Source organism: Tinamus guttatus, unplaced genomic scaffold (assembly GCF_059628265.1).
Source record: "Tinamus guttatus ecotype Peru unplaced genomic scaffold, ASM5962826v1 Tinamus_guttatus_pri_ptg000317l, whole genome shotgun sequence".
NCBI classification, from domain to species: Eukaryota; Metazoa; Chordata; class Aves; order Tinamiformes; family Tinamidae; genus Tinamus; species Tinamus guttatus.
This window is the reverse complement of record NW_028288851.1, coordinates 21,664-82,611: the sequence shown is the minus strand read 5'-3', so window position 1 is coordinate 82,611 and position 60,948 is coordinate 21,664. Positions and strand designations below refer to the sequence as shown.

The 60,948-nt window shown below is 65.3% G+C and overlaps 5 protein-coding genes across 7 annotated transcripts; 2 read left to right on the top strand and 3 right to left on the bottom strand.

Annotated features, from left to right (window-relative positions):
* Window positions 1-593: 593 nt before the first annotated feature.
* On the bottom strand, window positions 594-11,144 carry CDC25A (cell division cycle 25A). 2 transcript variants are annotated; one of them, XM_088528942.1, is made up of 17 exons: window positions 10,993-11,144; window positions 8,567-8,575; window positions 8,367-8,443; window positions 6,776-6,830; window positions 6,220-6,255; window positions 6,052-6,088; window positions 5,606-5,707; window positions 5,317-5,433; window positions 4,897-5,031; window positions 4,140-4,214; window positions 3,584-3,736; window positions 3,192-3,281; window positions 2,804-2,866; window positions 2,625-2,723; window positions 1,925-2,055; window positions 1,623-1,734; window positions 594-734 (listed from the first exon to the last, which is right to left on the bottom strand). In XM_088528942.1, the coding sequence occupies exons 1-17, from the start codon at window positions 11,142-11,144 to the stop codon at window positions 594-596; spliced, it is 1,584 nt and encodes a 527-aa protein (XP_088385068.1). The 2 variants fall into 2 exon arrangements, with proteins under 2 accessions (XP_088385068.1, XP_088385067.1); XM_088528941.1 differs by lacking the exon at window positions 8,567-8,575.
* Window positions 11,145-14,655: 3,511 nt separating this feature from the next.
* Window positions 14,656-28,990, bottom strand: LOC104567263 (uncharacterized). Its single transcript, XM_088528937.1, has 13 exons — window positions 28,574-28,990; window positions 27,945-28,071; window positions 26,775-26,885; window positions 26,418-26,555; window positions 24,037-24,946; window positions 23,533-23,777; window positions 20,874-20,989; window positions 18,486-18,851; window positions 17,645-17,771; window positions 17,103-17,216; window positions 16,294-16,548; window positions 15,664-15,782; window positions 14,656-15,615 (listed from the first exon to the last, which is right to left on the bottom strand). Exons 1-13 carry the CDS (start codon window positions 28,988-28,990, stop codon window positions 14,686-14,688), a joined length of 3,975 nt encoding a protein of 1,324 aa, XP_088385063.1. The 3' UTR covers window positions 14,656-14,685.
* Window positions 28,991-30,324: 1,334 nt separating this feature from the next.
* TIGD3 (tigger transposable element derived 3) lies at window positions 30,325-32,401 on the top strand. The gene is made up of 3 exons (XM_088528936.1): window positions 30,325-30,358; window positions 30,432-30,530; window positions 30,834-32,401. The coding sequence occupies exons 1-3, from the start codon at window positions 30,325-30,327 to the stop codon at window positions 32,399-32,401; spliced, it is 1,701 nt and encodes a 566-aa protein (XP_088385062.1).
* A 1,868-nt stretch (window positions 32,402-34,269) lies between these two features.
* On the top strand, window positions 34,270-39,881 carry LOC148593952 (uncharacterized). Of its 2 annotated transcripts, none has more exons than XM_088528924.1 (4): window positions 34,270-34,384; window positions 36,930-37,562; window positions 38,349-38,552; window positions 38,848-39,881. In XM_088528924.1, exons 2-4 carry the CDS (start codon window positions 37,025-37,027, stop codon window positions 39,879-39,881), a joined length of 1,776 nt encoding a protein of 591 aa, XP_088385050.1. In that variant the 5' UTR covers window positions 34,270-34,384; window positions 36,930-37,024. The 2 variants fall into 2 exon arrangements, with proteins under 2 accessions (XP_088385050.1, XP_088385049.1); XM_088528923.1 differs by having other exon boundaries at window positions 38,743-39,881.
* Window positions 39,882-43,059: 3,178 nt separating this feature from the next.
* On the bottom strand, window positions 43,060-47,729 carry LOC148593951 (zinc finger protein 398-like). The gene is made up of 8 exons (XM_088528925.1): window positions 47,717-47,729; window positions 47,641-47,674; window positions 45,437-45,838; window positions 45,236-45,362; window positions 45,032-45,145; window positions 44,651-44,761; window positions 44,447-44,566; window positions 43,060-43,778 (listed from the first exon to the last, which is right to left on the bottom strand). Exons 2-8 carry the CDS (start codon window positions 47,662-47,664, stop codon window positions 43,060-43,062), a joined length of 1,617 nt encoding a protein of 538 aa, XP_088385051.1. The 5' UTR covers window positions 47,665-47,674; window positions 47,717-47,729.
* Window positions 47,730-60,948: the final 13,219 nt, after the last annotated feature.

The following is a 60,948-nucleotide window of genomic DNA, read 5'->3' as shown; positions in this document are numbered from 1 at the left end:
CTGCGCCCTCCGGTCAGGGCCACGAGGGCCCGCGAGACGTTTGGGGGCAGGAGGACGAGCTACCAAACTACGTTCCTACGAAATAAAACGATCTAGGTCAAACCCGCGAGGAGAACCCGGCGCTGCGGAAGCGCCTCCTGCATCACCGTGCTACCCCCACCCAACCAAAGCTGCTCTGGAGAAAGAGCCAAAACCCCCTGCAGGAGCAAGAGGGGCTGAGCACGGCCTCGACGAGCCCGGGGCAGCGGCGTTAGCTTCATTGGACTGTATTTAAATAAACTACTAAGAGAAATTAAAACGGCCATGCACTAAAATATCCTGCCTGCCGCGCGGGCGGGCAGAGCCCCACGCACGGCCCGTGCTCCCCGGCCCTTCGTGGGTGTCCCAAAGCAGGGAGCCATTTCATGGAGCGGCCTAAGGAAGACGCCGAGAGGAGTCGGCTCCGCGGCAGCGGCCGGGGCGCCCGCGAGGGCCGGTGCCCAGCGAGACATCGGGAGGGAGCAGCCACCTGAGGACCCGAGCGAGGAACAGCCGCCCCTGCCCTCGCGCTCCCCGCGGCTCCGCAGGGCCAGGCCCTGGGTGCTCAGTCCAGCTCAGAGCTTCTTGAGGCGGCTGTACAGCTCCCTTTTGCTCTTCTCGCCGGCCCACGTGCGGCTCTTGGTGCGGAAGCGCTTCAGGTCTTCCTTGAAGTCCTCGTGGTGCATGGGGCGGTAGCTCTGGGGCTCGCAGAAGCTCTGGGGAAAGAGAAGCAGCTTTTTGAATTCAAGGACAAAGCCCAGAGATTCAAGACATCGCTGGAAGCGACGGCGAGGGAAGGGCTCTCCTCCCTGCTCACCACCGCACACCGCGGGTGACCCGAACACCTCTGTCCTGCCCTGAACACCTCTGTCCCGCGCTCACCTTGGAACGGGATAAAGAGGGAACGCAGCCCAGCCCCGGGGCTGGGCAGCCCTCGCTGAGCAGCGGCTGATGCTGCCATCAGCTGTCCCCTGCTGCCACCTTGAGGCCCTCGAACCCTCCACGTCAAACCCGAGAGGGGCCAGAACAAAACCCAGAGGCACCACCAGCGATGTCCAAGGCCCCGAGAGGGCCGGAGTGCTGGGACACCCTTGTGCTCCCCACGGTGGGACAGAACGTGCGAGATGGCAGCTCTTAGTCGTCTTCTCTCACGTTGAGGCCAAAACCCTCAAACCTCAGGTTGAACTTGGCTATTTTAGCCCACTACAGGACTGCAGATTTCCATTTGTCATGGAGCAACCGCTCAAGCATCTCTTCCCCCCAAGCCCTCACAAGCTGGGCAGGCTCCAGGCTCCTCTCTGGGGCCGTTTCGAGCTTTTAGCTGCTCTCAAAGGGCAGAAGCCAGCTGTACATTTTATTCCAGAGACAAGTGAACAAAATCCTTCAGCTTTGGCACCAGGACAGCACTAAGGTATGGAACAGGCTTAAAGTAAAGGCAGTTTCACCATGAAGTTTTAAGCACATGCAGTAGAGGAGAGCACTATGAAAGAAAGCAGGAAAAGACACTCCTGGAACCTGCTCTGTTCAAGGAGAGGCCTGATCTGGGACAGAGATATTTATTGTTTCCCTTTTCTAAGCACAGCACCCAGTACAACGTGACCTACCCGGCACCTTGTGAAGAAGTCCTTGTAACCCCCCTTGAGAACGTAGAGCTCGGGGTAGTGGAGGTTGGGGTACTCGTTACCCAGCCTGTCTCGCTCCCTCACGAACCGGCACCTGTGGCGAGAAAACATTGAAGAGAACAAACCTCAAGGACCTGCAGGCCACGGGGTGCCACGTCCCTGCCACAGGGCACGAGCAAGGCTTCCTGGTGAGGAACTGCACTGTGGGCCTGCTGGCACGTCACCGGTGCCACCCTGACCCCCTGGCACAGCAGCAGGCGCCGGGGGCACGCGGAGTAACTCACATTCGAGGACCCCGCTCGGAGGAGAACTCGCAGTGGAACACTACGATCACGCGCTTGTTCTCCGAGGGCACGATGGGCTTCTTGAGCAGGTAGTCCTCCACGTCCTCCTCCATGTGCAGATTCACAGCACCCTGCAACGGCAGGGTCACCCCTGAGCACGCACGCGAGCGCGGGGCAGACCGGCCCGGCCCCTGCAAGCTCCGACCTGGTCTTACAGCTCCCGAGAGGAGCTCCAGGGCTGCCAGCCCGTGCAGGCACTGCAGGGTGCCTGCCCACCCATTTCCAGTGCCCATTCAAATGGCCAGAGATGGTGGATACTTGGATTCCCCCTTTCCCTCTCAGGGTATCCCAGTGCCAGGCAGCTTGCTCAGTCCAAACCCCAGGGCGAGTCACCCTTTGCCGCACACAGTCAATTCTTCTGCCACTGAACCTGCGGATTAGCTGCTTTAATATTCTAACCTTAACCCTCCTGAGATACCAGGGTGCTGGCAGCAAGGCCCTTGCACCCTCCTCTGCCTCGGGGCTGTCTCCCTGCTTGGCACACGGGTCACTGTGTCCTTCCTTTGGAGGAAACCAACCCGGGCACCCCAGCTGTAACAGCTCCACGTGGCCTCCCAAGAGTCTCACAGCACCAGGTGACCTCAGTTTGCCCTAGAAGCACTTCTGGCAACCGCACATTGCTCTTACAGGGTCAACATACCTTAATGTGGCCTCCCTCATATTCATATGGATATCTACAATCAATTATCACACATTCCTTGATGAAGCTCGCAAACTTCCCAGTGAGCACAGACACAATCTGCAAAAAAGAGACTTCAATCATTTTGAGGCAGTTCTTTTTTTTGCAAAGGAAGCGTCTTACCACCCCGGAACACGTACCATCTCCGAGTCGATGTATTTTAAGTCTTGATGTTTCCCATCGACAGTGTGGAATAAGTAACCCTAGAAAACAGACAGCATCTAACTGAGAACATCCCAAGCGTGAACCACATCTGATACTACAGCATCCAGCAATTACTCAGTCAGAGACACTTTGTTGACACACACCACACACCCATACTCTTACTCAGGGGCACAGTTTTTCTTCAGATCCTAAAGACAGTTATTCCTAGCTCTTTTTGAATGACTAAAAGCTGCTTTTATAGATTAGACGCCCAATAATTCTTCCTCAACTGACACTATTTACTAGTTACTTGTGATGAAAAGTGCTTTACTTGGGTTGGTTTGAGACATTTCCACACAAAGACACCAAAGTCACCTGAATTACCTTGGAGAAGTCACCAATAAGGTCTCTCTGGTCACTGTCCAAAATGCTCTCGATCTCCGCCGAGGATTGCCTCCTTACTATTTTGGAGCTCTAGAGAAACACGGGTTAGATAATACCACGTACTGACAGTCTGGACACCCTTTTCCCATAGGATAAAGGAAGACGGTGCTTACTCCAAGTCTTGGACTGCAACTCCCCAAGCTCCCTTTAGGATCAGGCCAAAGCCCCGGGTGCAGATGCACACAACTACTGCAGCAAACCCCCGAGCTCCTGCACTACAGTGACAGTGACAGGGCTTCCCCGGGGCCGGCTGTTTAAGGGGAGTTCTCATTAACCTGGATAAACCCGACCCTTAGAGCGGATCGGGCCCTATCGCCTCCGTGTCAACCCACCGTTGACTCTTCCGCGAGCGTTCCTGGCAGGCTCCTCCGCTTCTTGCTCTTCCCTGGGGAACTCTCCTCCTGGGATCTCTCCATTCTTTTCTGGGGGGTTCTGCCCACCCCACTGAGCAGAGATGAAGAACCAAACAGCCGGCATCGCTTGCCCTAGGAAGAGGGAGACAAATGACAGTTCAGCAAAGATCAAAACTGGCTGAACTCCCTGGCTGTAGGTGCTGGAGGTGAGTCAACACAACGGGTCCAACATGCGCCAGGGACCAGCTGAGAGAAGGTAAGATCTTCCTTGCTCTGATGAAGCCTTTTCTTCTTGCAAGGAGGAAGTTTACAGCCCATCTACGCACACAAGGAGCATTGTTCTGCACTGACAGACTTCCAGGCAGCGGGGCTTTGGAGACAAGAGGATCCTGTGGCGTTTTATTCCCCACCTCATTATGCCGCTGTTCCTGGGGATAGGGCACCAGGGACAGCGCGGCCGCTTGTCTCGGGGGTGACGACAGCTGCCACAACAAAGCGCCTGTAGCCGGCTGTTGTGCTGCGCCGCAACACTCACCCGATTGTCCGTTCTCCGCATGACCAGCGGCGCGGTCCAGAGGCTCGCCACGCCGGACGGCATCTCCTCGTCGTTCTGCGGGAGGGAGGGAGGGACTCGCTCCGATTCCCTGCGGAGCCCCGGGGCTGCTGCCCGGCTCGCTCACCCGCTCCAGCCCAGCTCGGCTGCCGGAGCAGTCTCAGGAATTGCTTTCCCCCCTCCTCTTACCCATGGCACAGGCAGGGACACCATTTAAAAGAAATCAGGTGAAACCTCAGTGAAGCCATGGAAAAAATACATCAACTCCTCAATTAATAAGGATGCCATTTGCACCTTAAGCATCTCCAATGCAGATAGACACATTTTCTACTTTAAGCATCCTGAAAACAAGTACTCTTACGCCCGGCTCTCTTCCAAGCAGGCTTCTAAAGCTAACTACCCCTGCTCGGATAGTACCTCCTGCCCCTGGAGTTCCCTCTGGTAAATGCAGTTCAGCTACCAAAACGGGGGAGCAGCAAGGGCTTCCTTAGACTAACCGCTGCCCTCATCCCAACGGATCCCATCTCCTGCACTGCTTCCTAGCACAGACACACTGCAATGTGCAGGTTGAAAGAGAGAAGACCTCATCTTGCAGGGCACCCTGGCACCTTTTTTGCCGTTTTTCCACTTATCACCTTGATTTCTACTAAAACAGACCCGTACCGCAGACACTGCCAGCAGAGCAGTAACGCTACCCAGAGCTGCTTTTAAATATCTTACATCTCCCCTTCGTACGCACCTGCAAGTCTTGATCATCTAAGAGCTCCAGGAAGCCGTCGTCATCTTCGCTCTCGGAGGAGGTCAGGGAAGGCTGCTGCAGGAAAGCTGCCCTGTGGTTTTCCCCATCACCCGGGGGTACTTTTCCACTGGGAAGCTGAGAGAAGACACTTAGTTTTAACAAGATTCCTTTTCTTTCCTGTGGGATTCTGTAACTACACGGATGGTGTCACGGCTCTCACTGCACTCCAGAGAACATGACAGCTCTTCTACTGCTTCAAATACACCAACTTGAACACCCCAAACTGGGTTCCAATACCTTTTTTGGCCATTACAGGAGAGGAGTTTTAACCAAGGAACCACCACGCAAGTTTTTCTTTCAGACACCAGGTACACAGAAAATGAGGCAGGAACTGGCAGCCAAGAACACCGTGGTACTCACTGCGTGGGCTGGGGACGTGCTTGGCCTTTGGCCGAGGACATCTTTTCCATCGCGGGAATGGACGTGCACGGAGCTGCGAGGACCTGGCCTGGCTGGCTTCTTAAACTCGAATGATTCCTGAACCAAGGAGGGGCAAAGCCATTATTTTACCACAGAATTTTACATTTTACCTGGACACATCTCAGCTGCAGCCCAGGAGGTAGCAAGGGAAAAGCTTTCCCAGCGCCCCTGCTGCCGGAGAGCAGCAGCCCCTTGAGCCGCAGCCGCGCAGGAGAAGAGCACCACGTACGTTCTCCTTGTTTTCCTCTTGATCCGACAGCTGAAAAGCTTCGCAATCCAGCGAATCCGAGTGGTTTCTCTTCAGGGCGGGGCTGCAGCCCAGGAGCCTCTGCTGCAAAGCAAAGCCAGGTCAGAGTCACAGAGAGCAGGGGTGGATAACGAAGCCTGGCTGCAGAATGGTGCAAACACACACACGTCTCTAAGGCTGGTAGCTTTAGAGCTGGTGCAGGTGCCACAACACAGTTCTAGCCACGGCAGTGACAAAGCTACGGCAGTGACGTTTCACGCCAGCACCAGCCAGGTTTTCAAGTTTACAAACTGAGATTTTGAGCACTTAAGCAACACGGCAGCTGCTCGAGGCTAGAAAATCAGCAAGTCCTGGGATGCGGCCAATTAAACAACACTTGACACTGAATCCGTTCAGGTTTACCCGAGATGAACACCGTCCTCGCTTACCGGCAGCGAATGGATTCTTCGGAGAGGCAGGCGGAAGCTACGAGGAAAGAGAACCAAGAGTTAGCTCAACAAGGCCAGTCAGACGAGGGAAAAGCCATCTTATTCAGAAAAAGCTCTAAAAGCTGGAGATCTAAGATCAGCTGGAGACGTTAGAGCGGAGATACTTACTTCAGTCTGCTAGACTCCAGAATTGCTTTCTCAAACCTGAAAATAAGCAAGACAGTCAGCAGTGAACCTCAAGGGCAAGGGCACTAGATCAACCCTGTAGGAAGTCATGAAGCATTATGCTGAAGGAAGCTATTTTTGTGAGGACTAGCTGCTCCCCTTCTCCCCCTCTGCTCCCCAGATTCTTTTCAGCACTGTTTGGACAAGAAGCCAGCTTCAAAGCTCAGTAAATCAGGGACCAAGGGCACCATCCCTCATCCCTAGGGGGAAAAGTTTAGAAAAAAATCCAGCGGAGAGCAGCAAATTCAAACCAAGGGCAATTGCTTGCTCCCCATTAAGGGGTGTACAGACAAAGCTATAGTTTAAAGGTGAAAATGCACCCCACACACAAGCTGGGGCAGCCCCAGACTCCCGGGAAGGTGCCAGTTGGGCTGGTACGACCCGACCCAAGGCCTGGGAGGGCTCTGGGCCGCTGCCAGGAGCTCCAGGGAACGCGTTCAAGGGCAGAGCCCACGGCTCCCTTGGTTAATGGCACAGCCTCCTGCAAGCGGCTACGTACGTTTCCTCCACGACGTCGTCGGGAGCCGCAGCGCCGGGCGAATCCAAGGCGCAGCCTGCGGGAGAGAAGGGGGTTGGCTCCGGAGCGCTGCGTCGGCGCCGGGAAGCGCGCGCCCCGCCGGGATCCCCTGGGAAAGACGCGGCAGCGCGGGCAGGAGCCGGGTGAGCTGCGGGTGTTAACGCCGCGGGAAGCGGTTAGGGAAAGCGTCCTGCCCACCCGGGTCAGGAAATCACCGCTTCATATGGAATATTCACGGCTCAGGGCACAAGTGGGCCCTTTGGGGCGTTTATAATGCAGGTTTTAGTTACATTTCTTCACAGGCAGAAGTTTGGGGCTCACCCCCTCCAGAAGCAGGCAGAAATCCCCTCCTAAGGCCCGTTGGTGCCCTAGGACTAATGGGCAGCACCCCACAACCCTGCAGCCGAGGGGCAGCTCTCCAGGGGAGCCGGCACGGAGCCTCCTCCGGCACCGGCTCCCGAGGGCTCGGATCAGAGCAGCGCTCGGGCCCCAGCACCTTCCCAGGGCGCGCTCCGAGCGTGGCAACGCCTGGGGCCTGAGGAAGCACGGGGAATTACCTGGGGAACTTGCCAGCTAGCGACCTCAGCACAGCAGAAACCCTAACAGGGAGTATTTTGCAAAAATAGCGACTGAAAAGTGAAGCTAGAAGGGCTGTTGTCAATACGAGCAAGGCTAGGGGCTTAGGACCTGCTTTGGAGACAGAAGTTTCCACAAGGGTGCAGAGATGCACTTGTTTTTGTCCTGTCAGCCTGTGGTTTGCCAGCTCTGCTGCGTTTTGCAGCTTCATAAGGTCCCTTTGAAGGCCAAACCCCATGTGCAGTCAGGCTGCTGTGTTAACCCAGCCTGATTTCTAGCACCAGGGTGAACCAAGAAAGTGTCAGAAGCTCCCCTGAACCTAGAAGCCGTCACACGTCATTGAACCCACGCCACATCTCCCCTGAAGAGGTGGTTCTGGTAACCAGCTAAAACGCAGCTCCCCAGAGGGCAAGGTAAACACGCAGCCAGTGGAAACAAAACAGAAGCCACGAGCAAAACCCAGGCCGCAAGATAAGGCTTGTTCAGCAGCCTCTGAGCATGCGGAACAGCCTAGTTTGGGTTTGAAGAGGGAAACCACACGAGGACAACGTGCTCTAGAAGCCACCGGCCTCCAAAGGCAGGATTTCAGCTCCGCTCCGTGGCAGTGAGCATGGATGTGACGGAGCCTACCCGGGAATGACAAATAGTGCCGCAGTTGTCCAGGAGCCCCACGCACAACCAGACACGACGGACCCCAGGGGGGCTCAGAGTGGCTAGCAAAGCCCGTCCTGGGGCAGCTTTAGTCACCCCGGGCTGTCTGTGCTGCGAGGTCGAGACGCTCACGACAAGCGGAACGGCAGAGCCGCGCTGACGAGCGGGGCACGTCGCACGCCGCCTCCACGGCGAGCGCGCCGGGACCGCTCGAGCCCCGGGCAGGGGCTCTCTGCACGCGGGAGCCCCGCGGCCCTCCCTGGAACGGGACGCCGGTTTCCCCCCCGGCACGGCAGCTGCTCCGGGAAAGGCCGGGGAAGCGGCCGCGGCGCCGCGCGCTCCGTACCCGAGTCGGTGGATTCCGAGGACACCGTTCGCTGCAGGCCGCTGCTGCCCGCGGCGCGCTCCGGAGCCTCGTGCTGCCTGCGGAAAAACAGCCACAAAACCCGTTAGCGTTGGGCAAGGCCAGCGCGGCGGCGCAAACACGATTCCGGTTCCAGCTCGGCATCCTGCAGCCGGAGCGGCCGGCCAGCAGCCCCACGCCACCTCGCTGACCTGCAGGGCACATGAACGCCTGCGGGATCTTCGGGCTGGTTTTTAATTTGGATTTAATTTGGATTTGCATTGGTAATGCCAGAAATTAGCCCTCTAAAAGGGACTGAGACAGAGCGACACAGCTAGAACCCGCCAGGTAAGACAAGGATTTTCCTGGGAGCCTTCCTGCTGCCCTAGCACCAGGGAAAAGCTTTTCTGCTGCATTTACAGCTCAGCAGCAGCCGATCCGGCCCCGCGGGATCCCGGGGCGATCCCGGCCCCGCACACGGCCCGGATGGAGGGGACGAGGCAGCCGGAGCCCCGAAGGGCCCAAGGCGGGCGAGCACAAGCCCCGCTCCCCGGCCGCTTCCGTGCACGGAACAGCTGCAAATCCTGGCCCAGCTCCGTTACATCTGCTATGGGGAAGAGCCCTGCTCCGGCACCAGGGAGGCTGGCCGGGAACACGTGAAGGATGAAATAATAAACAGGCAGGAGCCTGGTCCGAATTGTTTGCAGGAATTCCAGGAATCCGAAGGCGGGAAGGACCAGGAGGGAAGCGAGCGATGGCAGGGATGAGAGTGCCGTAAAAGCGGTGGGTAAAGGACAGAGCCGGGAGGGCTGTCAGGAGCGGAGAGCAGGCCAGGGGACTGCAGGAATCACGACGGGAAGGCTGGGAGCAACGTGGGGAAGAGCAGGAACGGGGAGGGTCAGAGCCGGGACGGAGCCGCACGCGGGGCGGGAGCGGGGCCGGAGCAGCGGGAGCCACGTGCAGAGGGAGCAGGAGGATCCCGGTGGGAAGCGGGGCAGGAAGGAAAGGCCTCCGGGCTTCGGGCCTGGCACACAGGGAAATGCAGGAAGGGATCCCTGAGGCTGCGCTTCCAGAGGGCAGGGAGGCCCGCGGGATCCGGAGGATTCCTCTCCTTCCTCCCAGCCCAACACCTCTTTTCCAAGGCCTCGGTCTTTCACTAGGGACGGGAAGGGGCAGGAGCTACCTGGGGCCTCGCTGCTGGCTGGCAGGAAAGGAAGGAGAAGGAGGAATGGCCACACGGCCATGGATCCATGGATCCTGCAACGAGGAGGGAGAAAGGGGCCCTCGAGGCCTCCCTATATGGGGGGGGGGAGGGGGGGCAAAAGGGGCCCTCGAGGCCTCCCTATATGGGGGGGGGGGGGGGGGCAAAAGGGGCCCTCGAGGCCTCCCTATATGGGGGGGGGGGGCAAAAGGGGGGCCTCGAGGCCTCCCTATATGGGGGGGGGGGGGCAAAAGGGGCCCTCGAGGCCTCCCTATATGGGGGGGGGGGGCAAAAGGGGCCCTCGAGGCCTCCCTATATGGGGGGGGGGGGCAAAAGGGGGGCCTCGAGGCCTCCCTATATGGGGGGGGGGGGCAAAAGGGGGCCTCGAGGCCTCCCTATATGGGGGGGGGGGGCAAAAGGGGGGCCTCGAGGCCTCCCTATATGGGGGGGGGGGGCAAAAGGGGCCCCTCGAGGCCTCCCTATATGGGGGGGGGGGGGGCAAAAGGGGCCCTCGAGGCCTCCCTATATGGGGGGGGGGGGGGGGCAAAAGGGGCCCTCGAGGCCTCCCTATATGGGGGGGGGGGGCAAAAGGGGCCCTCGAGGCCTCCCTATATGGGGGGGGGGGGGCAAAAGGGGCCCTCGAGGCCTCCCTATATGGGGGGGGGGGGGGGCAAAAGGGGCCCTCGAGGCCTCCCTATATGGGGGGGGGGGGGGCAAAAGGGGCCCTCGAGGCCTCCCTATATGGGGGGGGGGGGGGCAAAAGGGGCCCTCGAGGCCTCCCTATATGGGGGGGGGGGGGGGGCAAAAGGGGCCCTCGAGGCCTCCCTATATGGGGGGGGGGGGGGGGCAAAAGGGGCCCTCGAGGCCTCCCTATATGGGGGGGTCAAAAGGGGGCCTCGAGGCCTCCCTATATGGGGGGGGGTCAAAAGGGGGCCTCGAGGCCTCCCTATATGGGGGGGGGGCAAAAGGGGGCCTCGAGGCCTCCCTATATGGGGGGGGGGCAAAAGGGGGCCTCGAGGCCTCCCTATATGGGGGGGGGGCAAAAGGGGGCCTCGAGGCCTCCCTATATGGGGGGCGGGGGGGGGCAAAAGGGGGGCCTCGAGGCCTCCCTATATGGGGGCGGGGGGGGGGCAAAAGGGGGCCTCGAGGCCTCCCTATATGGGGGGCGGGGGGGGCAAAAGGGGGCCTCGAGGCCTCCCTATATGGGGGGCGGGGGGGGGCAAAAGGGGGCCTCGAGGCCTCCCTATATGGGGGGCGGGGGGGGGGCAAAAGGGGGCCTCGAGGCCTCCCTATATGGGGGGCGGGGGGGGCAAAAGGGGCCCCCGAGGCCTCCCTATATGGGGGGCGGGGGGGGCAAAAGGGGCCCCCGAGGCCTCCCTATATGGGGGTCAGAAAGGGGTCCTCCCTACTTGGGGTCCCCGCACTGACCCGCGTCCCAGCTGCTCCATGGTGAGGCGCAGGTCGGAGACCGGTGAGAGCTCGGCGGGGAAGAGGGACTTGGCCACGGCGGCGGCGCCGGCGGGCGGGGAGAGCAGCTGCAGGCGGCGGCGGCGGCGCGAGGCCCCGGGCGCGGCGTCCATGGCGGCGGGCGGCGCCGCAGCCTCCGTCCTGTCAGCACCGCGCGCGCTTTGGCCCCCGCCGCCACCCGTCGTGCGCGCGCGCGCCCCGCGCCCCCCTGCTCCGAAGCTGGCGCCAAACCGCCCTCCGACCAATCAGAAGCAGCCGCCACGCGGGGCTGAGGAGGGGAGGGCGGGCTTTTCTTTTATCGCCCGCCCACTGCCCGTTCTGGCCAATAGAAACGGCGCGTAGCGCCTTCCCTCCCGCCCCCCGCCGGCTGCTTGACAGCGCTTTGGACCAATGGGCTCTGCGAGAGGAGGCAGCCAATAGAGAGCGGCGCGGGGGTTGTTACCGTGCGGTGCGGCGGGGACTACATTTCCCAGCATGCAACGCGTGAAACGGCCGGCGTGCCCAGCCGCGGCGTTGCATGCTGGGAAATGTAGTCCCCTTCTCCCTGAGGGCCCTCCCCGACGGCGCCTGGGCGGGGACACGGAGCGGGAGCGGCGACAGCCCCGCCGCGGCCTCCGGTGTGTGTGAGTGCGAGGGACAGTGTGTGCGAGGCTGTGCGTGTCACCGCGCGTGCGGCTGTCCTGGTGTGTGTTTGTGCGAGGGACAGTGCGAGGCTGTGCGTGTAGCTGTTGCGTTGTGTGTTTGTGCGACGGACAATGTGTGCGGCTGTTCCAGTGTGTGTTTGTGCGAGGGACAATGCGAGGCTGTGCGTGTCACCGTGCGTGCGGCTGTTCCAGTGTGTGTTTGTGCAAGGAACAGTGTGAAGCTGTGTGCGTCACCGCACGTGTGGCTGTTCTGGTGTGTGTTTCTGCGACGGACAGCATGTGCGGCTGTTGCGTTGTGTGTTTGTGCGAGGGACGGCGTGTGACGAGCCTGCGTGCGTCACCATGCACATGCAGCTGTTCCGATGTGTGTTTGTGCGAGGGATAGTGTGTGTGAGGCTGTGTGTGTCACCGTGCGTGTGGCTGTTCCGATGTGTGTTTGTGCGAGGGATAGTGCAAGGCTGTGCGCGTCACCGCGTGTGCGGCTGTTCTGGTGTGTGTTTGTGCGAGGTGTGTGTTAGCGTGAGGCTGTGCGCGTCACCGCGCGTGCGGCTGTGCTCACCCGTGTGCCCGTATATTCCGCAGCAGACCCCAGAAAGGCCGGGGCGGGCAGGGACCCCTGGGTCCCGCCTGGTCCAGCAGAGCCCCTTCCCGTCGCTGTCCCGGGAGCTGCTCCGGCGCCTCCGTCCCCCCGCGCTCCTTGGGGACCTCCCTGGCAGCTCCGTGTCCCTCTGGCCCCGGGAGCCGGCGCTGGAGCCGGCGCTGGAGCCCGTGGCCTCCGCAGGAGCCACCTCCGCGCCGGGCCCCGCTCTGCCCAGCGCAGGAGCCCGCTGGCCTCGGTGGCCTCCAGGACTCGCCGCCGGCTCCTGTCCCCGCGCTGAGCCTGGCCCTGCGCCCTGCCCAGGTCCCTGCGGGGCCAGCGCCGCCCCCGGGGGCTCCTCTGCTCCTCCTGCTCCTCCTGGTGGCCTCGCAGCGTCCCCGTCCCCGTGGGCACCTCGGGGCATCCGGGATGCGCCGCTCTATGTCCGGGATGCACCGCTCCGTGTCCGGGATGTCCGGGATGCGCCGCTCCATGTCTGGGATGCACTGCTTCATGTCCAGGATGCGCCGCTCCGTGTCCGGGATGTGCCGCTCCATATCCAGGATGTGCTATCCTGGGATGGGCCCAGGATGGTGGCGAGGCTGGGAGCTCCCTGGTTCCAGCCTTTCTGTGTTCTTGTCCCCATCCCTGCTCCCCACATCCTCATTGCCCATCCCTGTCGCCATCCCCAATCCCTGTATCCTCATCCCCCATCCCCAATCCCTGTATCCTCATCCCCCATCCCTGTCGCCATCCCCAATCCCTGTATCCTCATCCCCCATCCCCAATCCCTGTATCCTCATCCCCAATCCCTGTATCCTCATCCCCCATCCCCAATCCCTGTATCCTCATCCCCCATCCCTGTCGCCATCCCCAATCCCTGTATCCTCATCCCCCATCCCCAATCCCTCTATCCTCATCCCCCATCCCTGTATCCTCATCCCCCATCCCTGTCGCCATCCCCAATCCCTGTATCCTCATCCCCCGTCCCTGCTCCCCATTCCCTCCTCCCTCTTCTCTTGCTCCCCGTCTCCGCTGTCCCTGCTCCCTTCTTCACTCTCCCTCTCCTCTCCCATCCCTGCTCTCCCTTCCTGCACCCTGCTCCCCATCCCAGCTCCTCATCCCAGCTCCCCTTCCCAGTCCCCTATCCCTGCTCCCTCATCCCAGTCCCCTATCCCTGCTCTCCCATTCCAGCTCCCAGTCCCCTATCCCTGCTCTCTCATCCCAGTCCCCTATCCCTGCTCTCCCATCCCAGCTCCCTGTCCCTGCTCTCCCATCCCAGCTCCCTATCCCTGTTCTCCCATCCCAGCTCCCTATCCCTGCTCTCCCATTCCAGCTCCCTATCCCTGTTCTCCCATCCCAGCTCCCTGCTCCCTGTCCCTGCTCTCTCATCCCAGCCCTGTATCCCTGCTCTCCCATCCCAGCTCCCTATCCCTGTTCTCCCATCCCAGCTCCCAGCTCCCTATCCCTGTTCTCCCATCCCCATCCCAGCTCCCTATCCCTGCTCTCCCATCCCAGCTCCCTGTCCCTGCTCTCCCATCCCAGCTCCCTGTCCCTGTTCTCCCATCCCAGCTCCCTGCTCCCTGTCCCTGCTCTCCCGTCCCTGCTCCCGGTGCCAGCCCCGTGCGGGTGGCAGCAGTGCGGGCCGGGGGCCACGGCCACGGACGCCCCGAGCCCGCGATTCCCGGCAGGGCCGGCTGCGGAAGCGGCTGATGCTCCGGGCCGCAGCAGCACCGCAGCGAGACCCTGCCCGCCTTGTCCCTCCGATCCCGAAATCCCTGAACGCGCCGCAACCCCGTCGCCTTCCAGGGAGCCGCAGGAATTGCGGGCGACAGCAGGAGGCCGCACCGGGACCGGGTCCTGCATCCTCCTGCACCCCCAGCACCCGGCTCCTTCCCGAGGATCCCGCTCTATTCCAGCGCGGAGCCGGCGGCGGGACATCCCCACGCTGCAGCCACGGGGCCTTGGCACGGGCAAAAAGGGGCTGTGCCACAGACGGCCCTTAAAAACACACAAAAACAGAGAAAAAAGGAAAATCCTGGCAGCCCCGGCTTTGCTTAGCAAATGAAAATTCCTCCACATTTATTAAAAAAAAAAAAGAAAAAAAAAAAAAAACAAAACCACAGTAGATTTAAAAAGGTAAAGTCCTACTCCAGCAAAACACCCTGTGCAGGTTCCTTCCTTTCCTTCTTGTTATTTTCTTTTTTATTAGTTTTTCCCGGACGGCGAGGAGTCCCCCTAAACCAGCTGCTCCCGTTACTCTTATATATATATAATCTTTTAATTCTGCCGCGCGCGGTGCTTGCTTTGCTCCACTAAGTTAGGCGCAGCGAGGCCCGCTGTCCCGGTGCCGCGCGGAGCGTCCCGGTGTCCCTGAGCCGGGGGAGGAGGAGGAGGAGGAGGAGGAGGAGGGCAGGGGTGCGGGCGCAGCCCTCACTCGCCCATGTGCGTCCGCAGGTGGTACTTGAGGGACTGCTTGTAGCGGAAGCACTTGGCGCACTCGGTGCAGGGGTAGGGCCGCTCGCCCGTGTGCGCGCGCTGGTGCTCCAGGAGGTGGTGCTTCTGCGTGAAGTTCTTGCCGCACTCGCCGCAGTGGTAGGGCCGCTCGCCCGTGTGGATGCGCTGGTGCTCCAGGAGGTGGTGCTTGCGGATGAAGCCCTTGCCGCACACGGCGCAGGCGTGCGGGCGCTCCCGCGTGTGGATGCGGTAGTGGTTGGTCAGCTTGGACTTCTCGCTGAAGGTCTTCTCGCACTGGCTGCACTGGAAGGGGCGCTCGCCGGTGTGAGTCCGCTGGTGCCGCAGGAGGTGCGAGGGCCGCGTGAAGTTCTTGCCGCACTGCGGGCACAGGAAGGCCATGTCGCTCTTGCCCGCGTGGATGCGCTGGTGCATGAGCAGGCTGATCTGCAGGCGGAAGCTGCGGCGGCACTCGCCGCACGTGAAGGGCCGCTCGCCCACGTGCGTGATCTGGTGCTTGCTCAGGCTCGACTTGTGGCTGAAGCTGCTCTCGCACTCGGAGCACTTGTAGGGCTTGCCCGGCGGCGGCGGCCGCGCCGGCGCCTTGAGGCCGTGCTCGGCGCGCCGCGGCACCCCCACGGCGCGCCGCGGGTGCCCGCGCTGGTGCAGCAGGAACTGCTGCTTGTTGCGGAAGCTGAGGTCGCACTCGTGGCACTCGTAGGGCCCTTCCTTGAGGTGGTTGCGCTGGTGGATCATGAAGTTGATCTTGAGCATGAAGCTCTTGCCGCACTCGGGGCAGATGTAGGGCCTCTCGCGCGTGCGGTTCCGCTGCTGCCCGCCGGCCGCCTTCCCGTCGCCGGGCTCGCGCTCGCCGGCGGCCGCCTTGCCCGCGCGCGCGCCCGCCAGGCCCCGCGCCGGCGCCTTGGAGCCGCGCGGCGCCTCGCAGCCCCGCGCGGCCTCGCGGCCCGCGAACGCCGGCGCCTCCGGCCGGCCCGCGAACATGCCGCACGGCGCCAGCGCGTCCGCGTCGTCCTCCTCCTCCTCCTCCTCCTCCGTCTTGATGACGATCCCGTCCTCTGCGGGGGGAAGCACGGCAGGGTCACGCGCTGCTCGAGGGGCGGCCGAGGCCGCCGCTCGCCCCCGCGGACGCGGCGCGCGGAGAAGCCTCCTGGCCGCGGTGGAGGCTCCTCCGGGCTCCGCGCCCTGCGGCTGCCGCACGGGAGCACTCGGTGCCAGGAGCCGTCCCGGCGGCGCCCCGCGCGTGCCGGAGCCGCTCCTGCGCCGCGGGACACCCCGGCGAGGGGACCACCCCGTCGCTGCCGGCACCGTTGGCATCGGATCACCTTAGACTGCCCAGCGAACGCGTGTGTCCCCGGCTGCGTCTCCGCTTCCTCGCCCTCTCGGGAAGGCTCTCCCAGGACGTGGCCCGTGCCGCCCCGCTGCGCTTTGCGCCCACCCTGCTGCCCGCAGCCCGGGAGCGGGGGACCCTCCTCCCACGGCCCCTTGGCCTCCAGTTCTGCTGCCGGTGGCAGTTCCAGGCCCCTCTGTCCCCCCGGCGCTCCCCGTCGTCCCGCGCGCCCCCCTCACCTGCGCAGCCGCCGTGGTGCACGATGACCCGCTGGATGTCGCTGAAGTCGGCGCCGTACTCGGCGGCGTCGCCCAGGCTGGTGCCCGGCAGCTCCCGCGGCGGGGACACGGAGCCGTAGGGGCTCTCGCAGGCCGCCTCCTCGTCCGGGCTCTGGAAGCTGCCCTCCGACTGCCCGGACATGCCGCGCAGCTCCGCGTTCTCGGGGCTGTCCTCGGGCAGCAGCTCCTCCGTCTTGATCACGACCCTGATGCCAGCTGCAGCAGGGAGACAGCACGGCCTGCGGTCGCTGCCCGGGCGCGGGGCGAAGGAACCGCCGCCAGAACCACCGTTCTGTCCCCGTGACGCCGGGACCGTGACGGCGGCCGCGGCTCCTGCAGGCGGCAACTCGCCCTCCCCCTCTGCACGATCCCCCCGCTCGCCCGGAGCTTCCCAACTCCCCCTGCTTCCCGGGAGCCCCGGTGCCGAGCCAGCCTTGGCGCCCGGAGCCCATGGGGGCACCGGGGATGTGACGGGAAGGCCGCGGCTCCCGCGGTGCAGGGCTTGTCCCGGCGGCACCGGGCGCCTCTCGCCGGCGCGCGGCCCCGGGACGCGCTCTCCTTGCGGAGCTCCTCCTCGCCGGGCCGGGTCTCCGCGCGGCGCCGGCACGGATCCATGCCATGGATCAGCCCAGCACCTCCCCGGCAGCCAGGAGCCCTCCCGATAACCTCCGTGGCCGCGGCTCTCCCGTGCTTCGGCCTCGCTCCTCCTCGCTCCCGGCTCCTCCCAAGGCAAGGCCGGCTCCCTCGGCCCGCGGCACCCGGCCTCTCACCTGCCGTGGCGTCCGTTATGATCTCCCTCTCCTCCAAGTCCTGCTCGTTCCCGACCTGCAATTCCTCTCCTTGCTCAATCTGGGACAAAACGCCAGGTTTGGAAATTGCATAGTCTGCAGAGAGACGGAGACGTTACTGCGCCGGGAGGGCTGGATCCACCTCCCAGCTCCTCCAGGGCTCCCCGGCGCTCCCGAGCGAACCCGGGCGCTTCGCCCGGCACCGCCGGGATTTCTGCTGCCGTTCAGCACGCACCGCGCCGGGGCCACGGGGGCCTCGCCGCGCTGCTCCGGCCCGTGGGGCCCTACGGAAGGTTTCTCCAAAGGGGTCCAGAGGTTGGACTCCCAGCCTGCCCTCATCCGAGGCCAGGAAGCAGCGGAGAAGGACAAGAAACCTCCTTCTGCCTTGTGAAGCGCCCACTTAAAATGGGACAGCAGGGACCAAGCTCTGTCCCCGCAGCAGGAGCTGGAGGATGCCCAGGGCCGCGCTGAGCCGGGCCCTCCCGCAAAGCCCTTGGCCCGGCGGGAGGAAGGGCCCTGTTTACCCAGGGAGATCAAGGACTCGTAGTTCCCCTTCATCACATTCTTGTAGAGCTCCTTCTGCCACTCCTCCAGCTTCTCCCACTCCTTGTCGTTGAAATACACGGACACGTCGTCAAACGTCACCGGCACCTGCAACCACAGGCGCCACGAGCTCAGGCGCGTTCCCGGCCCTGCCGATGCCGGCTCCTTGGACCCGGCCCGCGCGCACGGGCTCCGGCGCGTCCGTCCCGCCTCGCTTGCGCTCTGTGTGCGACAACGGCCCCCGGCCGAGCTCCTCGGAGGCTAAAGGTCTCGCCCGGGCGCAAAGGCCGAGCGCGGCGCGTTCCCTCGCTGCAAACGAGTCGCCATCAGGCACGAGGGCTGACGCTCATCCCTATGGATGAGCTCACGCGATGCCCCGGATTCAATTACCCCCGAACTCCCGGGAAAAGGCTGCCCAGGCTGGGAGGGCTCCGAGTTCCCCTCGGCTCCGGAGCGGAGCCCCGCGTTGTCGCACATGCACCCAACAACTCTCCGCAGCAGGGCCAGGCACCGCAGTCCCCTCGGCGCCCGAGCCCATCTCCGCTCGCACGCTGCCTGGGCTGCTCTTCCCAGGGTAACAATTTGGGTGGATAAACCCCGGACGCGGCCGGCTTGGGGGAGCAGGGCCGCGCGGGATGAGCGGTGCCGCCGCGACGAGGGCACGTGAAGCCGTCTCATCAGCAAACTTTTAGCGGCAGAGTCATGCAATGCAAATGGGGGATGAATATTCATGCGGGCCGGCGGCTCCGCGCGCCGAGGCAGGTGCAGCGCGGCCAGACGCCTCCGCGCGCGGCCTCCCGCGGTTCCCCGCGCGCCCCTCACCTTGGGCACCTCTCCCTTCCTGCCGGGCGGCAGGCGCAGGATCCAGAAGTTCCTGTTCTTGAGCAGGTTCTCCATGTTCTCCAGGCGCCGCTGGAGCAGCCCGTACTCCTGGATGAGGGTGCCCAGCGCGGCGCACTTGCTCTCCAGCTGGTTGCCCAGCTCGGCCGCCGTCTTCTCGCAGTCGATGAGCTTCTTCTCGGCCGTGCCCGTGCGGCCCTCCAGGTCGAGCAGGCGTGTGGAGTGCGAGTCCACCTTGCGCTCCACGGCCTGCACGGCGGCCACCACGGTGAGCGACAGCTCGGCGGTCTGCGTCTCGCGCTCGGACGTGCGCTCCGGGCAGCGCGCCGCCATGGCCAGCTCGGGAGCCTGCGGGCGCAGCGCGGCGCGTCAGCGCGCGCGGCCCCGCGGTCCCCGCGCCCAGCTCCGCCGCGGTGCCTTTCCGGCTCAGCTCCTGACCCGCTCCCAGGCCGCCGGCGCCGTTAAGCCGCTTAGGGCCCCGCGGGAGGGGACGCGGAGGGCCGGACCCCCCCGTCGCGGCGGGGGTGACACCGCGGCTCGGGGGTGACACCGGCGCGGGGCCGGGCCGACGGGGGCCGGGCAGGGCGCCCCGTCGCCATGGGGACGGCAGGTGACACCTGGGGTCCCTGTCACCGCGCCGGGGGCGGGGTCGGGAGGTGACACGAGGGAGAGGCGGGGGGCGCCGCGGGGTGACACCGGGGTGGGGGGGGGGAAGCCGCGCCCGGCCCCGCGGGGGCCCCGTCGCACCCGCTCCCGCCACCCCCGACGGCAGCGGCGGCGCCGCCCGGCCCGGCCCGGCCCGGCCCGGCCCCGCCGCCTCCCGCCCGCCCCCCGCCGAGCAGCGGCCCCGGCGCTGACAGCGCCCGCCGACGGCGCGGCCCCGACGGCGCGGCCCGCCCGGCGCAGCGCCCGCGGCGGCGGCGGCGACCGCCCCCCCGGCGCGGCCCGGCTCGGCTCGGCCCGGCGCGGCCCGGCCCGGCGCGCGGGGGCCAGGCCGGGCGAGCGACGGGGCGGCGGCGGCGGCGGGCAGGGCTGCCCTTACCTGAGCGGGAGCCCCCGCGGCCATGGCCCTTTGTTCCGTGCCCGGGGCCCCGAGGGCCGCGGCCGGGAGGACCCCGCGCCCGCTCGCTCCCCTTCACCGCCGCCCGGCGCCGGGCATCGGGCTGGGCCCGGGGCGGCGCGGCGGGGGCGGAGGGGGGGGGGGGGCCGCCGCCGCCGGGGGGGCGGGCGGCGCGGGGCGGCGGCGCGGGGGGCGCGGGGCGGCGCGACCCGCCCGCGGCGCGAGAGACCCGAGCGCGGCTCCGCGTGCCGGCCCCGCCGCTGCTCCGCGCCCGCCGCTCCGCTCCGCGCCCGCCGCGCCGCGCCGCGCCGCTCCGGCCGCCGCCGCCGCCGCCCCGCCGAGCCGCCAGGGGGCGCCGCGCCCGCCGCCGCCGCCGCCGCGCCGCGCCGGGGGCCGCCGCCGGGCGGGGCGGAGCGGCGCGGCCGAGGCGCCGCAGCGCCCCCTGCCGCGGCGACGGCATCAGCGCGCCCCGCACCGTCGGGTCTGCCCCCCCCCGCCCCGCGCCGCCGCCGCCGCCCCCCGGGGCCGCCCGGGGCCCGTTCTGCCCCTCTCCCCCCCCCCCCCCAAACCCCCCGGTGCTGCCGCCGCCCGGGCCCCATCGCGACCGCTCCGCGGGCTCGGCCGCCGCCGCCGCCTCGAGGGGGGGGACGCGGGGCCCGGTGTGTGCGCGGTGCCCCCCCCCCTGCCCCGGGGGGCCCGCCCGGTCCCCACCGTTGCCGTTCGACAATGCGGGGACCGGCGGATGCGCGTGTCCCACCCCGCCCCGTCGGCCGAGGCGCCGGCTCCGCCGCAGGGCCCGGCCCTGCCGTAGTGCGGCCGAACCTCCCCCCGCCGCCGTTCCCGGCGCTGGAAACGCCGCTCCGGCGGCGACGGCCTCGCGCCAGGGCCGCGGTTGTCGGGAGGCCACAAAGCGCGGGCGGGCGGGCGCGTCTCACCCTGCGGCGCTCCCCGCGCGCTCCGGAGCTGCTGTCGGTCCTAGGGCTGCCCCGCTCTCCCGGCGCGCCCCGAGCACCAGCGCGGCGGCACCGGCTGTCCCCCCCGGGGACATCGGCAGGGGCGACAGCGGCAGCCTGTGCTCATGGGAAGAGCGAGGGCAGCGCCGTTCCCGGCAGCAGCGGGTCCCGATCCCCGTCGCGGCCGGGGGCGGCTCCGGGCCCCGCCGGGACCCCCGCGAGGCGGGAGCACCAACCTCCCGTGGGACGAGGAGGAGGAGGAGGAGGATGGGAACCTTCTCCCGGCCCTCGCGGGGGGCCCGAGGGTTTCCCGGGGGTGCAGGAGGGCGCGCAGAGCCCCGGGGCGCCCCGTCCCACGTCCAACGCCGGGAATGACGGCGGGAGCAGCCCGGGCAGCGGCTCCGCGTCCCCGCTGTGCCCGCCCCGCGCCCGGGCGCTGCTCACCTCGGGGAGCTCCGCGGGCCCCGCAGGGGCTGCCGAGGGACAGGGGGGAGCTGGGGGGGGACTGGGGGAGCCCCCTGGGTGCGCGGGGCGGGCGGGGGGCAGCGAGGAGGTGGGGAGGGAGGAGAGGGAGCCTGGGGGGGACCGGGCAGGATCGAGGGGGGACGGGGAGGGAGGAGGGAACTGGGGAGACGTGGGGAGGGCGAAGGAGGGGGCCGGGGGAAATGGGGCCAAGGAGGAACGGGGGCAGACGGAGATCCAGGGCGGCCCTGAGGAGGGTCGGAGGGAATGGGGAGGGCAGGGGGTCCCGGGAGGTGGAGGGGGTCCCAGGGAATTCACAGGGGATACGGGGTGGGAGTTTTAGTGGTCCCTGGCGGTGCAAGGATCCCGGGGGGTGCAGGGATCCTAGGGGGGTGCAGGGATCCCAGGGCAGGTGCTGGGTGTCCCAGGGCAGATGCGGGGATCCTAGGGGGGTGCAGGGATCCTGGGGCAGATGCAGGGGATCCCATGGCAGATGCAGGGATCCTGGGGCAGATGCAGGGGATCCCATGGCAGATGCAGGGATCCTGGGGCAGATGCAGGGATCCCGGGGCAGATGCAGGGATCCCGTGGCAGATGCAGGGATCCTGGGGCAGATGCAGGGGGTCCCAGGGCGGGTGCAGGGGGTCCCGTGGAGGGGGTGGGGTGTCACGCAGGGCCCCGGCAGCTCCGGCCGTGACCGAGGGGCCCGGGGAGGCACGGGCTGCCCCGCTCCCCCCTCGTCAGCCGGTCCCGCAGCCGGGACCCCCCGGCCGCCCCACGGAGCCACCGCCTGTGCGGCCCCCAGGACCCACCGGCACCGGGGTCGGTTGGGGGCACCGGGCGGCATCACCATGGCAACTGTGCCCCCCCACGCCCCCTCATGTCCCCACATGGTCCCCGTCCCTGTGTCCAGCCCAGCCCGTCACATTCCATCCTGATCCGCCCCGTCCCGTCCTCCCAGCTATTCCACTTCATCCCATCCCATCCCATCCCACCCCTCCATCCCACCCATCCTGCCTCAGCCCACCTCATCCACGCAATCCATCCTGTACCCATCCCATCCCATCCCATTCCACTCATCCCACCCCACCTCATCCTCCCATCAGCCTCCTTCGTCCCATCCTGCCTCATCCCTCCCCTCCATCCTGTCCCATTCTAGCCCCTTAGTCCTGCCTGTGCATCCCATGCCATCCCACCCCATCCCACCCCATCCCATGGGGGCCCCTCTCCGTTGCGGCTGCCTCCCCGCTCCCGCTCGCGTCTCCGGGAGCTCCTGGACCGCGGTGACAAGCAGGTGTGCCCAAGGAAAGGGGACAACCTCCCGGAACAGAGGGGCGGGTGACGGGAGCCCTCCCTCCTGGCAGCGGGAAGGGGGATCCCAGGAGCCGCCGTGCCCAGACACCCGTCCCCAGATTCCCAAGGGGATGAGACGCAGCGGGAGCTGGAGGAGCCGGCGCCGAGCAGAGCAGGGACCGGCCGCATCCCAGGAGAGGCTCCGCCGGCCGGGGGAACCGGGGCCTTCGGGAGCCCGTCGGGAGCGGGGCAGGGGCCGCGGGGCCCCGCGAGACACGAGCGCGCGGCGCTGCCCGCGGCCAGGCCTGGCACCAAGAGTTTATTGGCAGCTCCGCTACAAAGAGCTCGGGCCCGCGCGCGCCGGGGAGGCGCCGAGACCGCGGGGCGGGAGCGCGCGGCCCCTCGGCAGGGCCCGTCCCGCCGCGGCAGCGCCGGCGGCGTCGGCAAAACCAGAGTCCGCTTCGAGCCGCGGGGCAGAGACGGCTCCCAGCGGCGATGGGCCCCGCGCCGGCCTCCGGCTCCGCTTGTGCCGTGCAGTCCAGCCGGTTACCTGGGAAACGCTCCCGAGTCCCAGCCGGCGCGGGCCGGGTGTCGCTACAGGCGGAGGGAGAGCGGGACGGGGCTGCGCTCGCCCGCGCCGTCGTCGGGCTGCACACACTGTATCGACAGACTGCACAGGAGTTACCACGAAACACGAGCACACACCAGCAGCTGACAACGCACAGCGCAAGAGACACCTACTCACAGTCACCTCGGGAACAACACCACCACTTAGCTCTTGGAGAGTTCAGCCGGCATCTACACAGGCGGCTGAGAAAACTCTGCCCAGTAACCGCATACATTTAAGTGTTTTAGATCAACTGTGAAATATAGTGTCACACATTTCATTGTATTATAATTAATAATAATAATAATAATAGTAATAATAATAATAATAATAATAATAATAATAATATACTAGTTCTAGATTAACTAAAATAACAAACAACTCTTTACAGGGGTTAGGAGAAGTTGCTTTCACTTGTCCGACTTACCTGAGTGTGAGACCAAACCCAGTTAAAATACAAAATAAAACCGCCTTCGCTGCCAGGGGTCCGGGTGCCGGAGCAGCGGCTCCCGGCCGGGGCCGCTTCCCTCCTTCGGGACCAGCCGCCTCCTCTCCGTGCCCCTCTGCAGCCTCCGCTCCCCTCCCGGCTCCTCTGCTCCAGCTCGGAGCCCCTTGTCCTTCCCGTCCGTTCCTCCTCCTCCTACTTTTCCTCACGTTGCTCGTCGCCACTCTCCGCTCTTCCGGCCCGCACAAATCCCACGTCGGGCCCCTCTCCGCATCTCCGCTTGCTCCTCCTGTCCCGGTAGGTCCTGGGGCTGCCCGGGGCGCGCGGGCTCGACCGGAGCAGCCGGCCGCGGCCCTCCCTCCCTCCCTGCTCCAGCCTCGCCGCGAAGCCGCGCAAAGGGACGAAAGGGAAGGGCTGGCGCTGCTCGGGATGCACGAAGACGGGCGCGGAAACACTGGCTAAAGACGGACCCCAGAGAACCTCTCCGCGTTATTCTCTACAGGTAAAATCCAAACCTGCGTCGGGGACAACTAGCGCGCGGCCGCGCGGCGGCGGCGGCGCCGGGGCCGTCCCGCAGAGTTTGTAAGAGGGATCCTCGGATGCTTCGACAAAGCGGCTTCGTAGCACGAGCACACGGACTAGCTGCGACAAGCGCCCCGGGCGCGCGCGGCGCGGCCGCGCGGGGCTGCGCCCTCCCCTCGCGCCCCCGGCGCTACTGCTGCGTCTCTGGCTTCACGCAGAACGGGCTGGTCTGGGCGGCCGCCTCGGCGCCGGGCTGCGAGTCCTCGCCGGGCCGCGGGTTGCGCGAGTGGATTTTCTGGTGGCAGTTGAGCGACTCCTTGTAGCGGAAGTGCTTCCCGCACACGGGGCACTGGTAGGGGGTCTCCCCGGTGTGCACGCGCCAGTGCTTGAGCAGGTGATCCCTGCGGATGAAGCTCTTGCCGCACTCGGTGCACTGGTAGGGCCGCTCGCCCGTGTGGATGCGCTGGTGCCGGATGGCTTTGGAGAGGTCTCGGAAGTCCTTCCCGCAGTAGGTGCAGGTGAGCGGCCCGTCGCCCTTGCCCGTGTGCAGCTTCTGGTGCAGGATGAGGCTCACCTCCAGGCTGAAGCTCTCCTTGCACTGCGAGCACGTGTAGGGCCGCTCCACCATGTTGCCGGCCTGGGGCCGCGCGAGGCCGTACTTGAGCGCGGGGCCCTTCTCGGCGTCGGGGCGCTTGGGCGGCCGCGCGCGCGCCGGCCCGTGGCCCCGGGCCGAGGCCGCCTTGGGCCGCGGCCGGGAGCTCTCGGGACACTCCAGGGCGGCGCAGCCCTCCTCGCCGCCGTGCGCCGTCTGGTGCGCCGAGAAGAGCTGCTTGTCCACGAAGCTCTGCCCGCACTCGCAGCAGATGTAGGGCCCCTCGGCGGCGCCGGCCGCGTCCCTCCTGGCGGCGTCGCGGCCGCGGCGGGCCGAGCGCCGCAGCCCGTTGCCCGTCCTGCTCCTCTGCTGCGCGGCGCCGCCGCTTCGGCTCTTGCCGGGCAGCTTCGCCTCCTCCTCGGGGCTTTGGAAAATCTCCTCCCATTTTCCCACTAAGGGGCTGGGAAGCTCTAGGCTCTCCGGAGCTTCCTCCTCGCACTGCTGCGCATCTGGCGGAGTAGAGACAGGGATGTCATTTCCCGGGGACAGCAGCGGCCTCGCTCGCTAGACGGGGCGCTCGGCTGCTCCTGGCGCTGCCCGAGCGGCTCCGCACGGCCCGGCCGGGCACGGCCACACGGGGCCGCACCGGGAACGGGCACCTCTCGGGGGAGCTCAGCCAACACGGCGCGAGGCCGATCCACACGGCTGGACACAGGAACAGAAGTGGGGTTTTCAGCAGGACAGGAACCGGGGAGGCCTCCAGAAACAGGCGCTTTGGGAAGGAGCAATAAGAAGAAGGGGGAAGGCTCCCTCCTTCCCTTTGGGTTTGCAGAGCGCCCGGGGCAGGGCGGAAGGACCTTCCACAACACAAATGAGCGACTCCGGGCAAACCCCAGGGATGCGGGAAGCGGAGACCGAGCAGAGCGCGGAGGGGCTGGGGTGGAGGAGGCGCGAGGGGCACGAGGATCCGCCGAGCGCGACGGGGCCCGGCCGTGCCCGGAGCGAGGGGAGGCGCTCGGCAGCCCCTGCCCGTCGCGGTGCTCCCGAGCGCGGCGCCAGGAGGGCACGACCAGGAGGGCCCAGCTCCATCCGCGCGAGCAGCGACGCGCTGTCGCCCCTCGGAGCGCGGGCGCAGGAGCGGACAGGGCCAGAGCCGGCGTTCGGTCTGCGAGAGCCGCACGCAGGGTGGGAGGGCGCCCTGCGAGGGGCTGCTGCACCCAGAGCATCCAGAGCACTCAGCGACCGTGGCTGCTCACGGTGCCCTGCGAGGGGCCGCTGCACCCCGTGCACCCAGAGCACCCAGTGACTGCAGCTGCTCATGGCACCCTGCGAGGCACTCAGTGCACCCAGTGACTGCAGCTGCTCACAGTGCCCTGCGAGGCGCCCGCTGCACCCAGAGCACCCAGTGCACCCAGAGACTGCAGCTGCTCATGGCGCCCTGCGAGGTGCCCAGGGCACCCAGTGACCACAGCTGCTCACGGTGCCCTGCGAAGCACCCAGTGCACCCAGTGACTGTGGCTGCTCAGAGCACCCTGCAAGGCACCCGCTGCACCCAGTGCACCCAGTGACTGCAGCTGCTCACAGTGCCCTGCGAGGTGCCCGCTGCACCCAGAGCACCCAGTGCACCCAGTGACTGCGGCTGCTCACAGCGCCCTGCGAGGCGCCCAGTGCACCCAGAGCACCCAGTGCACCCAGTGACAGCAGCTACTCATAGCGCCCTGCGAGGCGCCCGCTGCACCCAGAGCACCCAGTGCACCCAGTGACTGCGGCTGCTCAGGGTGCCCTGCGAGGCGCCCACTGCACCCAGTGTACCCAGAGCACCCAGTGCACCCAGTGACTGCAGCTGTGCACAGCACCCTGCGAGGCGCCCACTGCACCCAGTGTACCCAGTGCACCCAGTGCACGCAGCGATCGCGCCGCTCTCCCAGCCCCGCAGTTCCCGTGCGTCCCTCAAGGCAGGTCCTGGCCCTGCGCACTCACATGAACAAGCGCCCTCGGCGCTCTCTTCCTCCTCCTCCTCCTCCTCCTGCTCCTCCTCCTCGGAGCCCTCGGCACTTTCTGCCAGGGCATCTTCGTATTTATTCCAGGCGCTGTCGTCTGGACCAGGAAAGGAAAACTCTGCACACAGGGAAAGAGCGACGTGAGTTCACCTGGGATTTCAGGAGAGATGGAAGCACCAGGAAAGAGCCAGCTCCGAAGGCAAAGCTCATCCTGTCCCCCAAGGACAATCCTGCTACAACTCATCAACAGAAACAAGGGGAAGAGCTCAGGCAAGCTGCCACATCCACGTGTCCCTTTTCTACCTTCCCGCGGGCATCTAGGAATCCTGTAGCTCACCGGTGCTGGGATCCGTGGGGGTGTCTCCCTCCGAGTCACCCTGATCCTCGGCATTGGGATCCTCTCCCTGCTCAATCCGCGACAGGAGGTCGGGCTTGGAGATGGCAGTGTCTGAAAGGGAAAGAGAAGGACAGGGCTGGGCCGCTTGCTGCGCCCGCAGCACGGGGACGTCACCGTGCCCACCCCCTTCCTGCTGCAGCGGGGACGGGGACGAGCGGCTCCCCCCGGCGCGGCGCTCACCTCGCGTGGGCCGGGGCCACGGGCGGCCTGCGGGCGCCGCCGGCGCGGGAGGAGCCCTCGCGGCCTGCGGTGAGGAGCAGAGTGAGACGGGGCCGGCGCTCCCTGCGCGGCGCCGCGACCGGAGCCGGGCCGGGAGCACCCCGGGGCTCCGCGGCCGGAGCTGCCCATCCCGCTCGGGGCGGAAAAGGCAGAGCGGGAAATGTCCCTGCGCGGCCACACGTGCCGCTCGCGGGTTATCGACTTCCAGCGGCGCTCCGGAGAATCCGCAATCGGAATCTCAGAGGGCAGCTCCTCAGAGCGAGGCCGCTGCAGGCCGAGCGCGGAGCCGCCGCGACGCGCCGGGCCCGGCTCCGCGATCCCCTTCCACGGGCTCCGGGGCGGACCGGGAGGCAGGGGCCGTTATTGCTGCCCCTAGGGGCTGGGGCAGATCCCTGCTCCCTGTCCCCTCCTGCGGGAACACCCGCGCTCCCACGCGCCAGCCCCTTCCCGAACACACGTGGGTGCCCCGGGGCTCCGAGTAGCACCGTGTGGCAGATACCCCCGCGGGCCGGGGGCCCAGGCAGCGCTCCCAAACCCGGCCCTGCTTCCGCGGGGACCACGCGGCACCCGGAGGGGCTGCTCGGCCCAGCAGCGCCGCCCGCCCCGTTGAACGGGGCCTCCTCTCCGTGCCCTCCTCCTCCTGCTCCCTGCGCCGTCCCGGCGGCTCCCGCGGGCCGCAGGGACGGGGTCGAGACGTGGCCGTGGCCGCGTCGCTCTCGGGACGGCTTCCACCGCCAAAGCAGCCCCGCGAGCGCCGCGCGCCCGGGCTGCCGCCGGCCGGGGGGTCGCGTCGCCGCAGCCCCGCGCTGGCCACCCCCGGCCACCGGCAGCCCCGGGGCCGAGACGACCCGGCCCGTCGGGAAGCCCAGGGCAACCCCAGCCGGTCTTTACCCATGGAGATCACGGCCTCGTAGTTGCCCTTCATGATATGTCTGTAAAGCTCCTTCTGCCACTCGTTCAGGCTCTTCCACTCCTGCTCGGAGAAATTAAACGACGCGTCGTTGAAGGCCACCGGGACCTGCAAGCAGAAGCATCGTGCGCTCAGTCCACTGCATCCCGGGCAAGAAAACACCAGGAATGCCCGTGGGTGCTGCATGGCCCTGCCTGCTCCCGGCCATACGCAGCCTCCGGGTGCCTGTGGCTTCACCCGGTGCTCACGGGATATGGGGGCTCCTTCCCGTCTGCTCATGTCCCACATGGCTTCCAGCCACCCGTGGCTTCGTCCACTGCGTGTGGGACATGGGGGCTCCTTCCCTGCCCACCCGGTGTCCCGTGGAGCCCCTGGGTGCCTGCAGCTTCGCCCGGTGTGCACGGGACATTGGGGCTCCTTCCCACCTGCTCGTGTCCCATGGAGCCCCCGGCTGCCCGTGGCTTTGCCCGGTGCGCACGGGACACGGGGGCTCCTTCCCGCCTGCCCACCCGGTGCCTCCATCCCCTTCCCCACGCCGCCCTGGCGCTGCCGCTCCGCGGAGCAGCCTGGCGAACCCGGCCCGCGCGCGGGGCACGGGCAGCGCCGCTACCTTGGGCACGTCGCCCGCGGCGCCGGGCGGCAGGCGCAGGATCCAGAAGTTCCTGTTGGTGAGCAGGTTCTCCATGTTCTCCAGGCGCCGCTGCAGCTGCCCGTACTCCTGGATGAGGGTGCCCAGCGCCGTCCACTTGCTCTCCAGCTGGTTGCCGAACTCCACGGCCGTGCGCTCGCAGCCCACCAGCTTGCTCTCGGCCGTGCGCATGCGGCCCTCGAGGCGCAGCAGCTGCGCCGCCTGCGCGTCCACCTTGCGCTCCACGGCCTGCAGCTCGGCCACCAGCGTCACCGCCAGCTCGGCGGGCGCCTCGGCCTCGCCGCCCGCGCCCGGCTCGGCGCGCGGCTCCGCGTCGTCCCACAGCGGCTCCTGCGGGCAGGCGGCGGCGTCGGTCTGCGTGGGGGACCAGTCGGCCATGGCGGCGGCGGCGGGCCCGGTTCCTCAGCGGCGGCGGCGGCGGCGGGGGCGGGCCCGGTGCTCAGCGGCGGCGGCGGGGCGCGGCGGCCATGCCAGGAGCGCGGGGCGCGCTGGGAGCCGCGGGCCGGGGCGGCCGGTGCGCGGCGGCGCCGCCCGGCGGCGGGAGGAGCGCGCAGCAGCGCCGGGCCCGCGGCGCCGCGATGAATGGGGTCACGTGGGCGCTGCCATCGGGGCGGGGGCTGCGCCGCGCTCCGATTGGCTGCTGCGCCCGCTGCACCGCGCTGCGATTGGCTGGTACTCCCGCTTCCGTACACCGGGCTACGCCGCGCTCCGGTTGGCTGGTACACCGGCTACGCCGCGCTCTGATTGGTTAGTACACCCGCTCCGTTATGCCCTGCTCTGATTGGCTGTTACACCGGCTACGCCGCGCTCTGGTTGGCTGGTACACCCGCTCCGTTACACCGGGCTACACCGCGCTCCGATTGGCTGTTACACCCGTTCCGTTACATCCGATTATGACGCGCTCTGGTTGGTTGTCGCGCCGGCTACACCACACTCTGATTGGCTGTTAGACCCGCACCGTTACACCGGGCTACACTGTGCTCTGATTGGATATTACAGTCTCACTGTTACAGCTGGGGTTACACCTGTGCTCTGATTGGCCGTTACACCTGCACTGTTACACCCAGCTACACACCTGCACTGTTACACCTGGGGTTACACCTATGCCCCGGTTGGGTGTTACACCTGAGCACACCTGTGCTCCAGCAGGGAGTTACACCCGCACCGCTACAGCTGCGCTCACACTCACACTGTAACCCCTGTACTGTTACACCTGAGCACACCTGTGCTCCAGCAGGGTGTTACACCCGCACTGCTACAGCTGCGCTCACACTCACACTGTTACCCCTGTACTGTTACACCTGAGCACACCTGTGCTCCAGCAGGGTGTTACACCCGCACCGCTACACCTGCGCTCACACTCACACCGTTACAACCGCACCGCTACACCCGGCTACACCTGAATCCGCCTGTCACCCCGCCCACCCGGCCCCGCCCCTCGCGCCGAGGCACGCCCCTCCGCCGCGCTCATTGGTTCTCCGCGCGGCCAATGGGCGCCGCCCCCGCAGGCGGCGGGCCAATGGGGGCGCCGCTCCCCGCGCGCGCCCCGCGCCCGCTCCCCGCGCGTGCCCGCGCGCGCCCCCGTCACGGGGCGCCGACAGCGGGGCCGCGCGCGGCGCTCGGCGGGAGCGGGACGCGCGGGACCCCCCGCCCCGGGCGGGTCCCCCCTCCTCCCCTCGCGGCGTCCCCCGGTGCCGGCCCCGGTGTCAGCCATGAAGGAGGACTACGAGCGCCCCGCGCCCCCGGGTAAGGCCGGCGCGCGCCCCCCGCCCCGCGGCCCCGCCGCCGCCGCACTGTCCCCCGCGCTCTGCACCGGCAGGTCCCGGCGCCGCCAGGCCCGACCTGCTGGCCGAGCTGGAGCGCGGCGACCAGGAGCGGGGCCGCCCCGCGCCCGCGCTGCCCGCGCGCGCCGCCGCAGGTGAGACCCGCGCCGAACCCGGCACCGGCCCCGCGCCGAACCCGGCACCGGCCTCGGTCCGGTAACGCGCTGAGCCCCGCATGGACCCCAAACTCAGCCCTCACTGGGCCCCCAACCAGCTCCGTGCCGGCCCCGCACGCAGCCCCACACCGCTCCCACCGCCAGCCCTGCACCAAACCCCACACCAGCCCCGCGCTGATCCTGTGCCAGCCCCGTGCCAAACCCTGCACCGTCCCTGGACCGGCGCTGAACCGCCCCCCAGCCGTGTGGAGCTTCACTGCCCTCCTGCTCTTCCTTCCGCAGGCGCCCGGAGGAAGCCGAGCAGCGAGGACGGCACCGTGGAGCCGGGCACCGACAGCGGCGCCGCCGGCACCTCGCAGCCCTGGCCGGGCCACCGGTGCCGCAGCGGCTGCGGGCAGGGCCCCGACGTGGTGCGGCACCGCGCGGGCGCGGAGCCCTGCGGCGCGTGCGGCGCCGGCGGCTCGCGGCTGGCGGTGCCCGAGGCGGCGGTGCCGGCGCGCAAGGAGCGCAGGGAGCTCTCGCTCCCAGAGAAGGTGCGCGTGCTCGAGGTGCTCGAGGGCCCCAAGGTGTCGCAGAGCGAGCTGGCCCGGCGCTTCGGCGTCTCGCAGCCCCAGATCTGCCGCATCATCAAGAACCGCGAGCGCATCCTGAGCGAGTGGCAGCACAACGGCGAGCCCGCGCGCAAGCGCCGGCGCGAGGCCGGCGACGCCGCCGTGGAGGCCGCGCTGCTGCGCTGGCTGGAGGCCGCCCGCGCCGCCGGCCTCCCCGTGAGCGCGCCGCTGCTGCAGGGCAAGGCCAAGGCGCTCGCCGAGGCGCTGGGCCGGCCCGGCTTCGACGCCGGCGGCGCCTGGCTGGCCCGCTTCGGAGCGCGCCACAACGTGGCCCTGGAGCCGCCGGCGGAGCAGCCCGCGGCGCCGCGCTGGGCCGGCGCGGCGCTGCCCGACGAGCTGCGCAGCTACGCGCCCTGCGACGTCTACAGCTGCGGCGAGACGGCCGTGCTGCTCCGCGCCGGCGCCGGCCACCGCCTCGCGCTGCTGCTCTGCGCCAACGCCGACGGCTCCGAGAAGGCGGCGCTGCTGGCGGTGGGGCAGAGCGCGCGCCCGCGCTGCCTGCGCGGCGTCAACCTGCCGCAGATGCCCTGGACGTACCGCGCGAGCAGCGCGGCCCGCGTCACGGCGCCGCTCTTCGCCGAGTGGCTGCGGGGCTTCGACGAGGCCATGGGGCGGCGGGGCCGCCGCGTCGCGCTGCTGCTCGCCGAGCGCGACGCTCACCCGCGCCTCGCGCTCGCCAACGTGCGCATGGTGTTCGTGCCGCCGGGCGCCGCGCTGCTGCAGCCGCTGGAGCGCGGCGTCGCGCGCGAGCTCAAGGGCCACTACCGGCGGCGCCTGCTGCTGCGGCCGCCCGCCGCGCCGCCCACGCTGCTCGACGCCCTGCACGTGCTGGTGCAGGCCTGGGGGGACGTGCGCCCCGCCGGCATCGCCGCCTGCTTCCGCGCGGCCGGCTTCTGCCCCGGCGCCGCCAGCGTGCCCGCGGCACCGCCACCCGGCCCGGAGCAGGACGAGGACCTGGACGCCTTCGGGGAGCCGGAGGACGCGGAGATGACGGAGCTGGCGGACTGGGAGGGGGACGCGGGCGGCGCGGGCGAGGACGGGGACGCGGAGGAGCCGGCCGCGCCGCAGCCCTGCCCCTCGGGGCCGGAGGTGCGGCAGAGCCTGGCCACGCTGCGGCGCTACCTGGAGCGCTGCGCCACCTCGCCCGAGCTCTTCCAGGCCTTCTACAAGCTGGAGGACGCGGTGCAGGCGGCGGGGCCCGCGCCGGCCGCGCTCGGGGACGCCCGGGCCCAGCCGTGAGCGGGGTGGCCGGGCCGCGCGCTCGGAGGCGCCCGCGCCGTGACGAGGACGGGGCCGCAGCCTGTCCTGCCCGCGTGCACGCGCTGATGCCACACACTGGCGATGGGCTCATTAAAAGCAACCCGTGGGCAAACCACGGACAAGGTGGTTTTTGTTGTGTTTTAATGCGTGCTGTGTGTGTAACCCCCGGGGTGCACAGGGCAGGGCGCTGAGAGGGTGCAACAGACACAGAGTGCAAGAGACCTCCCCTCCAGGGATGTCCGGGGCAGGGTGTGAGGAAGATACATGGGGTGGGGGTGCATGAGAAGTGACATGGGACAGGATGCAGGGGGTTGGAAGGGGCAGGGGGTGCAAGGGAGCCCCCCGGGGTGCACAGGGCAAGGCGCTAAGAGGGTTCATGGGGAGACTGCACCGTGCAGAGGGTGCAGGAGCCCCTGGAGGTGACATGGGACATGATGCAGGGTGTTGCAAGGAGCAGGGGGTGCAGGAACCCCCTGGAGGTGACACAGGACAGGGCGCAGGGGACACAGAGCCCCTGGAGGTGACACGGGACAAGGAGCAAGGGATGGAGGAGCCCCCGGGATGACACGGGACAGGGTGCGGGGGGTGCAGAGCCCTCCCAGTGACACAGGACAGGTGAAGGGGGTGCAAGAGCCCCCGGGCTGACACGGGACAGGGCACAGGGGGCACAGAGCCCCCGTGTGACACGGGACAGGACGCGAGGGGTGAGGAGCGCCCGGGGCAACACTGGACAGGGCGCAGGGGGTGCAGAGCCTCCAGGTGACCCAGGACAAGGAGCAGGGGGTGCAGAGCCCCCGGGCTGATACAGGACAAGGTGAAGGGGGTGCAGAGCCCTCCGAGTGACACAGGACAAGGCGAAGGGGGTAGAGAAGCCCCCAGGTTGACACGGGACAAGGAACAGGGGGTGCAGAGCCCTCTGGAAGCCCCCAGGTTGACACGGGACAAGGAACAGGGGGTGCAGAGCCCTCCGAGTGACATGGGACGGGGCGCGGGGGGAGCAGAGCCCCCGAGGTGACACGGGACGAGGAACAGGCGGTGCAGAGCCCTTGGGCTGATACAGGACAAGGTGAAGGGGGTGCAGAGCCCCTGGGCTGACACGGGATGGGGCGGAGGGGGTGCAGAGCCCCGGGTGACATGGGACGACGAGCAGGGGGTGCAAGAGCCCCGCAGGTGACACGGGACGGGGCGCAGGGGCTGCAGGAACCCCCCCGGGCTGACACGGGACAAGGTGAAGGGAATAGAGAAGACCCCGGGCTGACACGGGATGGGGTGGAGGGGGTGCAGAGCCCTCGGGATGACACGGGACAAGGAGCAGGGGGTGCAAGAGCCCCCCGGGCTGACACGGGACAAGGTGAAGGGAATAGAGAAGACCCCGGGCTGACACGGGATGGGGTGGAGGGGGTGCAGAGCCCTCGGGATGACACGGGGCAAGGAGCAGGGGGTGCAAGAGCCCCTCAGGCTGACACGGGACAAGGAGCAGGGGGTGCAGAGCCCTCGGGATGACACGGGACAAGGAGCAGGGGGTGCAAGAGCCCCCCGGGCTGACACGGGACAAGGAGCAGGGGGTGCAGAGCCCTCGGGATGACACGGGACAAGGAGCAGGGGGTGCAAGAGCCCCCCGGGCTGACACGGGACAAGGCGAAGGGGGTGCAGAGCCCTCGGGCTGACACGGGAAGGGGCGCGGGGGCTGCAGGAACCCCCCGTGCTGACCGGGCAGCGGCCGCGCGCGGGCCGCGCTCAGGGGCCCCCCGGCGGCGGGCGCGCGCGCGCGCAGGTGCCGGCGGCGCCGCGCGGGGCCGGCAGGGGGCGCCGTGGGGCAGCGGCGGCGCCGCGCCCGGCCCCGCGCCCGCGCCCGCGCCGCGCCGCTCGCGGGAGGCGGAGGAAATGAAGGCGAGTTCCGCCGAGGCGGGAGCCATTACCCGCCGCCGCCGCCGCCGCCGGCCCCGCGCCCGCCCCGCGCAGGTAGGCGCCGCCGCCGCCGCCGCCGCGGGGGGGAGGGCGCGCGGGCGCGGGGGGGGGGCGGCCCCGCCGCGGCCCCTTTGTCCCGGGGCTCCCCGGCGCGGCGCCGCGGGGACGGGCACGTGCGGCCGCCGCCGCCGCCGCCCCCCCGCCCGCGGGGCCTGCGGAGCCGCCGCCGCCGGGCCCGGCCGCCCCGCGCGGAGCTGGCCGGGCCCGGGCGCCCCGCGAGGCCCGCGGGGGTGCCCGCCGGGGCCCTGCGGTGCCGCCGGGGCCCTGCGCGCGCTCCGAGCCGCTCGGACGCTCCCCGCGGCCCCCGCCGCGGTGCCGGTGGCGCGGAGTGGCCCGCAGGTGCCCGGGGCGGCCCTGAGAGGCTGCTTGTGGCACTCGCCAGGGTCCACGCTGCTCGCCGCGGCCCTTGCCGTGGCCCCGAGGTGCTCACCGTGGCCCCGAGGTGCTCACCGTGGCCCTGGGATGCTCACGGTGGCCCTGGGATGCTCACCATGGCCCTCACCATGGCCCTGTGGGGCTCACCATGGCCTTGGGATGCTCACCGTGGCCCTGGGATGCTCACCGTGGCCCTCACCATGGCCCTGTGGGGCTCACCATGGCCCTGTGGGGCTCACCATGGCCTTGGGATGCTCACCATGGCCTTGGGATGCTCACCGTGGCCATGAGGTGCTCACCGTGGCCATGAGGTGCTCACCGTGGCCATGAGGTGCTCACCGTGGCCATGAGGTGCTCACCGTGGCCATGAGGTGCTCACCGTGGCCCTGGGATGCTCACCATGGCCCTGTGGGGCTCACCATGGCCTTGGGATGCTCACTGTGGCCATGAGGTGCTCACCCTGGCCTTGGCTTGCTCACCATGGCCCTGTGGGGCTCGCCATGGCCTTGGGATGCTCGCCATGGCCCTTGCCATGGCCCCAAGGTGCTCACCATGGCCTTGGGATGCTCACCATAGCCCTCACCATGGCCCTGTAGGGCTCACCATGGCCTTGGGATGCTCATCGTGGCCCTCTCCAAGGCCTTGGGATGCTCACCATGGCCTTGGGATGCTCACCATGGCGCTCACCATGGCCCTGAGGTGTTCACCATGGCCCTGGGGGGCTCACCATGGCCTTGGGATGCTCACCATGGCCTTCTCCATGGCCCTGGGGTGCTCATCATGGCCCTGAGATGCTCACCATGGCCCTGAGGTGCTCACCATGGTCCTTGCTACGGCCTCAGGATGCTCACCATGGCCATGAGGTGCTCACCATGGCCCTGGGGTGCTCACCATGGCCATGAGGTGCTCACCGTGGCCTTGGTGTGCTCATCATGGCCCTGGGTTGATCACCATTGCCATCGCCATGGCTCTGAGCTGCTTGCCATGGCCCTAAGGTGCTCACCAGGGCCTTGGGGTGCTCACCAGAGCCTTGGGATGCTCAACGTGGCCATGAGGTGCTCAGCATGGCCCTAGGGTGCTAACCATTGCCTTCACCATGGTCCTGAGGTGCTTACCATGGTCCTGGAGTGCTCAGCATGACCCTGAGGTGCTGACCATGGCTTTCACCATGGCCCTGGGGTGCTTACTACAGCCTCACCATGACCATGAGGTACACATCATGGTCCTGGGGTGCTCACTGTGGCTCACCATGGCCCTTGGGTGCTCGCCATGGTCCCCACCATGACCATGGGGTGCTCACCGTGGCCCTGCTGTGCTCACCATGGCCCTTGGGTGCTCGCCATGGTCCCCACCATGACCATGGGGTGCTCACCATGGTCCTGGGGTGCTCACCATGGCCCTTGCGTGCTTTCCATGGTCCCCACCATGACCATGGGGTGCTCACCATGATCCTGGGGTGCTCACTGTGGCCCTGCTGTGCTCACCATGGCCCTTGCCATGGCCCTTGGGTGCTCGCCATGGTCCCTACCATGACCATGGGGTGCTCACCATGGACCTGAAGTGCTTATTGTGGCCCTGGGGTGCTCGCCATGGTTGCCACCATGACCATGGGGTGCTCACCGTGGCCCTGCTGTGCTCATCATGGCCCTTGGGTGCTCACCATGGTCCCTACCATGACCATGGGGTGCTCACCATGGCCCTGCTGTGCTCACCATGGCCCTTGGGTGCTCGCCATGGTCCCGCCATGACCATGGGGTGCTCGCCATCGACCTGAAGTGCTTATTGTGGTCCTTGGGTGCTCACCATGGTCCCTACCATGACCATGAGGTGCTCGCCATGGACCTGAAGTGCTCACTGTGGCCCTGGGGTGCTCGCCATGGTCCCCTCCATGACCATGGGGCGCTCCGCGTGGCCCTTGGCTGCCCAGCACGGCCCTCGCCGTGTCCCCGAGGCGCTCCGCGTGCCGTCGCCGTGGCCCCGCAGCGCTCGCTGCGGCCGGCGTCGCAGCCCCGTCGCGCGCCGTGGCCTCCCCGGCGGCCGGGACCGCGGGGCCCCGGGGGGCCGGGGAGGGCGGGGGGCCCTCGCTGCCGTCCCCCGCCTGCCGTAGGGACCGTGCGGGCGCTGCCACCACCCACAGCCGCCCTTTCCTTTTCTCCCCTCTCAGGTGCTCTCGAGCCGGGCGAGGGGATGAGGTGCCCCCCAGGCGCGTGCGGTGCCGAAGCGGCTCTTTAGATCCTCCCCGGCCCAAGCCTCCCCTCCATGGATGCCTCGGGGGCTCTCGCTGCGGCTCCCTCCTCCGCGGCTCCCGCGGGCTCCCGCAGCCCCATGTTCCCCCCAGGAGCCGACAGAGAGGAGTGGGGACCGAGGTTCAATTGTGCCCCTTCCACCTCTGCCGCAGCCTCGCAGGCGATGCCAGCGTCTGGCCGGAAGAGGAAGGCCAACTTCTCCAATGACGAGACCGAGACCCTGGTCTGGAATGTGGTGCGGCATTTCAGCGCCCTGTACGGGTCTGAGGCCCTGCGGGCTCACCCCGTGCGACGGAAGCAGCTCTGGACGCAGATCCAAAGCCGCGTCAACTTCCTGGGCTACACGGAGCGCTCCATCGACGACCTCAAGCACAAGTGGCGCGACCTGCGGCTCGACGTCAAGAAGAAGATCACGTCCAAGAAGCACCTGCCCGTGAACCGCGCGGGCGGGCCGCTGCACAAGCCGCGCCTCACGCCGCTCGAGAAGATGGTGGCTTCCACCTTCCTGCAGGCCAGCCACGACTCGGAGCCCGAGATCATCCTGGACCCAGGTGAGTCGCGGGCGGCTCGGGCGCGAGAGGGCCCTGGCTCGGCCGTCCGGCGCAGCGGGTCGGCCTCGTCGCGGCCCGCGGGGCCTGTACGATCCGAGCGGCAATGCCAGGGTTGGAAAAGCTGCGCGCGCCGGAATGACAAACCCGCCGTGGAAATACCCGGGGATGGAGGAGCCATCGGCCTCGTGGGCGCGGGTTCCTTCGCTCGGATACGGGGCCTGGCCCCGCTGGGCAGCACCAGCGGCAGCGGGTGCAGGACGGGATGGGGTTTTCGTCCCGTGGTTCAGCTCGGGTCAGCGGGATGGCGGCGACTCTGCAGAACCGACGTCCTCCCGCGGCACCGCTGGGTGCAGCAGGAACCTGCAGCACGGCCCTTCAGCCTGTTCTGCTTCCTCTGGGGTCCCCTTTTTAACACAACGCACCGGTCACGGACCGGGTGTCGCTGTCCACGCGAGCAAACGCCATTGGGACAGGGCCCCCATATCCAAAACAGCCTTGTCTGGGGCTGGAAGGCCGGGAATGCCCCAGCCTCTGCCCTTGCTCGCGAGGAAGCGACGCACTCTGCGCACCGGGATGCGCCGGGCTCCGCGGCGCCGCTGCCGGTGTCTCGGTGCGGCGGGACGGGGCTCCCGGCCCTGCCGAGGGTCCGAGCGGCTCCGAGCCGGGCGCCCGCAGCGCCGACATCCCATGGGAACGGCAGCCCCGGCGGTGGCGGTGCCAGCATGGGAGGAGGTCCGGGGTGTCCTGGCGTGTCCGCGGGCTGAGGCCGCCTCTCCGTGTCCGCAGATCTCTTCTTCCCCGGCGCCACCAAGCAGTCCTTCATGCACCTGCAGCCCGGCGCGAGCCACCCCAGCATCTACATCGACACCAACGGGCAGCCGTCGGCGCTGCCGGACGTGGAGGGCTCGGCCGTGCCCCGGCTGGCGGTGCAGAGCCCCGACCCCTCGGTGATCTGCGAGTACAGCCGGGGCGAGGGCCAGAGCAGCTCGGGTAAGGCTGGGGGCGCGCGCGGGGACGGGGACGGCTCGTGGTGGCCTCCAAGGTGGCTCCGGCCGCCCCGCTCTGGGGCCGGTGGCTGCTCCCGGGTGCCAGCGCGGAGCCGGGGAGGCCGCGGGGCGCGGGGCGCGCCGGGCGCGACGCTGTCTTTGCTTGCTGTGATCTGCTGCCCTCTCTCCCGTAGGGGCGTCCGAGGGGGACATCCGTGTGTCAGGGCGGGAGAAGGGGCTCGTCCCGAGCCGACGCGGCGGCCGCCAAGGCTCACGGGAGGGCGCCTCTTCTCTTCCAGCCGAGTCGGGACCCGAGCTGCGGACTCCGGACATGTCGGCCATTTCGCCGTCCCTGCGCAACGAGTCGCTCGTCTCCTACGCCTCCATGTCGGAGGAGGAGGAGCGGGAGGGCCGGGAGGTGGACAGGGGCCCCGGCGGCGCCGCGGGGCTGCAGGCCGCGCCGGAGGCGGCGCCGCTCTCGGCCGAGGAGGACATGAAGCTGTCCCGGCAGGCCATGCTGATCCGGCGCTGCAGCTCGCAGGGCTCCGTCACCTCCCTGCCCGAGGACGCGCTGCACCCCGGGGACGCCCACTCGGACTGGGGCCACGAGGGCGGCTCCGAGCTGCCCGCCCTGGCGCGCGGGCTCGACTCGGCGCACCCCGAGGAGCAGGCGGGCGGCCCGGGGCCGGACATGGGCGCGCTGCCCCGCGTACTGATGGGCCCCGGCTGGGAGAAGGCGCCCGAGGAGGAGGCGCCGGCCGCGCGCTCCCCGCTGCACGGGGCCCTCACCGAGGAGTCGCTGCCGTCGTCGGCCTCGCCGCCCGCGGACGCCCCCGGCGCCGCCGGGCCGCCGCGCGGCCTGGGCTGCTCGCGCCTGCGCGACGAGCGCCGCGAGAGCTGGAGGACTAACATCCACCACCTGCTGGACCTGGAGGAGCAGTGGGACCAGCTGTACCACCAGGAGCTGGCCATGTGGCAGGAGGAGCGGGCGACGCAGCGCGAGGAGCGGGCGCGCGACCGCGAGCTCCAGTTCCGCCTGCTGGGCGTCCTCACGGACATCCGCGACGAGCTGCGCTACCTGCGCCAGGAGCGCGCCAGCGCGCGCCAGAGCGCGCCGCCCGCCGCCGAGCCGCGGCCCGAGCCGCTGCCCGAGCAGCCCAAGGCCGAGCCCGGCTTCCCCGAGCCCCCGGCCGCCGCCGCCGGCGGCGCCGCGTGGGCCGACGGCGCCGTGCCCAGCCGCAGCCCCCTGGGCAACCGGGGCCGGGGCCGGCGCCGCGGGCGGCCGCGCGGCTCGGCCTCCAGACACAGACGGCTCTTCCTGAGCAACAGCTAGGGCAGGCGGGACGCCGGGCCGCGACGGACACGGGGACGCGGGCGGGCGCGAGCGCCCGGCGCCGGCTCTGGCCCCGCGCGCCAGCGCCGCGACGGGACCGGGCAGGAGGAGCGGCCGGCGGCGCCCCGGACACGCGCACGGGTGCGGGGAGGCCGGCGGCGACGCGTGCGCAAGGTGTGCGTGTGGCTGCGGCGCGCACACGCGTGCAAGGCGCGCACAGGGCCGGGGCGCGCCGCGTTGCACACGCGTGTGCAAGGCGTGCGTGTCCCCGGGGTGTGCGGGCTTGCACACGCGTGTGCAAGGCATGTGTGTGCCCAGAACACCTGGCAGCGCACACGCGTGTGCAGGACATGCACATGCCTGGGCCGTGCAGCACCGCACACGCGTGCGCAAGGCGTGCGCGGGGCCGGAGGCGCCTGCACACGCGGGGCCGCGCTGCAGCGCTAGTCGAGTAGGGTTACTACCTTTCGGGGGGTGGGGAGTTAGGAACACGTAGTCGCCGCCGTGCGAACATTTTATGCAAATCATTTAATGACCTAATTTGCATATAACCATAAACTTCTGTTTAAAAAAAGCAAATCTCCAGAAAAGCCCCAGCGAAACGGCACCGCGACCGTGGCGAGGGGCCGCGCGTCCCCGCGGGGCGCTCGCTGCTCCGCGTCCCCCCCGTGGCCCAGCGGAGCCTGGTGGCCGCGTGGGGTCGGCCCTGCTGCTCTGTCACCTGCCACTTCGGCGCCCGCTGCCCTCGCGGCGCTGCCGGAGCCACCCCGGCTCCTTCGTCCTCCCCAGCCCGGCGCCCTCGAGCCCGTGGGACCGTCCTGGCCACCAGCAGCCTCAGGTGCCTGTTGGGTGGCCTGGATGGGCAGTGCACGTGGGCCCCCTGCGCGCAGCTCCCCAGGGTGTGCGCGGCCTCTGCACAGCGTGCATGGCAGCCGAGCAGCGTGCATGGCTCCTGCACAATGTGCATGGCCCCTGTGCAGTGTGTACGGCCCCTGTGCAGTGTGCAAGGCCCCTGCACAATGTGCATGGTTCCTGTGCAACGTGCACAGCCCCCGAGCAGCGTGCACAGCCCCCAAGCAGCGTGCATGGCTCCTGCACAATGTGCATGGCCCCTATGCAGCATGTACAGCCTCAAAGCAGTATGCAAGGCCCCTGCACAATGTGCATGGCCCCTATGCAGCGTGTACAGCCTCAAAGCAGCATGCAAAGCCCTTGCAGAGCGTGTACGGCTCCTGAGCAGTGTGCGCAGCCCCCGAGCAGCATGCAAGGCCTCTGCACAGCATGCACAGCCCCTGCGCAATGTGCACGGCCCCTGTGCAGCGTGTAGAGTCCCAATGCAGCATGCACAGCCCCTGTGCAATGTGCACGGCCCCTGTGCAGCACACACGGCTCCTGGGCTGTCTGCATGGCCCTTGGGCACTGTACCTGCCCCCCTGCAGCATGCACAGCCCCAAGGATGCAGCTCGGCCCTTGCAGCGTGCAGAGCAGCCCGTGCAGGGTGCATGTGCCCCTGCACAGCGTGCACACCCGTCCTGAGCGTGCACAGCCCCGTGCAACACGCGCAGTCCCTGTGTGACGCACACAGGGACTCTGGGTATGGGTGCTCTGTGCACCCATGGAGCACGAGCAACAGCCCCCATGCAGCATGCAGAGCCCCCATGCAGTGTGCACAGCCCATGCAGTGTGCACAGCCCCATGCAGCACGCACAGCTTCGTGCACAGCCCTATGTACAGCCCCATGCACAGCCCCGAGCACAGCCCCACACAGCGTGCACAACCCCACGCGAAGCCCCGCGCACAGCATGCACAGTCCCACACACAATCCCATGCACAGCCCCACACACCACGCGCAGCCCCAAGCACAGCCCCATGCAGGATGCACAGCCCTACGCACAGCCCCACACACTGTGCACAGCCCCACACACACACGGCGCACAGCCCCACGCACAGCCCCAGGCTGCTGGCCCAGGCGCCCCGGACCCCCCCCTGCCCTGCTGCCCCCTCCTCCTGCCCTCCCTTTCCTGTTCCCTCCTCCTCCTCCTCTTCCTCCAGCCCCTGTGGGACCGGGTGCCCGGTGGGGCCATCCAGGCCCAGCAGGGACCGGGACACAGGGAGCAGCAACCCCGAACCCGCCGGGCGGCTCCCGCTTCCCTTTGGGAAGGGTCTTGGGAGGAGGGTCCCTGCGGGGATCCCTGTGATCTGCACACCCCTCCTGTGGGTGTGAGCACGCCTGTACCCGCGCAGGGTGGTGTTTGCACACCGGGCTGCCGTGTGTGCAACCCTTGCACATGTGTGTGCACACTCGGCTGTTGCGCACTCCCACATGGTGCCCGTGTGTGTGCACACACGTCCTGTCCCGTGCACACACACACACACAACCTGTGGCACCTGTGCACACAGTCACCCCCCCACCAACGCTCACACACCTGCACGCACAAACACACACAAACTTAGAACACCCAGCGTGCACCTGTGCAGCACAGCCTCTGGTGCACAGCCCACTGCAGTGTGCACACACACACATACAGTCAGCAGGTCTATAGACACACACACACACACACACACACACACAGCTCCCACGTCCATATACACACAGTTGCCAGGTCTGTACACACACACACAGAGTCACTGGGTCTGTACACACACAGCTCCCAGGTCCATACACACACACACACACACACACACACACACACACACACACACAGCTCCCAGGTCCATATACACACAGTCGCTACGTCTGTATACACACACACACACACACACACACACACACACACACACACATATACAGCCGCCAGGTCTGCACACCCTCACGCTGTGACGCACAGGCGTGCCCGGCGCACAGGCGCACGCACAGCCCCTGGCTGGGATACCGGCAGCCGCGGCAGTGCCGATGCCGGCAGGCTGCTCCCGCGGACGCCGGCGGCGGCAGCGGGGCCGGGGGCGGCTGTGCGGCAGCGGGACCCCTCTCCGGGGCTGCCGGGCGCTGGAAGGGCTCCGGGTCCCGCCGGCGGCACAGGCGGCGCAGGGCCGCGGCACAGCGGGCGAAGCAGGGCGGCCCAGCACGACTTTATTGCGTGGTCCGTACAAAACGACACCTCCAAGCACTGCACAGAGCGGGGCGGGCGGTAAAAAGAAGCGGGGCGGCCGCGGCGGCGGCGGCGGCGCGCGCGGGGCGCTAGTCGGCGGCCGGCAGCCCCGGCGGCAGCGCGGGCGGCGGCGGCGGCCCGCCCGGCTCGGCGCCGTGCACCCGCTGGTGGTCCTTGAGCGACTCCTTGTAGCGGAAGCTGCGCCCGCAGGCGCCGCACTGGTAGGGCCGCTCGCCCGTGTGGATGCGCTGGTGCTTGAGCAGGTTCTGCTTGCGGATGAAGCTCTTGCCGCAGGCGGCGCAGGCGAAGGGCCGCTCGCCCGTGTGCAGCCGCTGGTGGTTCTGCAGGTGCTCCTTGCGGCTGTAGCACTTGCCGCACTCGGCGCACTTGTAGGGCCGCTCGCCGCGGTGGATCATCTGGTGCCGCACCAGCCCCGAGTGGCAGTTGAAGCTCTTGCCGCACTCGGCGCAGGGGTAGGGCCGCTCGGCCGCGTGGCTCCGCTGGTGGATGCGCAGGCTCTTCTTGCCGCTGAAGCTCTTGCCGCACTCGGCGCAGCCGTGCGGGCGCTCCGGCCCCGGCGCCGGCACGCGGCTCGCGGCGGCCTCGGCCTCGGCGCCGGGCGGCTTGCCCAGTCCGCGGGGCGCCGGGAGCGCCGGCGGCGCCGGGGCCGGGGCTGGCTGTCCCTCGGGGCCGCCGAACGCCGGGCCCGGGAAGAGCAGCTCGGCGGCGGCGCCCGGCAGCGCGGCCTCCTCGGGGACGTCGGCGTGCGGGCACCGCTCCTCCGCCTTCACCAGCAGCCCCTCGCCCGCTGCCAGGGAGACGGGAGGCTGCCGTCACCGGCGCCACGCACCACGGGTGACGCCACCGGGGACGCCACAGGTGACGCCGCGGGCAATGGCACCAGCCGTGGTGTGGGCAGTGCTGCTGGGGACGCGGAAGGCGATGCCACCAGTGATGCTGCTGGGGATGCAGCCAGCCATGCCACCAGGGAGGCCACTAGGGTGGCCACCATCAACGCCACCAGCAATGCCACTAACAGTGCCACCAGGGATGCTGCTGGTGATGCTACCACTGATGCCACCAGTGATGCTACTGCCACCATCACTGCTACAGTGACCGCAGGCAATGTCCCCATCAATGCCCCCAGTGATACTGCTGATGATGCCACTAGTGATGCTGCAGGCAATGTCCCCACCAATGCCCCCAGTGATACTGCTGATGATGCCACTAGGGATGCCACTAGTGATGCTGCAGGTAATGGCACCAGCGATGGCACTGGTGATGCTGGGCACAGCGATGGCACAGGGGTGCTGGGGGCAGGCGGGAGCAGAGGGCTCCTCTGCTGGGGTCCCGGGCCCCGCTGGCACCGCAGCGGTGGGACCGAGGGGTGGCCAGCGCGGTGACAAGGGACACGGGCTGGCCGGGGCCCTGCCAGCAGGGACAGGACCCACCAGCGGTGCCGCCGGGCCGGCTCACCTGGGCCGGGCGCCGCCAGGATGTCCCTCTCGGCCAGCTCCCAGGGCTCCCTGCCGCACGGCTCCTCCTCCTGCTTGATCCACGAGAGGAAGTCGTGCGCCGTGATCAGCGCGTCGGCTCCTGCGCCAAGGGGGAGAGCGGGGCATGGCGCCGCGGGAAGGGCCCCGCCGCGCGCCGGGGCCCGCGGGGCAGCGCGCGCCTCACCTGCGCAGGGGTCCGCGGGGAGGCCCCGCTCCTCGGAGAACTGCTGCTCCCCCGCGAACGACACCTCCTGCTTGATGCGCGACAGGATGTCCGAGGTGGAGATGAGGGGCTCTGCGCGACGGGAGAGACGTGCCAGGCCGGGCCGCGGCCGCCCCGGTGCCCGCGCGGGCCCCCTCCCAGCACACGTCCCCCCGCACGGACACCGGGACACGTCCCCACGACCCGCGGGCTGGGGGAGCTCGTCCTGCTTCCAGCCGGGAAACCCGTCCCTACCAGGCTGGGGGCAGGAGCAAGGGGTGGCCAACGGGAGGGAGCGGGACAGGAGGCAGCGCTGGAGCCGGGATGGCGGCAGGGCCGGGAAGGGCCCGCGGCGGCACCCACCTGCGCAGGCGTCGGCGGGCAGCTCCCGGGGCTCCAGGTCGCGGGGCTCGGGGACGCAGGGCACGTCGCCGCGCTCGCCGCGGGGCTGCGCATCGCTCCGGGCCAGGGCGCCGTCTGCTCGGAGAGACACGGGGCGGGTGGTGGCCTTGGCGCACGGGAGGCACCCGGGTGCACGCACCGGGGCCGGGACCGGGGCCGGCTTACCCAGGGACAGCAGGGACTCGTAGTTCTCCTTCACCAGGTTGTTGTACAGCTCCTTCTGCCACTCCTCCAGGTTCTTCCACTCCTCGGCGGAGAAGTAGACAGCGATGTCCACGAACGTCACCGGCACCTGCGGAGAGCAGCCCCGCGCCGTCACCGCGGCGCCACACACGCTGCCGCCGCGCCGCCCCGCGCACCCCTCACCTTGGGCACCTCGCCCTTGGGCCCGGGCGGCAGGCGCAGCACCCAGAAGTTCCTGTTCTTGAGCAGGTTCTCCATGTTCTCCAGGCGCCGCTGCAGCAGCCCGTACTCCTGGATGAGGGTGCCCAGCACAGCCCACTTGCTCTCCAGCTGGTTGCCGAACTCCATGGTGCTCTTCTCGCAGTCCAGCAGCTTCTTCTCAGCCGTGCCCGAGCGGCCCTCCAGGCTGAGCAGGCGCGTGGCCAGCAGGTCGATCTTGCGCTCCATGGCCTGCACGGTGGCCACGACGGTCCAGAGCGAGGCCTCGGCCGAGTGCAGCTGCGCCTCGCGCACGTGCGCCCGCTCGGGCAGCAGCGGCGGCTGCAGCGGCATCAGGTGCTGCGCCTCCACGTTCCACTCCTGCACCTGCGGGGACGGCAGCGCTCAGCGCCGCGGCCTCCCCCGCGAGCTGGGCACACGGCGGGCAGCAGGGGGACATGGGGCCTCTGAGGGCTGGAGTGAGCATGGAGCATCCCAGGCCACACGGGCATCCCTGGCCAGGTGCCTGGGACAGCTTGGACTGAGTATGGAGCATCTCAGGGCACGTGGACATTCCTGGTCAAGGTACTTGGGACATCTTGGACTGCATATGGAGCATCCTGGGACACATGGACACTCCTGGTCAAGATACTTGGGGCATCTTGGACTGCGTACAGAGCATTTTGGGACATGTGGACATCCCTGGTCAAGGTACTTGGGGCATCTCAAACTGTGCACGTAGCATCCCAGGGCACGTGCACATCCCTGGTCTGGTTCTTGGGGCATCCTGGACTGTGCACGGAGCATCCCGGGACACATGGGCATCTCTTGCCAGGGTGCTTGGGGCATCCTGGCCTGCATACAGAGCATCCCGGGACACGCAGGCATCCACGGCCAGGGTCCTTGTGACATCCTGGAGTGTGCACGGAGCATCCCGGGGCACGTGGGCATCCCTGACCAGACGCTTGGGGCATCCCAAACTGCACACGGAGCATCCCGGGGCACGTGGGCATTCCTGGCCAGGCGCTTGGGGCATCCCAAACTGCACACGGAGCATCCCAGGGCACACGGACATCCCTGGCCAGGCGCTTGGGGCATCCCAAACTGCACACGGAGCATCGTGGGGCACGCAGACATCCCTGGCCAGGTGCTTGGGACATCCTGAACTGCAGACGGAGCATCTCGGGACACACGGACATCCCTGGCCAGGTACTTGGGGCATCCTGAACTGTGCATGGAGCATCCAGGGGCACATGGACATCCCTGGCCAGGTACTTGGGGCATCCCAAACTGCACACGGAGCATCCCAGGGCACACGGACATCCCTGACCAGGCGCTTGGGACATCCTGAACTGCAGATGGAGCATTCTGGGACACACGGACATCCCTGGCCAGGCGCTTGGGACATCCTGGACTGCAGACGGAGCATCCCGGGACACACGGACATCCCTGACCAGGCGCTTGGGACATCCTGGACTGCAGACGGAGCATCCCGGGACACACGGACATCCCTGACCAGGCGCTTGGGACATCCTGGACTGCACATGGAGCATCTCGGGACACACGGACATCCCTGGCCAGGTGCTTGGGGCATCCCGGGACACACGGACATCCCTGACCAGGTACTTGGGACATCCCAAACTGCACACGGAGCATCCCGGGACACACGGACATCCCTGACCAGGCGCTTGGGACATCCTGAACTGCACACGGAGCATTCCGGGACACACGGACATCCCTGGCCAGGCGCTTGGGACATCCTGAACCGCAGACGGAGCATCTCGGGACACACGGACATCCCTGGCCAGGTACTTGGGACATCCTGGACTGCGCACCAAGCAGCCCAGGGCACATCCTGTGGCCGAGGCACACGGGCACCCCCAGGCAGAGGGCATCCCGGGACGCACAGACATCCCGGCTCGCACACGCTCACAGCACGGAGCACACGGACACCCCCCGTTCCGGGTGCTTGGGGCATCCTAGGAAAAAGGGGCACGGGAGCCCGTACCCGGGGGCGGAATCCGGAGCGAGGGCGACTTGGGGCATCCCGGGGGCCGCGGATCGCGCGGGGCCCGCTCGGCCCCGGGAGGAGCCCGCGGGCCCGGGCGCGGCGGTTCCCGCCGCGCCCGGGCCCGCGGGCTCCTCCCGGGGCCGAGCGGGCCCCGCCGCCGGTCCCGGGCCGCGCTTACCTGTGCGGGCGCCCACTCGGCCATGGCCCCCGGGAGCGCGCTGCGGAGCGGGGCCGCGCTGCCGCCCGCCGCCGGGCCGCTCGGGCTGCCTGCGCCGAGCACGCAGCGGCAGCCGGGGAATTGCATCCGCCTCGGCGGAGCTGCGCGGCGGCGGCGGCGGCGGCGGAGGCGGGGAGCGCGGCGCGCCGAGACCGGCACTGCCGCCTACCGGCCCGGGAGCGCCCGCCGCGCTGGAGCACGGGCGGCCCGGGCGCGGCACCGGTACCGGCTCCGGTCACGGAGACGCGGAGGGGCCTGAACCGCGAGCACCGCGGCTGCCCCGTGTCCCGAGGCGCGGGGTGTCCTGAGCCCCGAGACCTGGCGCTGCCCCGTGTCCTGAGCCCCGAATCACGGAGCTGCCCCGTGTCCTGAGCCCTGGAGCTGCCCCGTGTCCCGAGTCCCGAGCCCCGGAGCTGCCCCGTGTCCTGAGTCCCGAGTCACGGAGCTGCCCCATGTCCCGAGTCACGGAGCTGCCCCGTGTCCTGAGCCCCGAGCCCCGGAGCTGCCCCGTGTCCCGAGCCCTGGAGCTGCCCCGTGTCCCGAGCCCCGAGCCCTGGAGCTGCCCCGAGCCCCGGAGCTGCCCCGTGTCCCCTCTCCCGAGTCCCGTAGCTGCTCCGGGTCGCGGAGCTGCCCCCAGATGTCCCGACCCTCGAGCCCTGAAGCTGCCCCGTGTCCCGAGCCCTGGAGCTGCCCCGAGAGGTCCCGACCCTCGAGCCCTGGAGCTGCCCGAGATGCCCCAGGATGCCCCGAGTCCTGGGATTGCTCCAAGCCGCTGCCCCGAGGTGCCCTGAGCCCCGGAGCTGCCTCGAGCCCCAGCGCTGCCTGGAGATGTCCCAAGTCCTGGAGCTGCCCCAGGACGCCCCGGGTCCCGAATCCAGGAGTTGCCCTGAGCCCCAGGGCCCTTGCTCCAGATCCCCCCCTTTTCCATGGGGGTGCCCCCAGGTATCCCTAAGCCAGGGATGTCCCTGTGCTGGCTCCCGTGCACCCGTGTGTCAGCACGTGCCCCGGGCACGACTAGGATGTCCCAAACACCCGGAACGGGGGTGTCCGTGTGCTCCGTGGTGCCCTGGACTGCTTGGGCGGCCAACTCTGTGTGGATGCTGCTTGGGAAGGGGGTCACCCCTTCCCCGTGCCCTGGGAACCCCCCTCTGCCCTCCAACAGCCCCAGAGGGGGTTTGTGCCGCCCCGGCGCCCCGGGCACGGGGGAACGGCACCGCCGGGAAGAGCCGCTCGAGGCTTTGCGGCAGCCCCGGGATGAATTATTCAGCGCTGCAGGTAGCAGATACGTTTCACCCGGCGGCTGCTTCTCTTTCATCATCACCAGGCATGGAAAAATCTGCACCCGCAGCCCCTGGAAAACGCACGGATGTGGAAGCAGCCGAGGCTGCGGCTCCTGCGGGAAAGCTGCGTTTTGTGGGGCCGACCTGTCACCGCGCTAGGGCCAAAGGTCTGTTTTGGCAGGCACCCCAACACTGCTCTGCCTGTTGTCACCGCCTGTCGTCACACCTCACTGTGAGTGGCAAGACAGGTGAACAGCCAAAGCAGGGACACAGGCCTGACCCCATGGGCTGCCGAAGACGCTGACAACAACAGGAGGGTGCGGAGAGCAGGTGACAGACCCAAGCAACAACTGGTGAGGGCTGTGCTGGACCTCTAGTGCACACCAGCACAGCCACGGCCATGGGAGCCGCTCCCGCCTCCAAACTTCAGGAATTTGTGGAATTGCAGACTTTCTCCTCTCTCCTGTTTGGCTGGATTTGGCTAAATGGAATTGTTATTGGCCGGGGATGGGCGAGGAGATCAACCGACTTGCAACGAAGCTGTTGCTTCGGGAAAGTAGCAAAAAATGGCACTTCAAGGAAATTTTCAACCTCCCTTTGCCCTCAGGCTCCCAAGGCTACAGGCTGCTGTTGGCTCAGACTTCCAGCTCTGTTCCTCATGGCAGGACTGCTCTAGTGGCTTGACCGGCTGTTGGCGGGGCTGTAGCAGTGGGAAGGATGTGGACCCAACCACGTGCCCCGGGGCTTGCTTGCACGGAGCTGTGCTCAGCCAACAGCGGGACAAGCTACAGGTGGTTAGCAGGGATAGGGGAACACTGCAGGTTTGTGTCCAAGCGGAGACACAAGGCTCCAGTCCCGCAAGGGCTGTAGCTGATGGCTGTTTTTTTTTTCCCAGTCCTCCAGCTTGGGCCACCTCTGGGACCCCCCTCTCCCCTGACCAGACCGTCACAAGTACAACACGGGCCGCGGCTTTCACGGGCAAAGGGAGGTTGTTCTCGCGGCCGGGGGCGGCGGGCAGGGCCGTTTGACGGCGGTTGTCACTAGTGTCCCCGGGGCGGCGGCTCCCGCCGCGGCCCAACGCAACAACCGGCGGCACCGCCGGGCCAGGCCGCGCCGTTGCCGCGGCAACCCGCGCCCTCTGCCGGGCGCTTCCGGATCACGCCGTTGCCGCGGCAACCCGCGCCCTCTCGCGGGCGCTTCCGGGCCGTTACTGTGGCAACCGCCCTCGGCCCCTCCCCGGGCCGGGCCGTTACCGTGGCAACTGCCCCCTGTCCCCCGGGCGGGGCCGTTACCGTGACAACCGCGCGGCTCCATGGCTGCCACGTACCCCCATCCCGCCGCCTCCATGTTCTGGGTGTAAATACACCCAAAAAGGCCGGAGAAGGGCCGGAGCTGTGGGGACACCTGCCAGCAGCCGGGGGTTTCCTGTCCTCTCCGTGGAGGCCTCGCGTGTCACCTAGAGCGGGACTTTCTCCCTGTGTCCTGAGTATCCATGGAAGCAGCGACGCTCCCACCCAGCCTTGGCAGGGGCAGGTCCAACCTGGCTACAGCCAGAGCCCAGCTCTTGCACAAACCCTCATCCCACTGGTTATTTATTATCGTATATCGTATTATTGTATTATCATTGCCATTGAGTTTATCTGTGTCAAACCAAGATTCCTTGCCCTTTCTTTGTCTTTTTAGCACAACTCTACTCCTAGCTCCTTCAATTACCCATTTACCCTTTCAGCTGACGCTTTAATTCGCTTTTAAACATGCTTTCTCTTTTGCATAGTTTATCCTTTTTTTAATTGAAACTTGGTAGTGCAACAGCTGTTGTATTTATTCTTTTATTGCTCCTCCACAGATGCCAGCTTGGAGCCTGTGGCTGCTGTGCCACAGCAGCTGAAGCAGCTGGAAGCAGAGCTCAGCCCTGCTTGGACCTGGATCGAGGAAGACATCAAGGATGAAGGCTGGCGTTTGTGGTTTCCTTCAGATCAGGAAATACCCTTTTTATCTTGGCCATTACATCAAACATCCCCCAACCTTTCCTACACTCACAACACCAACAAGGGTCAGGAAAGCGCGACTGGCTATCGTGTTTTATGAGGAAGGCAAAAAGAAACGGTGAGAATTGTGCAGGTCAAGCAAGATGAGGCTGAAATCGTGCAAACACAGGTGGGATTGCCTGGGAAAGAGAGTCCTTTTTGGATTGCAAAAAATCAGCTTCACAAAGAATGAAATATTTATTTCTTCCCAGAAACTGCGTGTACATAATCCCAACTTGTGTAGTTCAGTATTTAACTGCATTTTAGTGGCACCTGCAGCACGTGAGGCACCGGTCCCACACAGAAAACTGGATTCGCCGCCTGAAGAGATCAGTAAAAAAGAGATAAGTACAGAAACACTTGAAAAAGAACCAAGCTGGTGTCAACATTACTCACTGAATGACAGATAATCTTTAATAAACACCTAACTTGATGAGAATATGGCTTTTTTTTTCCCCGGGACTGCACGAACACAACAGTTTATGTAGTAGCTGGTATTTCCTGCTGCATGCACATTATTTCTAAAGGCAAATACACCGATTTTCACCTGCTACAAGGTTTGGAGCAGAGTTTATCCCATAGCAGGTCAAACTCTGCAACTGAAGCGAATTGAAACCGGAGTCCCCAGCGAGGTACTGGGAGAGTGTCACGATTCCCGCACGCGTTTCCGTACGGAGACTCGGGCAGAGGATGGTTGGTTCATGCATCCCTCCTGCTTGCTTCCCCCGACCTTCCCAAGCACTTCTATCGGAGACACAGTTAAAGAATTACCATGTTTTGATGACACTCCAGTCAAGCTTGTTCTATTCTACTTTAGTTTATGTCTTGGACGGGGATACTGGCCTGTGTTGCTGAGCTTTGTGGTTCCAAACTTACGTTGTATCCTTTTTTTTTTATTTTAAATTAATAAACATTGTGCAGACTATTTCACTGTGGTAAAAAATGGGACATTTTTGCCTCCTAACACACGAAGGTACCCGAACATCTGCACAGACTAATAAAAGTACACCTGAAATAGGGCATCCTGCGCCAGGTAGGTAAATAATGTTTTTGAAAGAGCATATTTTGCTCTGCAGAGAATTGCTTTTTGGATACTGAAGAAACAGGAATGTTCTATTCAAGTAACCACTGTGTATTAATGTTTCATGTCACTTAGCACTGGGCATATATTTTTATTACATTTTTTTAGTGCTATTTTAATGGAAAGACACTGTTTAAACAGCTTCAGAAATAACTGCTTTTGAAGTTTATATAGCAGGAGCATGTTGATAGAACGATTACTATATTACACAAAACTGTGAATGTAACTAAATTTGTTAATTATTAAGAGCCTGAGACTAGCCTCAATTAGGGCAAAATTCCTACCAGCACCACTGGGGCTGAACCTGTATTGGCTAGAAACGAAGCCAAAAATCTTACCTTTAAAGCCAAAAGGTTCTTTCATTTTCCTTTTCATTTTAAATCCACTAAAACCTCTGCATTTTTTTTAATGTCACAAGTAGAAAGCGCTTTGCCAAGCCCTTCGGGAGACATCTCCAGGCTTAAAGTTACCCCTTGCTCTTCCTGTGCCTGCTCCGAGTCCCAGGGCAGAGCAGATGCCGGGGGTGATTTTTCTTGCCAAAGCAAAGCCCTTCTGCTCATAGGCAGGAGAAAACAACATTTTCACACAATCACAGGGTCTCCCAGTTCCAGGCGCTTCGGAGACTCATCTCTTAGGACACAAACAAGTCATTTGAGCATGGACTTGTGGACGACAAGTTGACCATGAGGCAGCAGGTGCCCTCGTGGCCAAGAAGGCCAATGGGATCCTGGGGTGCGTTAAGAAGAGCGTCTCCAGCAGGTCGAGGGAGGGGATCCTGCCCCTCCACTCAGCCCTGGTGAGGCCACATCTGGAGCACTGTGTCCAGTTCTGGGCTCCACAGGACAAGAGTTCATAGAATCATAGAATCATAGAATGCTTAGGGTTGGAAGGGACCTCTAGAGATCATCTAGTCCAACCCCCAAAGAGGGATGTGGAGCTGCTGGAGAGAGTCCAGCGCAGGGCCACAAGGATGATCAGGGGCCTGGAACATCTGCCCTGTGAGGAGAGGCTGAGGGAGCTGGGCCTGTTCAGCTGGAGAAGAGAAGGGGAGAGGGGACCTGAGCAGTGTCTAGAAGTACCTCAAGGGAGGCAGTGAGGAGGATGGGGCGGCCTCTTTTCACTGGTGGCCACCGACAGAACTAGAGGTAATGGCCACAAACTGAAACACCAAAAGTTCCACAGGAACTTAAGGAAAAATTTCTTGCCAGTGAGGGTGCCAGAGCCCTGGAACAGGCTGCCCAGAGAGGTTGTGGAGTCTCCTTCTCTGGAGATCTTCAAACCTGCTTGGATGCAGTCCTGTGCCACGTGCTCTAGGTGACCCTGCGTGTGCAGGGGTTGGACTAGATGATTCCTAAAGGTGCCTTCCAACCTTAAGCATTCTGTGATTCTATGACTTGACCTGACTGAATTTCCCTGAATTTCCCAGCACTGGAACCGGCCTCCCTGCACACGTGCGTGATCCCCGTGTCCGTGTGCTTGTGCTCCCACTGCCGCCGTCACCGTCCTCGACCGCAAGCTGAACCAGCGCGTTTTGCTGTGTCGCATCACGCCGAATCCTTTCCCTCACCGTGAGCTCTTAGGAGCCCCATTTCTTGCTGGTAACTCTGCGGACGATCCTGCTCTGCTCGAAATCTTTTGTGCTGATCTTTCACAGTCTGCTCCCATTTTTCGACATTAATACACACGTTCTCCAGTGCAGCCTGGAGAAAAAGGCATTTTTGTTTAAATCATGTCTTTGGTGCAGTTACAGCTCTATACACCTTTCCCTCGCAGGTATGAATCATCTGTCCGCTAATTAAGATCTGCTATTAATCAACGCTTATTAGGCTGGCACCAAGCAGATGCATTTTGTGAGAGCATTTTAATAAACTGAATCAAATTCAAGCATCTTAAACCTTCCCTATAATGAACATATGACTATAAGCCACCATCTCTGGGTGGATATTTTTCATAAAAGAATGAAAAAATCCATCCCAGGAAGCCTTCTGGCACGTGGATTACCTCTATATGTTGTAAGTTTGCAGGTGATTCGTAAGCCCTGGCTTTTCTGCAACCCCTTTTTGGCATTCTGTGCATTTCTAAGGCCTGTGCCCTGTGTGGGTTCCTCGGTGCTGATGGGGTCTGCATGGCGACCAACAGTCCTACAACACCCGTCCATGCGTGTGACGAGACCGGACTCCTGCCGGTGTGAATTTGTGCACGATCTAGAGGTCCTATTTTCAGTTTTAAAGTCTTCCTACATTCTGTATGCCGCTCAAGTCTTTCTCCTGTGTAGGTTTCCTGGTAAAAAGGCATTTTTGGAAGTCGCTGGATTCTCCACCGTCCCACCACAACCTGCAGCAAAAGGACCCCACACCCTCTATCCGACTTGATCTAACAGAAACCTCCAGAGAACAAAAATCCCTGGTTCGCTGGGGTTATAGACCTACATATAAAACACGTTTTGCACAAAAAATAAGTAAGAATGTGCTGTAATCCCCCATCAGAGCTCTACAAGGCTGTGCAGCCTCAGTGCCCCGCGGATTTCGTTTGTGTCGGGGTCCAGGCTGCACGAACCGGTGCCACGACCCGCGTATCCGGCCCGCGGCGCCGCGCGTGACGGGGCGTCGTGCGGGCGAACGGCACGGGCTGCATCGAGCACACGCGGTGCAAATCATGGTTATTAATTTTCTCTATTTTTCTCTAATTGCTGAGACGTTGCCTGCTCTCTTTAGCTGTCCCGACGCGGGAGGATTGCGGACAGGGCTGAAGAAAGCTCTCCGGCAGGCAGGTCACTTCCAGCCTCGGAGCTTATAGGCTACTTTTGCACTTCTTTGGCAACATGACTCGATTTCATTAATTTACATGAAAAATACTGCCTTTTTTTTTACCCCAAGGAAACATAAATGACGAGGTTTTCAAGCGAAGCAATTGGAAACAGTCTGTTCCTCTCTCTCCACCGCTCTTCACTATGGATTGAGCCGGCATGCAGCAATTATATTTAAGGTTGCCGCGACACTGTTTTCGGGGTTGTAGCGATATTTAGGCTATAACCAACTGCAATCGGGAAGATCTCAGATTTAAAGTGAGGATAAAGAGGGAGGGGAAGACTTACCTGTGCAAAGGGTCCATAAATGGAAGGGCTGATGACAGCCCCAAACAATTAATCCAGCTGCGTGGTGTGTGTGTGCAATGATTCAGTCCTAACTGTCTTTCGGATACACAACTGATTTTCCCTCAGGTAACTTCTCCTAACTCAATACACAGCACATTCTGTTTTTTTTAAAGCTCAGTTACACAAAAAAATAGAGGCTGCTGTCTGCAAAGTCCAGCTCTTCCTCTGTCTAACATGGAAGGTGTGTAAAAAGAAAAGGAAAGCAGAATGAGATGCTCTCATCGCTTCTCTAAAGCTTCAAAGGAATTTGCTGGTTGAAACTGCAGCGATAGCTCCAGAATGAGGCCAGGGTAAAGGAGCATTTCTGGAGCAGAACCGAGGAGGGTGGCAAAGCGCGGGGCCGGGGCGCTCCCCGCGGTCCTGCCGCTGCGCGGGGAAGGCAACGCGCTCAGCCCGCAACGAGAGCGGGTTCTTCTCTTCATCCAGCAACCAGGGGGAAACTGAGGAGCCAGGAGGGCTCCCATCATCATATCTAAAAACCAATGACTTCAAACAAATGTAGAGTTGGCTCGTAAAACTAACGGTAAGACCGACTGCTTGGAGCATCCTCTATGCGGATTTATCCTCTTCTGCATCAAAATAGGCCAATAATCTAGTGACTCACAAAAACTGCCCGCGCCTTGGGATTTGGGGTGATGGAGGTGAAGTGTAACTCACATTTTAACTACGGTTAACAAATCCGTAGGATTCCTGATTTTGTATTTCACTGCAAACCACTGTGGCATTTCCGATGCAAATTCCAATTAATATAACATTACTTTTATAAATTCCGTAAATTCTAAATATCTCTCTCTTCTATTAAATTCTTGTTTCACCAGGGATAGGAACCTGAGCCCTTTCCCCCTATGGATGCCTCGCGGAGGTGTCACCCGCGTGCACAGAGCAAACACCCACACGGGGCCGGGAGAAGGCAGCTGGGAAGCACTGGAAAAGCGACCGTCCTTCAACCTTCTCCAGGGAAAAAAGAGCCACATGGAGCTTTTCTTCGTTCACAAAAGATTCAGAATCATCTAAGCACTAATCCTGCAGAAATGGAACGATTTGAGGATGGAGCCAGCCCTGAAACCGCGCACCCAGCTGCTTTACTGTTCTTTCTTGATGCACTTAGGAATTAGAACAATTATTAAAAAAGAGACTCAACTGAAACCATAACTAACCCAAATAATCCAGTCAAAAATTGGTGCTGAAGAAAGGCTATGGTCATCACAGACACTGACCCCAAAGACAGAAAAATACTCAAGAATGTGGTTTAAACATTGAAGTCCTGCAGCAGGTCCACAGTTTATCAGAGCTGGCTGTCATGTTTTTCCCTTGTAATAAAATTAAGATAAAAAAGGAAAAAATTAACAATTTAAACTCTACAAACACTGAGGTGAATACTGCATTTTTTTGTAAATAGTGGAGGAGAAACGTCAAAACACATGGTGTTATTTTTCCCCGGATTTGTTTGACTTTAAATCTGTTGTAGTTCTTATTGAGATGAACGGTGCTGAATGCAGCTGCTGTCACTGCAGCTCTCTGCCCGTGTCCGCTGCCTGGACACGATGCGTTGCTGGGCTCCAACGGGGTGTTTTTGACAGCGTTTTACTGCTGAACTTCGGGTAGCAACGTGCTGAGCGGAGCTAATACTCCATACTCCATCCATGGGGTAATCTGTTCTTCCCAGGCGGGCTATCCATTCAGTGGGAAGGGCTTTACACCTTGCGTCCACGCGCTGTGTGCTGCAGCTCTGCACGTTCCTGGGGTCCAGCTGTGTTTCTTGCCTGTGTGTGTCGAGTGTTGGCACGTTCGCCCGTGAACAAGTCGCGCTCTGCCCTTCGCCCGGCCCCACGGAGCTCCCGGGAGGCCTCGGTGCTCCGGTTTGACCGGCCGCCACGAGGCGGGATCGCGATCCCGGCCGAACGGGCGGGAGCAGCAACGGCACCGGCACCGGGGGAGCCGTGCGGAAAGCGCAGCTCTGCGGGAGGAGAAGCCGCTCTGGAGCGTGAAGCCGGATTCGGCTGCCAAACACCATTTTTTTTGCCCCTAATGCAAACATTTAGGCACCAAATTCAATTTGACCACAAAGGAAACCCGTTCTATCACCAGCACGGCTTTTATTGTGTCAACAGCACGTTTCCAGCAGCTCCCTGGGGAAGCTTTACGTGCAAATGTGTAGCTATTCTCCCCCCTTAATTTAACAGAACTAAACATAATGGCAAATATCTTAATTACCTTCAAGTGTTGGAGATTCCGGATTTGTTTTTGAGTTTTATTACTTACTGCACCACAGAATCTTGGAGGTGTCCCAAGCAGCCGGCATCCATCTTCACCCAAAAGGAACAACTTTTGGGAACCTTCTGGCGACGCGGGCCCTCGGGAAAGGGCGCGAGGAGGCGCCCGCAGCGCTCGGTGGCCATTGAAGGCGCCCCGGCCCTGCTCCCGGCCCCGTCACCCGGGGCCGCCCCGGTCCCGGTCCCGGTCCCGGTCCCGGTCCCGGTCCCGGTCCCCCGGGGCCGCCCCGGCCCCACTCGCGCTCGCCCCGCGGCGGGCGCCGCTCCGCCTCGCCTCGCCATTGGCCCGCCGCCTCTCGCCTCGCCTCCCCATTGGTGCGCGGGCCGCGCGCGGGAGCCAATGGCCGCCGGCGCTCGTGGCACCGCCCCTGAAAGGCGAGAGGAGGCGGGCCACTCGCTCCCATTGGTCGGCAGGCTGGGGAGGAGGGCGCTCATTGGGCCGCGCGGCGGAGGCCCCCCTGTCGCCGTGGCAACGGCGCCGCGCGCCGCGGCCTGCTCGGGGCCTGCGCCGCGTCGTGGCGGTGCCACCCGGTTCCCGCCTTGAGAAACGCTGGGCGCGCCTCGAAAATCAAGTGTGCAATTAAAATAAATGTGTAATTAAATTAAATGTGTAATTAAGTGCGTTGCTCATGGGGGGCTAGGTGTCTGCAGAGGGAGCTCCGCAGCGGCCGCTCGCACTGTGCCCGCTGCAGCCTTCCCCGGTGCTTCCTCCTCCTCCTCCGCGCTTGGCACTACCGGCTGCTCCCCACTTCCTTAGGGGAGAGTTAGTAACTTGAACGCATCTGGGGACCTGGTCGCTGCTCTGGACTCCCGTTAGCCTCCGGGAAAGCGTTCCGAAATCCTCCAGCCTGAAGCTTTCCCGGCAGTTTCACGGATGGATTGGGTTTCTCCCGAGAAAGCGACTGCAGCTCCGTGGAGCACCCCAAGGCAGCCTGCAGGGAGCAACGGCCGCCGTTGTCCCCTTCAAAACAACCTGCCTGAGGATGACTCCTGGCATTTTTAGTAAACATTTACTAAAACAGACAGATGTTACCGTCTGTTAATTAAGGAAGTATCACAGAACTTACCCCGCAAGTCTATGGCCATGTTGCACCAACAGACAGGCAAGCAAAGAAAGTAAAATACAAAGCACGAGGCGAGTACCAGCAACTCACTGGAACGGCTTCCAGGAAAACGCCAAGGCTCTTTGCAACTGATTTTGAACGCACTGATGCGGTATCGAGTTTGCTTTGCACTTTATGCATGTCTGCTGCAATAAGAAATATCCCTGTTTAATGTCTGGATACGAAAGTTTTGGTCCCTTGCTATTGAGGGATCAAGCTGATTTCCAAGGAATTTGGGTGCTATTAAGCAGCTAGCAACCTAGTGCAGGCCAAAGAGCAGCGCATTTCCACGTCACTCAGTGACATTTCTTCCTGGATTTAAGATTATTATTATTTTTTTAAATATAAGTGGCACAAATCTCCAAAGAATTCGTAATCCATCTTAAGTATATGCATTTATCTCTGAACTAGAGGGGAACGGGTCTAGAGATGGAAAACTGACTCACTCTGCGAAATATTGGCTCATCTCTGACATCAGAGGCAGCATCAAGAACAGATGAAACTCAGAGCACCCATCGGGCGCCTCTGATGACACTGACTCTCCCAAGCGAAAATAAGAGAGCGTTGTTAATATAGCGTGACCCTGACGAGCCACATTTCCAAAATGCCTCTTTTTGTGTCCACACACCCACTCTGCTGCAGCTGTGGTCAGGGAGACGTGGAGGAGAAGCCCCATCAGACGTGAGCAGCACATCAGCTGGGGGCAGCTCCAAAACTATTGCTTAAAACCCCCAAACTGCCCAGAAAAGCACCTGCAGTTTGTGAATAATTTATGAATAACTTATTTCATTAAAAAAAAAGAAAATAATGAAAACTCACAGCATTTTCCTTCTAATTCGGCACAGGCTTCACCTGCTGCTAGTAGCCGCTAGTTTGCTAATTGCCGTCTGCTTTGAGCAAGGGTTAGATTAGACAGGGACTTCGTGACGAGCGGACGCGGTTCCTGGGAGCTTCGTGCACCAGATGTCCCCTGGGTCCCCAAGGGCCGGGCAAGCAGGTTCCACAGACAGGCGGCCGTGGCTGGAGCACAGCACAGCGATCGGGACAATAATAATAATTAAAAAAGGCACGCAGAGCTTCACAACTTCAACCCGCTCAAGTTTAATGTTACTGTTATTATTGAAAGTCAAGTATCTACTGCTGCAAAGGTACTCGGTGTTTTACAAACAGAAACAAACAGGTCATTGCCCCAGGGCCTCAGCTGGGCCAAAAAAAGGGTACGGGTGTGTGGGGGGAAAGAAACTTCCTTGGGGCAGCAAGAAACCACTGAAGAACTGATTAGTCTGTCACTCCTGGACGTGCCCAGGCGTGGAATGCCACGTGCCAAGAGGTTCTGCTCTGGCGTGTGTGAGACTGGAGAAACTTGGAAGAAAAATGGGTCTGTTCACGCTGATTGGGGGTAGCGAGCGGCCAGTGAGCGCTGAGAAGTGACAGGACACGGAAAGCTCCGTCCTCGCGGCCGAGACCTCGGGACAAGCTGGTCCCTGGGGCGCCTGCGGCCCTCCCTGTGCCCCTGCAGGGAACGGAGGGGCTTCCGAACGCATGGGAACGCGGTGGTGGGAGTGAGGGGACTCGGTGAAGCAGCACGGGGAGCCCCGGCGCTGCGCGACGTTCGGGAAGGCGCCCAGCGGCTCCGGGCGGGAGGCGTTCCGGGATCCGCCTGGGCATCCTGCTCATCCCGCAGGGCACGGGCGCCCCGGAGCAGGGGCGAGGAACACGGGAAAGGCGACGAACAATAAATAAGCAGAACGGAAGAGTTAGCGAACAGGCGGCCGCCGGAGGAGCCGCGGTGCCGACACGCAGCCCGGCGGCACGGCTGTGCCCAGCTCCGCTAACGAGCGGCTTCCCAGCATTTCCGCGGGATTGCCCAGAGGTATCGACAGGAGCGCGGCCGATGCCACCTCCTCCACGTGTGTCCAGAAGGGACGGCGCAAGGGGCAGACGCTCCTCACCATCACCGCAGTGCAAGGCTGGAGCTCCCGTGGCGCACGTCCCGCGGCAGCTCCGAGCGGGATTTGGCCCTACTGTAATTTACAACCAGCTAAACCCAACTTGGAACCCCAGGGAGGGACTGGAACCCGTTTTTCCCTGCCAGTTTCCTGAGCAGTAGCAACGCAGAGGAGAGCGTTGGGGCTGCGCTGCGGCGCGCACAGAGCCGGGCCGCGGCGGCCGCCTGCGCCAGGGCCTCGGCTCGCGCGTTCAGGTGCCAAGAGCCTTCCGAGAAGGCAAAACACAGCCCAGGACACGGCACAGCGGGGAAATCCGGGCACGGAGCGGCTGCTCCACCTGAGTGAAACCTGCCCAACTGATTCCACGTCTCTCCTTTAAGCTGGACAGGTCCTGAACGCTTG

Bases quoted from the DNA above. Each gene is read 5' to 3' on its own strand.
- CDC25A (XM_088528942.1), bottom strand. From the start codon at position 11,144: ATGGACGCCGCGCCCGGGGCCTCGCGCCGCCGCCGCCGCCTGCAGCTG. The intron at 6,831-8,366 runs GTACGGAGCGCG...TCTCTCCCGCAG, and splicing joins CTCGGAATCCACCGACTCGG to GCTGCGCCTTGGATTCGCCC. The intron at 5,708-6,051 runs GTAAGCGAGGAC...TTTGCTTTGCAG, and splicing joins GAAGAATCCATTCGCTGCCG to CAGAGGCTCCTGGGCTGCAG.
- LOC104567263 (XM_088528937.1), bottom strand. From the start codon at position 28,990: ATGGCCGACTGGTCCCCCACGCAGACCGACGCCGCCGCCTGCCCGCAG. The intron at 24,947-26,417 runs GTGAGTGCGCAG...CTACTCCGCCAG, and splicing joins CGCCGAGGGCGCTTGTTCAT to ATGCGCAGCAGTGCGAGGAG. The intron at 18,852-20,873 runs GTGGGACGGGGC...CTGCGCCCGCAG, and splicing joins CGTCATTCCCGGCGTTGGAC to GCTCCCGAGCTGGCCATGGC.
- TIGD3 (XM_088528936.1), top strand. From the start codon at position 30,325: ATGAAGGAGGACTACGAGCGCCCCGCGCCCCCGG. The intron at 30,359-30,431 runs GTAAGGCCGGCG...CTGCACCGGCAG, and splicing joins CGAGCGCCCCGCGCCCCCGG to GTCCCGGCGCCGCCAGGCCC. The intron at 30,531-30,833 runs GTGAGACCCGCG...TTCCTTCCGCAG, and splicing joins GCCCGCGCGCGCCGCCGCAG to GCGCCCGGAGGAAGCCGAGC.
- LOC148593952 (XM_088528923.1), top strand. From the start codon at position 37,025: ATGGATGCCTCGGGGGCTCTCGCTGCGGCTCCCTCCTCCGCGGCTCCC. The intron at 37,563-38,348 runs GTGAGTCGCGGG...CCGTGTCCGCAG, and splicing joins CGAGATCATCCTGGACCCAG to ATCTCTTCTTCCCCGGCGCC. The intron at 38,553-38,742 runs GTAAGGCTGGGG...TCTCTCCCGTAG, and splicing joins CGAGGGCCAGAGCAGCTCGG to GGGCGTCCGAGGGGGACATC.
- LOC148593951 (XM_088528925.1), bottom strand. From the start codon at position 47,664: ATGGCCGAGTGGGCGCCCGCACAG. The intron at 45,363-45,436 runs GTGAGGGGTGCG...TGCTCTCCGCAG, and splicing joins CCAAGGGCGAGGTGCCCAAG to GTGCCGGTGACGTTCGTGGA. The intron at 43,779-44,446 runs GTGAGCCGGCCC...TCTCCCTGGCAG, and splicing joins CCTGGCGGCGCCCGGCCCAG to CGGGCGAGGGGCTGCTGGTG.